Source organism: Chenopodium album, chromosome 13 (assembly GCF_948465745.1).
Source record: "Chenopodium album chromosome 13, dcCheAlbu1.1, whole genome shotgun sequence".
Classification (NCBI taxonomy): Eukaryota; Viridiplantae; Streptophyta; class Magnoliopsida; order Caryophyllales; family Amaranthaceae; genus Chenopodium; species Chenopodium album.
This window is the reverse complement of record NC_137846.1, coordinates 52,433,877-52,505,795: the sequence shown is the minus strand read 5'-3', so window position 1 is coordinate 52,505,795 and position 71,919 is coordinate 52,433,877. Positions and strand designations below refer to the sequence as shown.

At 33.2% G+C, this 71,919-nt stretch overlaps 6 protein-coding genes across 7 annotated transcripts; 2 read left to right on the top strand and 4 right to left on the bottom strand.

Moving 5' to 3' along the window:
- Nucleotides 1-6,313: 6,313 nt before the first annotated feature.
- LOC145574940 (uncharacterized) lies at nt 6,314-13,735 on the top strand. The gene is made up of 9 exons (XM_081632836.1): nt 6,314-6,994; nt 7,686-7,755; nt 7,862-7,955; nt 8,046-8,091; nt 8,219-8,317; nt 10,415-10,483; nt 10,573-10,939; nt 11,063-11,208; nt 11,287-13,735. Exons 1-9 carry the CDS (start codon nt 6,515-6,517, stop codon nt 13,024-13,026), a joined length of 3,111 nt encoding a protein of 1,036 aa, XP_081488962.1. The 5' UTR covers nt 6,314-6,514; the 3' UTR covers nt 13,027-13,735.
- A 493-nt stretch (nt 13,736-14,228) lies between these two features.
- On the bottom strand, nt 14,229-15,666 carry LOC145575729 (ubiquitin domain-containing protein 7SL RNA1-like). The gene is made up of 3 exons (XM_081633544.1): nt 15,201-15,666; nt 14,490-14,743; nt 14,229-14,408 (listed from the first exon to the last, which is right to left on the bottom strand). The coding sequence occupies exons 1-3, from the start codon at nt 15,664-15,666 to the stop codon at nt 14,229-14,231; spliced, it is 900 nt and encodes a 299-aa protein (XP_081489670.1).
- A 26,846-nt stretch (nt 15,667-42,512) lies between these two features.
- LOC145576897 (uncharacterized) lies at nt 42,513-46,361 on the top strand. The gene is made up of 3 exons (XM_081634596.1): nt 42,513-43,045; nt 43,596-44,301; nt 46,004-46,361. Exons 1-3 carry the CDS (start codon nt 42,662-42,664, stop codon nt 46,306-46,308), a joined length of 1,395 nt encoding a protein of 464 aa, XP_081490722.1. The 5' UTR covers nt 42,513-42,661; the 3' UTR covers nt 46,309-46,361.
- A 6,330-nt stretch (nt 46,362-52,691) lies between these two features.
- LOC145576896 (autophagy-related protein 8C-like) lies at nt 52,692-55,684 on the bottom strand. The gene is made up of 6 exons (XM_081634595.1): nt 55,546-55,684; nt 55,346-55,418; nt 54,372-54,427; nt 54,158-54,210; nt 53,056-53,174; nt 52,692-52,971 (listed from the first exon to the last, which is right to left on the bottom strand). Exons 2-6 carry the CDS (start codon nt 55,380-55,382, stop codon nt 52,877-52,879), a joined length of 360 nt encoding a protein of 119 aa, XP_081490721.1. The 5' UTR covers nt 55,383-55,418; nt 55,546-55,684; the 3' UTR covers nt 52,692-52,876.
- Nucleotides 55,685-57,035: 1,351 nt separating this feature from the next.
- LOC145576895 (CASP-like protein 2D1) lies at nt 57,036-58,799 on the bottom strand. The gene is made up of 3 exons (XM_081634594.1): nt 58,546-58,799; nt 58,329-58,440; nt 57,036-57,419 (listed from the first exon to the last, which is right to left on the bottom strand). Exons 1-3 carry the CDS (start codon nt 58,731-58,733, stop codon nt 57,156-57,158), a joined length of 564 nt encoding a protein of 187 aa, XP_081490720.1. The 5' UTR covers nt 58,734-58,799; the 3' UTR covers nt 57,036-57,155.
- Nucleotides 58,800-61,099: 2,300 nt separating this feature from the next.
- LOC145574939 (putative beta-1,3-galactosyltransferase 2) lies at nt 61,100-67,128 on the bottom strand. 2 transcript variants are annotated; one of them, XM_081632835.1, is made up of 11 exons: nt 66,602-67,127; nt 65,284-65,380; nt 65,016-65,080; nt 64,715-64,908; nt 64,553-64,616; nt 63,259-63,331; nt 63,008-63,128; nt 62,619-62,706; nt 62,409-62,534; nt 62,204-62,313; nt 61,100-61,660 (listed from the first exon to the last, which is right to left on the bottom strand). In XM_081632835.1, exons 1-11 carry the CDS (start codon nt 66,745-66,747, stop codon nt 61,512-61,514), a joined length of 1,233 nt encoding a protein of 410 aa, XP_081488961.1. In that variant the 5' UTR covers nt 66,748-67,127; the 3' UTR covers nt 61,100-61,511. The 2 variants fall into 2 exon arrangements, with proteins under 2 accessions (XP_081488961.1, XP_081488960.1); XM_081632834.1 differs by having other exon boundaries at nt 62,409-62,706; nt 66,602-67,128.
- Nucleotides 67,129-71,919: the final 4,791 nt, after the last annotated feature.

Sequence of the window (71,919 nt, the reverse complement as noted above, 5' to 3'; positions counted from 1 at the left end):
ACCGAAATTGACCCAAACCCGTTTTAACCCGTCAAAACCCGAATTTAACCCGACCTGTATTCAACCCGACCTGTTCCTAACCCGACCCGAATTTAACCCGAACTGTTACCAACCCGACTCGAAATTCAACCCGACCTGTTACAAACCCGATCTGAAATCAACCCAACTGGTTATTGACCCGACCCAAATTCAACCCGACCTGTTACAAACCCGATCTGAAATCAACCCAACTGGTTATTGACCCGACCCAAATTCTACCCGACTTATTATTGACTCAACCTAATCCGACCCAAATTTCAACCCGATAATGGCCCGACATGATTATAACCCACAAATTATTGACTTGCCGACATGAACCCGAGAATCACTTAACTTGAAAATGACCCGACCTGATTATAACCCGCAAATTATTGACTTGTCGACTTGAACCCGAGAATGAACCCACTTGGAAATGACCGACCTGATTATAACCTGCAAATTATTGACTTGCCGACTTGAACTCGAAAATAACCCAACTTGGAAATGACTCGACCTGATTATAACCCGCAACCCGAGAATGACCCGACCTGATTATAACCCGCAAATTATTGACTTGCCGACTTGAACTCGAGAATGAACCCACTTGAAAATTACCCGACTTGATTATAACCTTCATAATGACCTGACGTGATTATAACCCGCAAATTATTGACTTGTCGACTTGAACTCGAGAATGACCCAACTTGGAAATGACCCGACCTGATCATAACCCACAAATTATTGACTTGCCGACTTGAACCCGAGAATGACCCGACTTGAAAATGACCCGACCTGATTATAACCCGCAAATTATTGACTTGTCGACTTGAACTCGAGAATGAACCCACTTGGAAATGACCCGACCTGATTATAACCTGCAAATTATTGACTTGCCAACTTGAACCCGAGAATGACCCGACTGCGAAATGACCTGACATAATTATAACCCGCAAATTATTGACTTGCTGACTTGAAACCGAGAATGACCCGACTTGGAAATGACCCGACTTGATTATAACCCGCAAATTATTGACTTGTCGACTTGAACCCGAGAATGAACCCACTTGAAAATGACCCAACTTGATTATAACCTGCAAATTATTGACTTGCCGACTTGAACCCGAGAATGACTCGACTTGGAAATGACCCGACCTGATTATAACTCGCAACCCGAGAATGACCCGACTTGATTATAACCCGCAAATTATTGACTTGCCGACTTGAACCTGAGAATGACTCGACTTGGAAATGACCCGACCTGATTATAACTCGCAACCCGAGAATGACCCGACTTGATTATAACCCGCAAATTATTGACTTGAACCAAACCCAACATGAACCCGAGAATGACTCGACTTGATTATAACCCGCAAATTATTGACTTGAACCGAACCCGACTCGAACCCGAGAATGACCCGACCTAATTACAACCCGTAAATAATTGACTTGAACCGAACCTGATTCAAGCTCGAGAACGACCCTAACTCGTTTTAACCCGTAAAAACCCGAATTTAACCTGACCTATTATTCACCCGACCCAAATGTAACCCGACCTTTATTAACCCGACCCAAACCCGATAAGATGTATGACCCGACGTGACTCGACTCAAGTATGACCCAACCCAAACCCGACCCGCATAGGTTACGACATTAACCCGTATTGACCCGATCCAAACCCGAATTAACAGCTCTAAATAATACATAGTACCGAGTATTATAAAACATTTGAAAACTTTGACAAAATAGGTAAACATATTTTCTTAGTCATCCCTAATAATATAGAATAAAATTTTGGTCCCCTCCAAATAAAACTTCTGTTTCCTTCTAATACAAATAATATCGTTTTATAAGGTCCTGGATAGTTCGCTGTGGACTATAAGTAGAATTTGTTATATACACCCGGGGTATAATCTTTTTACTCAATTGTTGATTAAATGAGCAAATAATTTCGGATGTACGATACATTCGGGTGTACATAATAGGTTCTCCTTCTTCTGTTAGAACATGGAGGTACTAGAAAAATAGAGGAGAATAATTAAAGAGCAAAAAAGACGTGCGAAAGCCAAATCTTGAAGAGCCAAATTAGTCAAACCACTGAGCTGTAACACAATTTTTTAAAATAATCTCTACTCTTTATTTTCAACCTTTTGTAAACCACGTAAACTCAATCCCACTCGCGGTTTGGCGCGTGAAAACACACATCAATTTACATTTTTGCCTAAAATGCAAATCAGTTCTTGAATTTCTTGATCAAATGCATGGGTGTGTTTACTTCGTAAGTTTTATAAAGTGCTTGGATAAATGGATTGTATAGATGACTAAGGAGCGAGTAATGTGGATCCGTTTTGTTTTGGGTCATTTTAATGTGAAAATCGTGCAATTTGAATTTTAGTCGTTGAACTATAATTGGACATATACTTAGAAGCTTGAATACGAAGTAAAACTCCACCAAATTAATTGGGGTTGGGTTGGGTTGAAAAGTTTCTACTGTATGTTGGCTTAGTTTTTTGCTTATTTACTAATGCAATCATGCACATGGGTAAAGAAATAATCTTGATTATATCATATATAAAACTGGTCATGCTAAAAAAATTTACTCGTATTTGTTTTCAAGTCATATAATATGAATAAAATCTAATTTAGTTTCGACAATCAAATCAAGTAATTAGATATAGGTTATTAGTTTTTCAAAGTTTTAACTCAAGAAGTGTTCATCGATCTCAATTATATTCACTTTAATTATACTACACCGTACAAAGTACTCCGTAGTACTCATACATGGCATTAATTGAGGAGTAACAAATGGTACTCCGTAAGTCTGTAACATGATTATCTTCTTTTTATATTATTTTGTTTTTTATTTGTTTATTTTTATTACGTATTAATATTGCGAAAACATAAGTTGATCACCTAGAATAGATGTTTGACAACCTAATCTAATCAATCAAAGGCTTATTTAATGAGCATTAACATCTTTCACAAAAAAAAAAAAAAAAAAAAAAAAGAGAGAGAGCATTAACATCCATTGATCAATATTTATAGGGTTACAATGAGAAACCTAATCATATTAGGTAACTATAAGATATGTACAGATATCAAAGATAATCTTATACAAAATATATCCTAAACCTAGGATGAGAATATTCTATGGATATTCTCTATCACACCCCCGCAGTCAGAGCAGGAGAAAATCGGATGCTCAGACTGGATCTGAATCACGCATCGGACGGTAAGGATAGTATGATAACCCATGATCAAAAGAGAAGTAGTAGACATGTGCCGGTGATGACAATGATGAGAAGCAACAGCCACGACCTACGTAGAGTAGAGATAAGCACTGCTAAGCCGGAGGAGAAGGAGAAGAGCCGCACACAGACTTGGGCTAAGTTGCAGATCCATAGAAGAAGAAGCTAAGGAATCAAACCATCATCGGGATAAGACACTACACTACTACGTGAAATCACAGTTGAATAAAAACAAACAAAATAGCGCAAAAAAAAGATTAAATTCCACCGCTTGAAATTAATCTCAAAAGAGAAACCCAGGTAGCAAGAATCAATACTCCACAAAGATTCCAAGTGCTGCAACAATAAGAGGAGCCAACTTGATAGCAAAAGAGATGTGCAAAAGTAGTTGACCTTATTCTGATATACCACCACCAAAACAAAATCTATGTGATTATGTGTAGAAAAACCAATGGGGCAATGTAAGAATAATTGTTGGTCATGAGGAGGTGGAAATAGAGAGCGGCACATGGAGAAGGTTGGTAGATGTGGTTACTGCCAGTAGTGGGAGGCGGTAGTGTATGCAATTGCCACCAATGATGGAGGCGGCTTTCGCGGTTGCTACTGTCGGTGGGAGGCGCAAGGTTACATAAAGATTCTAAAAAAAAACTTTGAGAAAAGGGAAAAAAAAAATCTATATGTGTGTGTTTGCGGAAGCATAAAAAATTTGTGTATATCCCGCCGGTGGGTTTAATTTTCCAACCCACCGGCAGGGTGAGAATTTTTATATATGATCCCAAGATCTCACCTAAGCTGTGATACCATATCAGATAATATAAACTCCTTGATTAGAGTGATTTCCATTGATCAATATTTATAGGGTTACAATGAGAAACCTAATCATATTAGGTAACTATAAGATATGTACAGATATCAAAGATAATCTTATACAAAATATATCCTAAACCTAGGATGAGAATATTCTATGGATATTCTCTATCAAATAATAATGAAAACACCGTAGTAGTAATTAATAACCCCATAAAATGTTTAGCTAGTGTCTGAAATTCAGGGGTCCATATCACATTGTCTGTGTTGGTGCTGCGTTGATGGTTCATAACCGAGTGGACTACAAAATTATGCGCATTTGCTCCTTGCTTCACTAGTTTTTCATCTTCTTTTTAAATTACTACTTTTACAAAACGACCAAGTCAAAAGTGACTCAATAGTCAATACACTCGTCTTTGAGCTAGATTCATATTTAGCCACATTTTCATGGAGCTATGTTACAAATTTACAATTACACTTTTAGAAATTATACCATAGCTTTAAAAAATTGCAATTAATTATTTGCTTTCATTTTTCTAACATATGGTCCTAAATTTTGATATTTGATTGAAGAAACGAGAAAAAATGTTTATTATAGGGTGGAAATTTGGTCTCTGCTTTACTTTTAAGCATGAAATCAGATAGGCTAATTCCACATTGTATGCAAGTAGAATAAACAATTGAACTTACATTTGCACATTTCTTTAATTTTTGGAAGACATTTAAACTACTTATTCAGTCACATTAGCTTAGAGGTCCTACCTTGCTAATGTTTTCAAATGATTAGTGGTGGTAATACCACTTTTTTAGATGAAAAATAGTTGTCTTTTCAGATAAAATAGTAATTAAGTATTACTCTGTATATATTAAATTTTACTCCGTATTGTATTGTGGACTTGGCATAAATTGTTTTTCTGATTGATGTTTTAACAAAGTTATTAGGGATCATGCATTTTGTGGTTCCAAAATTTTGAAATATTAATATCAAATTAAATGCACATACATTGCTTTTAATGTAAAGTCTCTTGGCTCCTTCGCATACTTACTATAGCTAGCCTAGACAATGTCTTCGTAGTACATCTGTACATAGTAGCAGATGTACCACATACAGTAATGATATGAATATATGATACACCAATAATAGTATGATACACCAATAATAACCATATTAATCGTTCCTGTGATATCAATTATGATTTAGTTATAACTTATTATAGTTGAATAAAGTCAATATGTTGTTCTAAATCCATTTGTTCGTTGACTTTTTATCCATATATTGAGCTTTATAAAGTATGATATGTTAGAGATAAGATAAGACTTGTTCCAATAGGTGCAAGTTTGCTCATTCTTTGGTGCAAATTAAGTTTTTCAAGTCAAGTGATTTTTAATGGATTGCCAAATTAACTTAAGTTGTTATGGAAAACAAATGAATTTTGGCCTTATTTATTTTATGTTCTAATGACTAATGGTCCATCTTTAAATTTGAATGTAGTTCAGATAAATTCGCTAAGTTCAAACGTATCTGCATTTTCTCCCGTATTTATTACACTAGATTAGATTAATCGAACCCCACTTGAAATATAATTAGGTACAAATCTACTATTATAGACAATAAACAATTTCATATTCTTTTTCTTAATAAGGAAAAATCTCATTCAACGCACAACGCACTATACGAATTTATCCATCCAATTCAACAAAAATAATTCCATCTCCATCCGTTTTAGCTTTTTTTTATTTTATTTTATAAAAAGAGTTAAAACAATTAGTTATCATTGATGTTTGAGCAAAAATTAGTAGCAATAACAACTTCTACGTACAACACAACCTCCCACCCATACTCTAGTCGAAGACTCGAAAGGTGTAGGATGAACCATACTCATAGCGTAACAATTCATTTTTTAAAATTTTTCTTCACCAATAAATTCAAAAACAATTCAACAAGTTTATTCTTAATTTGTATAATTCCCCCAAATTAGAGGAAATTGCGTAAATTCAAAAAACTAAAATAAAAAGTGAAAAATCTTCGGGCAGCACGGCTCTTAAGCTAGACAATTGACACGTAACCCTACCCGGGGCAGAACGGTCAGTCCAAAAAAATAAAAACCCAAACCAAACGGCAAACGCCGTCATTCTCAGCCACTCCCTCTCTTCCTTTTTTAATTATTTCAAAAAAAAGACAGTGGACCCCACTATTATATAAATATATAGTAAAATACTCAAATATTTTCCTCTAGTAGGTCCCACCATTTTCCCACACTACTCAATAATGCAATAAAACAAGAGAGAGAAAAAGTCTGAAAAAAAATTCCCATTCTTTTGATTTCTCTCTCTAGAAAAAATAAGAAAAAGGTTAGATTATCAATTACTTTGCTCTCTCTCTCTAGAATAGTATAGTATCAGAGGAGAGAGAAAGTAGTAGAGGAGAGAGAAAGTAGAAAGCCATGGTTCAGATCGAGAAGAGGAGGAGGAAGAAGGGAAGACCATCGAAGGCAGATCTAGCTGCACGGGCCGTGTCTGACGATGATGATGATTGTGATGTGGGAGTATCGCCGTCGTCTGCGGCGGCGGAGAGGGAAGTCCGGCGAAGTTTACGGCGGAGAACTTTCCGGTATAATATTATTGATTATGATGAGGATTACTTGGGTGACGACGTCGTTTCGGAGGAGGAAGATGAGGAGGAGGAGGATGAGGAGGAAGATGAAGTTGATGTGAATGGGAAGAGGAGGAAGAAGGTGAAGCTTGTTTTGAAGCTTAGTAATGGCGGACGTGGGAGGGGGCGAGGGAGGGGGAGAGGGAGAAGGTCGGTGAGTCGACTCGGGGTTGACTCGGAAGAAGAAGAGGAAGAAAGGGTTGTGAAGAAGAGGAGGGTTGTTGAAGATGAAGATGATGAAGAGGTTGAAAATGAAGAAGATGATTATGAGGTATAATTGTTTTTGTTTTTTTGATTATTTTTTTTTGGATCTGGGGAAAAATGGGGGGAAAAGAGGACAGAGAGTGGAGGGGCCTGAGGTGAGGTCTGATATGGTAGAGAGAGAAAGAGGAGGAGAGAGAAAGTGGAGGAGAGAGAAAGAGGAGGAGAGAGAAAGTGGAGGAGAGAGAAAGATGGTTTCTGATTGGTCCAGAGATTGAGAGATGAAAATCACACTCATCATTTTCTCTCTCTTCTTCGGAGGAGTGTGATGGAATTTACGGTTGGGGGAGGAAGAGAGAGAGAGGGGTCAACTGTCAAAAAAAATATAAACATCAAACTCAGAGAGATTCTGGGTCATCACTAAAACACACACACACACACAAAAATAGCCTTCTTTCTCTCTCTACTTAATCCTAGTTCTCTCTCTAGATTTCCTTATGCACATTCTACATTCATGTAGGAAAATCTTATTTTGGTTAATTTGGGTGTGTTTGTTTGTGTTTGGGTGGCAATCGGGTCGTTTGGATTGATTTTGGTTTTTTTGGGTGTGTTTGTTTGTGTTTGGGTGGCAATCTGGTCGTTTGGATTGGTTTTGGGTTTTTGGGTGTGTTTGTTTGTGTTTGGGTGGCAATAGGATCGTTTGGATTGGTTCCGGGTTTTTGTGTGTGTGTGATTGATGTTGTTTGGTTTTGTTTTGGCAGGGAAGAGATGGGAAGGAGGAGGAGGAGGAAGAGGAGGAGGAGGAGCTGAAAAGAGTGGAGTATGTTTCTGGTGAGATTTTTGTATTATTTCACAAGTTTGGAAGCTACTATATTAATGTGGTTTATTTTGAAGAAATTTTGAGTTGTGTTTGTTTGATTTTTTTTCGTGTTTTCAGGGATACCCAATGGAAAAATTGATCATCATGATGATTGTAATACTCCTCTACCAGATAAAAAGCAATTGGAGTTGATATTGGACAAACTTCAAAAGTATGTGATTTCTGTTTCTCTTAGTATTTTAAATATTGCAATGTTTCTAAGTTTGTTTACTTAGTGAAAATGGTGGTTTTAATGTGGCAGAAAAGATACATATGGTGTTTATGCTGAACCAGTTGATCCAGAGGAGGTAACTTTAATTTGAAATTTTTCTTTCTTGAAATGAAATTTGTGTATTGCTATTGCCGCCATTCGATATTGTTACATTGGCATTGTTGAGAAGTTTGGATTTTTGATACAATGATGCTTGGGTGTAGCTCCCAGACTATCACGATGTCGTTGAACATCCGATGGACTTTACCACCGTGAGGAAGAAGCTTGCAAATGGTTCTTACTCCACTTTAGAGCAATTTGAGGTTGGTAATCCTTGTTTAGTTATTTATCTCCTTAAGGAAATTTTCTTAAATTTTTCACTCTTGGGGGGCAATTATTGGTTGTGTTAGGAATCAATGAGGATGTCTATATACTAGTATTAATGATTACTGCAAAAACCTCGATTTCTGTAAGATTTTTCTTATTGCTGCCTATCAATAAGGGTGTCTATGTATTAAAGATCACTGCAAAAACCTTGATTGTTTTAAGATTTTTCTTATTGCTGCCTGTTTGCTTTATTGGACTATCTAAATAAAGTCTGCTGCCAATACGAGTTAATGAGTTATGAAATTCTTTAATGATGGTTACCCTTAGGATTTACATGTTCAACGTATCCCAAATGTCTTAATAGTGTTTGCATTATTTCCATCTATCATCCACATCGAATCTTTAGACATATCTAGGATATGTAATTAACACCGTTCCAATTATCCAGGAGTACTGCTAGCCTGAGGCCCTGATGTCAGTTTTAGAGGCTGGGTATATCTTATTAATAATATTGGTAATAGCAAAGTCTGAAATGATATGCAGTATCAAACTAGTATACTTTGGAAATGGCATTAGTTATTTGTGAAAGGATGAGTATTGATCTACTTTTTGAGGGACGATTTGACAATGTTGTTATAACCATGTTTATCTTGAACATTTGGAGTATTTCTTCGTTGTAGATTTGATAAGAATTGCTTTGCCATTATTCTCCTGTGTATTATCAGCTTTATCACTTATCATTTCACCAAAAAAAGCCTCCCAGTTATCGAAGGATAAGGGGGTTGGAATTTGTGTGTATGCAGTCTTGCTCCTGCAATAATAGAGCATGTGTTTGAAAAGAGTTTTACTCAAATTTAATGTAGGTGTGTGAGTTGCATTGAAGGGGTTAGATTTTCTGAAGTAGAATCTAGCTTTCAATAAATTAGATTTGAAGTTTTGAGTAAGCCCAATTCTACGCCTCTACGGTTCAATATCATCCATAATTTTAGGTCCATTTGTTATTTTTTTTTTGGCCAAATAATGAACAATTGAAGGTTAATATATAAATTTCTATGGCATAGACAAATACTTATCATTGCATTAATGTCTATGGCTTTATGGCATAGAGTGCTACTTCCTTTCTTTTAAAAAATTTCTTCACATTTGGGGCTTGCAGTTTGGTGTGGGGATTGACAATGGTTATAAAATGAATTATGGAATGGATTTAGAGAAAAATGGAATAAAGAGATGGGATGGAGCTAGTGAAAGAGGAGTTTTCTTCAACTCTAAACAAAACATTTTCCTTTATACTTGATCACCATAACTTTGTTCCAAGGTATAATGCTATTTTTCTTTTAATGTACCATGTTCTTAGCAATATTGTTATGCTTTTTCCAAAATTAGACCTTGGTCTCCTGCACGTCCAACTATATTCTGAAAGTCCAACATTCCAATGATTTAGGGAACGTTTGGTTCATAGGTTATAGCCTTTTAGGTATGAGGTATGGGGTTGGAATGAGTAAAACCCATAGTGTTTGTTTAAGAAAAATCTAATTTATAAACCCATAAAGTATGGGGTTTAGAAACCAAAGGGAAAGGTGGGTATGACTCTTACCACAATTATAAAAAAAAATAAAAAAAATAAAAAAGATAAAAACCAATCTTGGACAACAACCAAACACAATGTATTAAGAATCAAGTTACAACTCCATACCGCCCTAGCTTCAATCTTGATTTCAAACCCATACCACTTTGTAAACCAAACACCCCCTAAATCCAAATCTAATCCACAATTCTAGAATGCTGACTTGAGAAGGATTGAGTTCACACTTTCATAACCTTCCTCATACATCTCACATTCATAAGAGTATACATCTACTATAATTCATAGCCTGTACTGTAACATTATCTTGGTCTGTGTAATTCTTATCACTTACACCACTGTATTTTAGCCCCCGGCTAATGAATAGACAATCATTGTGTCAACCATATTGTGTCTACAACTCATTCTGCATAGTTGCTGAGGACTTGGTGCATTTTATCATCTCAACCCTCCAAGTACTCAATACTCCCTAAGTGGTACTCCATACTAATAATGGCGTTCTTTTGTGCAGAGTGATGTTTTCCTTATTAGCTCCAATGCAATGCAGTATAATGCACCTGAGACTGTTTACCATAAACAGGTATTAGTTGAGCATTTTATTTGTATTGCTTTTATTGTTTTATAAATCCTCCTATAGAATTAATTGCAGTACATATGCATTTTTGAAAGGCTCGTGCAATCAAAGAACTTGCTGAAAAGAAATTCCAGCGGATCCGGATGCAGATTGAGCGATTAGAGAAAGAGCCGAAATCTGAACCAAAATCTGAAACAAAGCTTGAGCCAAAGTCTGAACAGAAAGAGAGATCATACTCACAAATTAAAAAACAAACAAAGAAGCTGCTCTACAGAGGCACGCAGGAACCTGTCGGATCTGATTTTTCATCTGGTGCCATCCTTGCGACAATGGATGCCCCTAATATGTGTGGCGTTGATCATGTGAGTAACTTTGAGAAGCCTAGCAATACTGATGGGCCTGTAGAGGGCATCTCTACCCTTGCAGATAATTATATAGAGAAAACCGAAGATACACAATCAGGTATGTATTAGATATAGATATGGTTCTCTTGCAGATTCTTAGTTTTATTGTTGGTCTTCGGAAGAAGTAGAAATCTGATCATATATGTTCTTTGCTTATACTCTTTATCTTCCCTCCCCCCAGGGAAGGGTGTACTGCCAAAATTTGGAAGGAGATCATTTGTCGTAGATGAGAATCGCCGTGCAACATATAATATATCGAATCAGCCTGAAGACAGGCCCGAGTCAATATTTACAACATTTGAGGATGACAAAAAGCAGCTAATTCCTGTATGTAATCTTTATAGCAATCTTTTTACTAGTTTTATCAACATCTTTTCTTTAAATAATTTTTCCACCATGGATCAGGTTGGTTTGTCTGGAGAATTTTCCTATGCCCGAAGTCTGGCTCGATATGCTGCAAATCTTGGGCCTAAGGCTTGGACAATCGCATCTAAGAGGATTGAACAGGCTCTTCCTCCTGGCCTCAAACATGGTCGTGGATGGATTGGAGAATATGAGCCACTTCCTAGAGCGGTGCTAGTTGTTGAACATCGAAAAGACCCCTTTGCTTCAAGGTTACACAATGCTGTTGAATCAAATAAGGATAACAAAAAAGATCCCTTTGCTTCAAGGTTACACAATGCTGTGGATTTAAGAAAGGATGACAAAAAGGTCCCCATTGTTTCAAGGTCAGATGCTATTGATTCTATAAAGGCTGACAAACTTTTGGATGGCCAAAGTCAAGCCCATGTGTTGGTTAAGCAACCTAGTTCAAATGGAAAATTGGCCTCCATGTTTATTGGCTCTGGGGAAGCTAAATCACCTGCCTCTGAATTGGCAACCGTGGTTGGTTCTGGAGAGGCTAAACCACCTGCATCTACTCTTTTAGTCTCTCAAAAGCATAATCCATTTTCTAGAGGCTTTCAACATGTCAATTTTAAGGATGCTGAATCAAATTCTCCATCTGTAAATAGTCACCCTGATAGTGTTGTTTTCCGGCAGCAGAGCCATCAACTGAGGGATTCAATTTGTCCTGAAAATATGGGTGCAAAGAGAGTGGAGCCGAATTCTCCGTCCATATCTGATCAGAAAAGAGATCATTTTACTCAGAAACATCTGCCTCATGGTATGGAAATAGGTCAAAGGAGGGTGGAAACAAAATTTCAGCCAACATCTATCCAGAAAACAGATAATTTTCCACAGAAACCTGCTCATTTAATGGAAATGCCTGCTTCCATGCCAACTGAATCCTTACCCAAGGGGAAAAATTTTCTGCAATCTCTGCCTTTCAAGCAGCCTGACAACAACGGAGGTGCTCCTGATGTTTTTTCTAATGGGAAGGTAGTGAACAATTTTGTAGGTAATAATCGAATAGTCACCTCATCTCCAGGTTTAATGTCACCACAGTTAGGCGGCCCACCACTATCCTTCCCCAAGAAACAGTCACAGAACCAGGGTCTTAGTGACCCAGTCCTAGTTATGAAGATGATGACGGAGAAAGCTCAGAGGCAACAGAATGGATCGACTAATGCTCATAGTCCTGCACAAGGTAGGCCATCTGTCCCATCGTCCAGTGGATCGGTTCATGCGCATAGTCCTGCACAAGCTAGACCATCTGTTCCATCACCCAGAGGAGACACTGGAGGCAATGCTGCAGCAGCAGCTGCTAGTGCTTGGATGTCTGTTGGCTCTGCAGGATTTAGGCCAAATGGTCAAAACTCTGCGACAAATAGAGGTCAGGTTTCCGCAGACTCATCGTACAATGCAACACGGATGTTCTATCCTCAGGCAATGCAACCTCAGACTGAATATCCGGTCTCTAATATGATGCACATACAGCCAGAAAAGATGGGTTTTCCCTTCCAATCATCTGCATCACAACCTATTAAAGTTGGGAATGAAGCACAGGCCCCGAGCGGACCAACAGTTTTTCCTCATCAATTGGTTACAAATGACTTGTCCAGATTTCAAGTGCAAGCCCCTTGGCGTGGTCTTAGTCCATATACTCAGCAGAAACAAAAACAAGATACACTTCCCCCTGATCTGAATGTTGCTTTCCAGTCGTCAGTCGATTCTCAACAACCAGACCTTGCTTTGCAGCTTTAGATCATTATTAATTTTGCTAAATGAGGATTATTTAGGGATATAGAAAAGTCGACCCAGATTAGTTGATTTCCATCATGAAGAGAATGCTGCCGTTGGATTATGTTTGAATTGCGTGTTGAGTTGTGTTATAAACTGAGTTGGTGTAGGAAAGGAAAAATTCTGCGGCTGATTGTCTCCTTGATCTCCTCAGTGCAAATTCCGTGCTTTACTGACAAGGTAAAAATCATATCTAGGGAATATATTTGAGTAGCTGGTAGTGGAGCTGATAGATGATGCATGTTTTTCTTCTTGGACAAAATTTACTAACTTGAGGCGGCAGATAATCATACAATTCCTAGATAGGTAGTATAAATTTCTGGGTGGTGGTGCGGGCTTAAAGTGTATTCATTGTAGAAGTGGCTGATTCATTGTAATTAGTGTGGGCAGACTGCAGAGGAGGCTGTGTATACAGGGTTATTTGCCTTCTTGCCTTTATGATGCGTTTGTTGATTTGGTACACACTTTTTAGCATGCCATGTACATTTGAGCTTAGATTTCTCCAGAAATTAAAAGATTTATGTTCCGTTCAGTAAACTGTGTTTAATTTCGATACTGCTTAATGGCTGATTTATTGATTGTTGACAGTATTTTCTGTAGCAATATGAACCTAAGCAATATTCTTTATGCACGGTTACATGCATACATCTAGTATTCTTTTTCAGTTCAGTTTGATGTATCTGTAAAGACTGTAATGGTCTTCATTTTGCTTCATTACTCGACTTTTCGTATCATATCATTAAGCCTTTTGGCATAAACAAAATAATCTGGACATCTTATAGGTTGCTCAGAAGTTTTTCACAGATCGGAATTTTGTCCAGTAATTCGATGGGCTGTTCTCTCCCATTCTAGGATCCTCACTTATTTCTGTAGTCAATTGAAAACTGATGTTTTGGCGCATCTGAAATGTATTTAAAGCTGTACCATTCTATTTAACAGGAAGCAAACAACTATTCAATGAGAAGCTGTGTTTTCTAACTGCTTACTTCACCATATGTAAAAATTAGACCTATTTAAGAAAAAACAAGAACTAGACTAATCTAAAACCAGACCCAGAACTAACAAAAGCATGCACCCATCTGAGTCTAATTGACTGTGCAAAAACTATGTAGATGAAATTTTTTGCCATATAAAGTCGACTTGAATCGCTTGTGATAGCATGATTTTCACTGTCCACCTGAAACGCTGCCATTGAAGATCTCAATAGTATCACCCTGTCGAACATTGTGCCACTGGAAAGTCTCCTTATCATCCATTACATTCTGCTTGTAGATGAAGAAGTACCCTTCTGATGGAAGCTGAAAGTCTACACCCTGATGACGCTTGTCCAGTTCATTTCTCAGCACCTATTTTTGCACATTTTCAGCATTTTATCAGATTTTCAGAACTCACAGTAATGTTTATAGAAGTTTGTCTTTAAAATTTACCTGCACTTTATCCAAGGGATTAACTTCAACAACCAGTTTCTTAGTTCCACACTTAGCTAGCACAATAACTTTCAACTTCTTGGCATTAGTTGCCGACTTTTTGTTTGCCATGCCAGGATGCTTAGGAGTTAAAATCGGCCTGATAAAAACTTCGATCTCACACCCATCTTTGAGCTCATATTCGCGCAAACGTCTTTGATCCTGCAGCTCAATACTCTTATTTAGGTACAGTGCTTGCTGGTGTACAGAGTAACCTGTAAGAAACATGCATTTTCACTAATGAGCTTATAAACTTTGTGGCATCCAAAGATTAGCAATGTCAAGTCCATTAGAGAGATTATATCTATTATTTGTCATATCAAATAACACAGATATAATTAATAAAAAGAAAAAAAAATAACACAAAGTGCCAGCAACATACTGGTTATTTATAGAAATGAGATCACAAGGAACTTTTTCCACCTAGAATGCAACAAATTATATCATACTAAAGATATGCCCGTATTAACGCGCGGGATATATTAATACCTATGTTTATAATTCTTAGCATATAATTATGTACGACCTCTAAAAGTCGTACTATCGACCAAAAATAAATAAAAATCCATGCATAATCATTCCCATAAAGCCATGATTATACTAATTTAACAACAACAACAACAAAAACACATTAAAACCCAAATAATTAATTAACAAGAAAATGAATTTAACCTTCAATCTGGTGAACTTTCTTCTTGAGCTGCTCAACAGAATCATTCAAGTCCACATCAATAACAAGCTTCTGATAGATATTAGACGGCCGCGACGCCGGCAATCTAAGAACAATCTTGGTTTTCTTGGAAACATTATGATGATGATTATTATTAATAATCTTAGGAGGAGAAAAAGATTGAAAGAATTGATGATCATCCTCTTGTTTTAATTTGAGTTTTTCAGGGGATTTTGGTTTTTCTTCATTGGGTGCAACAATTAAGCGCATTCGAGAATTATGAAGAATAACACAAGATTCAACATTACCAGAATCTTCAAGAATTTTGCCATTAAAAACAAGGGTTTGTTTTGAAATGGGTATTTTTCTGTATTTTTCAACCTTTTCTTTGATCTCTAAAACTGAATCAAAATACCCTATTTCTATCATAAATGACTCCCCTTTTTGTGTCTCAAAGTGAATATCCATTTTTTTGTTTCTGGGTATTTTTAATATTGAATTTTTTTGGGGTTTTAGAAATGTATTTGTGATTTTGTGAAGAAGAAGAAAGAAAATTTTCAGGGGTTTAAGAGAAAAACCGTCGTTACTTGATTCTTGGGATGAAGTTGAAAATGAAGTAATTGACTGACTGACTACTGTGACTAGTACTATATATGCACAATTACTCCGCGTATGATTTTTGGATGAAATCTATTTTTGGATGAAATCTTCTATGATACATGGCTAGCTGCTAAATATTTATGCATGGGAGATACTCATGTTTGGATTACCGGACTAGTTCAGAGGTGCGTGACAAGTGGGTTGTTCGGATTATGTATTTAAATGTGTAATTCATTTGATTTTGTGTTGGGTTAGTTGGTTTGAGTCATATAACTCATATTTGGAATTACTATATTCATATACGTCGTATAAATGTGGGATTGTGACTAGCCAGTTGTATTGGGCTGATTTTAATTTGGGTCAACTCATTCAGATACGTTTATAATTGAAATAAAGAAAATTAAATTGGATATGGTGTGTGATCAAGTGCGATTTTGTTACAATTAATAGTGGTGTTACAGCGATAAATATTGCAGTATGAAAATCAAGGATAAGTTTGCTTTCTACGGATCATTTTGCATTAAATTCCTCCAACTCAAGTTTTAGTCAACTAACTCAGATTGGATACGGTAGTCAACTAACTCAGATTGAATACGGTAAAGAAATAAATAAAACTACTTTAGATTCGGTGATCATGTGTGTATATATATACTAGTACTCACATTATAATGCCAAATATTGAAGTATGCAACTTCTTGAATCAATAACTTTGTAGCCTATTGATTTGGATTATAATCAAGCAATTCAAATTTGGATCAACTTCAATTAAATTAAAAAAACCACTTCAGATTCATTAATCGGGTGTGATGTTATTTACACCAAATAGTTGTGCTATAATGCTAAATATACATTGAAAGTACAACATCATTTTTAAAGCCACGTCTATATCAAATGTGCTCCGGGTTGATTTCACTATATCAAGATAACATTGACACATATCTGAATTGAACATATAATTATTGGCCTTTTACATGCCAAAATTAGTAATAAATTGTTGACGATCTTTCTCCTATAAAATCCATATCCGCATTGTTTGTTAATTTTATTTAATTGATTTGGAAAAATTAAATTACTCCCTTTGTTTTGTTCCATGTCTCTATGTGCGGAGTTTTTAGAAAAAATTGATGAAAGTAATAAAATGTGGAGGTAGTGGGATAGATGGAAAAATAAAAAAATTATAAAAAGCAAAATTAGTTGAGAGAATTGGAGGAGAGAGAATATGAAATTAATGTAATATAATTAATATGGGTCCACTAGTTGAGAGAAATGAATTAAATACTCAGTAACGTAAAATCTTTCCAAATAAGAAATAAATCAAGTATTTAAAAGCGGCCAAAAATAAAAAATGGAGCAAGTATTTATAAACGGAGGGAGCATAACGCAACAATTTGTGATTGTAAATTTAACAATTTTATAAAAACAAATCATATCAATGCGAGGCAAATAGATATAATCCTATCTGGACCATTTAACAAATACATGGGATATAGTCATATAGAGACATATGGTTTGAAGGATATCAATTGAGGGTACAATTATTAATTTTATTTACTGGCAAAGTCAATAAAGATACACTAATCAGAAACCAAGTAATCCACATTGATTTAATTTGTTTTGATGATTATTGTTTCCATATTTCATATTCATGAAAATGTAACCTTTGACTATGCAAAGTAAATTAACATTCCTTTTAAAAAAAAAAATGAAAACAAAGGGAAATTCAAATACATGTAAAATTAAACATGAGAGTTTCCTAAAAAGAAAAAAAAAAAGAAAAAGAAAAAAAAATAATACTTCTTACGCCCTCCGTTTTTAAATACTTGTTTCATTTCTCCATGCGCGGAGTTTTTGGAGAAATTGGAGAAAGTAATAAATATGGAAGTAGTGGTATTGGTGGAAGAATAAAAAAAATTGTAAAAAACCAAAAGTAGTAGAGAGAATTGAAGGAGAGAGAATATGAAATTAATATTGTTGGGTCCACTTGGTGAGAAAAATTAATTAAATATTGTAAAAGCTTTCTAAATAAGGAAATAGAGCAAGTATTTAAAAACGGAGGGAGCAATGAGAGTGAGGTATTATTCAAGTAATTAGAGTTTCCTTCCTGATTTTAGGAGATTATGCAATCAAAAGTATTACATGACCTGATTGACCTTTATTCTTATAGTATAAATGAGTCATTTTTGGTTTAAAAAAAAGTATTTTCATAAAAAAAAATATGTCCATAATTTAAAGTATATTTTAGTCTTTTTCTTAAAAAAAAAAAAGTGTTTTTTCGTACAACAAAAAAAAAAAAAAAAAAATCGTCAGAAAAATTAAATAAAAGTACACCTAGGCTTATTGTGCTGTCCTCTTGTAAGACTAGCTGTGATTTGGGCTTGGGTTTGACATGACACACAATATAATTAAATTTATAAATATCACGCTACCACTTCGATAACCACAATCACCCAATTTACATTAACAAGTCTTACTCTTTAATGTATTAGGCTGTGCTTAAAGATAGCACTAGGTCGGGCTAACCCGAGGCATGACACAGTCCAACATGAAAAACACGACACATACGGTGCTTAACAAAGTGTAGATTGATCTTGAGCTATCTTTATTTAGAAAAAGCACGACAAAAAACAACGCAGCACGACAAAGAACGCTAAAATTAGTTAAATTTGGCTTGGGCTGCAAGCACAATAACAATGGCACGCATGTGGGCTTGGGCTGTGCATGAATAGACCCTTTAAAAACTTTGGCACACCACAACAACACATAGATCTTGGGCCAAGCCTAGATAACCCCAAAGCATGTCTAGTTGGCATATTGGACCGTACCAATGGCTACTGGGATAGCCGAGGCCAATGCCATTATGCCAAGCCTAAATCGTAAGAATTGGAGGTTTCTTTAATATGTAAGAGTACAAGAAGATTACATGAAATTGAATGCGAAAATTCTCTGCCTTTTCCATATTAATGAAAAAACAAATCACATCATTCACATAATCACATACCGTAATTTACACAACAAACTACACCAGTAACAATACACACACACACACGAAAGTTCATAGTAATTGATTTGATGGTACAATTACAAGAATTTGTGATGCTGCTTTTTTAACTAAAGTTACCAACTCTAATTTACAAAAGAAAGAGCTTTATTATCAAAAGCCAAAGGCTAAATTTATGAAGCAGCTTCCTTGCTTTTACCTTGCTTTTATTATTTTGTTTTTTGGAATTTAATTAGTTTGGCATAGAGATGAACTTCATGGTGATAGCTTAATTAGATGTGCGCGAAATCATTTCAATGAACAACACCATCTTAATATCAGAATCATGAACTGGTTGTTGTGGAAACATGCTTTTGTAAATAAACTTGTGCATTGAGGCTAAGTACAAATCATGAAAATTAAAGTGCTATTTGCTTCTCATACACTTTGCCATTAGCCTTAGGCGTCAATGCTATTACATGTAATATTGTGTATAGAACAATAATGACCGAGGAGCGGTACTTGCTAATCTACCTAATGTAGCTTTGTGTGTAGAAGGTTATCCATGACATATACTCTGTCTCTGGAAGTGGCGCTCGCTGTTCTGGAAAATGAATGTTGCAATCCCTCGTACCCGGCCTCGACATAGTTAGGAGTCATATATGTGAAATGTGTTTTCAGTAAGCGGTTATTTATCATACTAAATGTTGTAAATGAAGTATGCTACGCTATATTTACACAAGAGACATACAGTTGGGGAAATTAGCACTCCCTTTTACTTGAAGTTGAGTGTTGTTACATCTTGCGTTTGCTTGTTGATGTTGCTAGTCGAGACGATTCATGAAGGGAAGGAGAGTAAAGTGGTGTGGCAAAAAAAGAGTTATCTGGGTTGGTTTTACCAACCAAGATAACTCTTTTTTTGCCACACCACGCCAAGATAACTCTTTTTTTGCCACACCACGCACTTTACTCTTCTTCCCTTCATGAAAACCAACCAAGATAACTCTTTTTTTGCCACACCACTTTACTCTCCTTCCCTTCATGAATCGTCTCGATTAGCAACATCAACAAGCAAATGCAAGATGTAACAACACTCAACTTCAAGTAAAAGGGAGTGCTGATTTCTACAACTGTATTTCACTTGAGTAAATATAGCGCAACATACTTCACTTACAACATTTAGTAAAATAAAATTAAAAAAAAAAACCTCCAATAGAAAACACATTTCACATTTATGAACTCCTAACTTCAAAGCCTTGTTGATGATAATATATAGTGTGATATTTTAGCACAAATGTCAAAACTAAACCTCCAAAAACCATGATTGTAATTACCTTGTCTTTAAAGATTGATTGTGTTTCTTCGACTTGGATGATTGGCGTTCAACCTTGTAATCTTCAAGGTCCGAAATATAGCTTTAGCCTTCAAAGTTATCTTCGTATCCTTTAGGATCCACCATTGTTGTCGAAGATTTCATAGGATCTATTTAAGTTTGATGCAGAAAAGGTCATTGTATGTTTATAGGAGGTGAAATAGTTATAGTAAGAGACTAAAAAAGAGGAATAGAAAGATGTAGGATCAAGAATAGAGAGGTCACTATGCTAAATTGCTTAGTATGTAGCATAATTATATAGATAAATATTGTGAGTTGAAAGAAGTAGCAGGGCAATTTCAAGCTGATTTCAGGGAAGCTTCATTTTCCTTTTCTTTTTCACTTTTGCTATTGCTTTCTCTTTCACTTTTTTATGAATTTACTTTACTAATCTATTATACCAGCAAGGCAGCAATTACTATGAATTTTCGTGTGGATGCTCGTTAGCTTTGTTGGTTAAAGTTTTGGGATTGTATCTGATATTTGAGATCAAATCTCTACATCATTGTCCATTAAAGTTCGATCTCTATCTTATCAAAAAAGAAAAAAAAATTAAAAAATTAACAACTATAATTTTTTTTTATTAGCCTAACATTGTTGTATTCTTTCCGTATTTTCTAATTTACTTACTTTTTTTATTTTTATTTTTTTTTATGGCCAAACTTACTTTAATCATTTTATCAATTATCTATATATCAAAACATCATCGCACAAGTCTTGCTGGATTTTAGTCAATATTTAATTTTTAGATATTAATTTACTACATCTGTTTCATATTATTGATTAGATATTTTCTACTTACGTACACTTTAATCAAATTGTTGCAAATTAAAAGAAAAGGAGGTAATATATAGATTTTACATATTGATACATACTCAAATTGGTCCACACGTAAACTTGTAGGACATGCATGTAGGTGAATGACGTGAATTAATGACGTGAATCAACACTCACTACTTCACTAGTACCTTTGTTACTGTCAAAATTTCTAATCTTTAGAAATTTGGAAAACTTATGCCCCAAGTAAAAGGTACTTGACTATCACAATCAGTCAACTAATATTATAATTCCCAGATATAACCGGGTTAAAGATAGAGAACACTTTACTGAAGTTTCAAGTTATTCCGCTAATGCTTCTTAATTCTTATCGACCTCCTAAAATGTCGTTTTCACGGGAAAAGGAAAATAACATCTATTGTTACAGTATTATTATTAGGATATTGTTAACGAGCGCCTCAGGGCGTTAGATAGGTATTTAAAATAATACCAAAAGTGGTATAAATTTGGAAAAGCATGAAAAAATCACGCGTCGATTGGTGTAATTAATGATCATTTTAATTTATTCTTTCTAATTTTAGCTAGCTTATCTAATACCCCCGGGGCGTTCGTTAGCATTATTAGGTCTCATACTCCAATTACATGTATAGTTATTTCACTATATTTTATTAATTTTTTAATATATAATACAAGTAATAATATGGGCATATTACAATTAGCATTTTATATTCTTTTATTTTGCGTTTATAGTGAAATAAAATAATGGAATATATCAAAAGAGTCTATTATTCAAATGAGCATATATACTACCATGAGTCTATGACCCTAAGTAAAATGGAGGAATACATGGAATTATGTATATTTTCGACACCGACATCATCATTTTCGACGGCAGAATCCTAAGAAAAATATAGAGAAATAAAAGGTATAGTTAACTCTAAGGAGTATGTGAGTTTTTCCTTCTTGATTGAAGCTTTCACTCCACCAAACTGAGCTTAAAAACAAGCTCAAATTGATTTTTGTGAAAAAACTAGGTAGACAAATGTACAAGAACTTTTTTTATTTTTTTTTATTTTTTTTAATTATTATTATTATACAAGGATGAATCTTGAGGCAAAATATTTACATACTTGAATTGTCACTTGATAAAAATGTTTATTATGGTGATAAATTTGTATTTTCTCAATTTTATTAGTTCATATATTATATCATTTGAACAACTTACATAGTCAAATAAACACTCCTCAAATGTGAGCTTATTCTTAGAGCATGTACTCTTCAGATTATTTTCACTTCAGTTTCAATAATTTCAGTTCACTTCTTAATTTTCCTTCTCTCATAAAATATTCAGTTCAATTCAGCTCCAATAAGTTCAGTTCAGTTCAGCTCAATCAGAACAAGCCCTTAGTCGAGAAGCATGATGTCATTGTGCCAGTTTTTCTTCTTTTTATTTTTTAAATATTTTTTTAGAGAATTGTACCAAATTTTCTTTGTTATTTCCTTCTAGATGCTTTTTTTTTTTTTATTTTTTTTTTTTTTTTTTGTGGCAGTATTTTTAGTCTTATTTTATAGCAATATTCCACATTTCCACAAAAGCTTAATGCTTGAGTAACAAGAAAGTGTCGGGGATAGTATTCCATTAATTAGTTGACTGATTGTGATATAATCCTTTTTTGGTCAAGCTTCTTGTTTGGGACCTTTACTTTTTCATAGTTTTGGCTTACCTCATACAAAAGTTTAAAGATTGGAAGATCTTCCAAAGTGTATAAAGTCTAATATTCTCCCTTAGAAAACTTTGGCCATGAATTGATGTGAATATGTAATTGGCACGGTAAAATTGGTATGAACTTGAAAAAGAGTTTGTATCCTAACACGCCATACCTCCTAGCTTGTAGGTTTATTCAGATTTTTCAAAAATAAAAAATAAAAAATAAATCCTTCATATTGATAAAAGTTTATAAAATTTATATAAAAATATAGGAATTTGAACAAGGTCGTGTTTTATAATGTGAAATGATTCATAAATAACTAATATGAATAAAGTTCGATTTAAAAGTAATAAATTTGTATTGAACACGATTATTCTACCTAATCTATAATCAACTTGAACGATCGATTCAATGTTGGAGCAAAGAGAAAATGAGCATGGCAATGCCGTTCTCCTGATCCATTTCAAGTTAGGCAAGCCCGATCAGTGACGGAACCAGAAAATTTTCATCAGGGGGGCCAATATAAAATATGCAGTACTAAGTATGTTTATTCTAATCTCTCATTGGACAATGGACAATACATAAAATTTTAACCCCCTTGAAATATATATGGAAAATTTATGCTAAATATGTGTGAAATTTATGCATAAATTTCTCTAAAAAATGACTGGAAAATTGCAAAATGAAGCCTTTCTTTAAGCCCAATTACCCACTAACAAATTATGTGAATGAAAGAATTTAAAAAAATGTCAATACCAAGAGGCGAACACTCCAACTACACTACAGTCATGGATTCGCACATATGCTATGCTCAACCAATTGAGCTAACCACCACAATGAAGATATATGTATGAAAATTAATTTTTATAGGAAATCAAGGGGGTGGCCATGGCCTACCCCAGCTCCCCCTTAATTCCGCCCCTGAGCCCGATAGGGCGCACAACAAGAGTCACTTCGAGCTGTTATGTTGCCTTGTCCTTTAACTTAGCTTGTTAATTCTCTTCCTCTTCCTTTGTAACCCCCTTCTTAATGAGGTTGTTTATTGGTTGTTAAGCCTCGTATATTCTCTGATTAGGTTATTGATGTTTGAGCTTCTTATAACTCTTCATCCCCCCTGATTAATCCTACACATAATTTTGGCAAAAATTTGAAAAAACTACACACAAAATAGCTAAACACATTTCCTAAAGTTTTGGGTAATTATTTATGTGATTTAAACCTCTTATACAAAAGTGTCTTTGATGAGAGTGGTGTGTAAACCTTAAAAAACGTGTTGGAGAATACAATACTTAAAAATTATTTTCAGTCTGTGATGTTTATTATGACATACCGATTTTTCTTTGATTTGCACTTGTATAAATGTACTCCATATTATCTTAAATAGTTAGGATAGCATTGTAAAAAAAAAAAAAAAAAAAAATGCCTCTCTTCACTTAAATAGTTAAATAAAAAAATTAGGATGATAGTTTTTATTTAGAAAAAAGTTGATTGGAGTAATTTGGAGAAGTAAAACTTATTACTTAATGCCTCTCTTCACTTTATATACTTCATCCCTATCCTCTATTACTTGCTCAACTTTTTCTTTTGCGGTCGTATTTTATTACGTGTTTCACTTTTTTTTCATTGGAAACTTCTAAGAACATTTTACATTTTCCAATCTTTAATGTTTTTCATAATCTCTTTCTCCCCATTTATACTCACGTTTGCTTTTTCAATTTTTTTATTCTTCAACTAAGGTCCCGTTCAGTTCACCTTATTTTTATAGCACTGAAATTGTTTTTGCTAAACTTAAAATTATTTTTGCTGAACTGAAATTATTAATTTTACTGAACTGAAATTATTTCTGCTTAACTGAAATTATTTTTACTGAACTGAAATTATTTGTGCTGAACTGAAATATTTTTACTGAAATGAAATTATTTTTCTTGAACTGAACTTATTTTTATTAAATCGAAATTAATTTTACTATTTTGAAATTATTTTTACTGAATATTATTATTTTAAGGTGAAGTGAACCGGGCCTAACACTAATTATTACTGAACTAAACTTATTTTTATTAAATTAAAATTATTTTTAATGGCTTATTATTTTGTTTAGGTAAAATAAACCGAGCATCAGTATTCTTTGGGACTTTTTAAAAAATAAAAAGAAAAGAAAAAAGAAATATTGGTGGTCCACTAGTTGTGGAATATTACTAGTGTTTGATAGATTTATGAAGGTTCATAGTTCATAATAGTAAGTTAAAAAATTGCTAAACACACTAATGATGAATGAAATGCACCCTAAAGTAAACTAAGTTTCCAAAAGAAAAATTAGAACCGTAGTAAAAGCCAAAAAGCAAAAAACGAAAGTGGTATGAAATTTCCTTATCTACTACACTGTACTTCGTATATATTAAGCCTATAATAGAACTTTAAACCTACATTATCAATTAATTGACTTCAATTTTAAGTACACTTACACTACGTAGTAAAAATAGTAGAATGAGCCCTCCATCATCAAACACTACCATACCCTCAAGTAAGGTTTCCGTTCAAGTGTACGATAGCGATGATCCATTGCCGGATTATTGCGAAGACTATGCTAGGGATTATTCATCCGATAGCACCGAATATATACCACCACAACCATTCAAGGTATCATCCCAGTTACATTTTAGCACTACAATTAGATCTACGGGGGATATACATGATGTTGCACTCAACATGAGTTTCTTGCAAGGCAAAGAAGTGCATGATGATAATCAAGAAGGTAATAACAATAATAATAGTGATAATTGTAGCAATGGCTTTAGAACTCTTATAACTTGCACATTTTTGTTGAAATGTTACAATGTTATAACAAAGGCATTAACATCGTTGAAAATGAAAAATATGAAATGGATTTTCTTCAAATGGATTTTTATTGTGTTAAATGTAGTGATTGAAGGGTGCCAAGCTACATTTAGCCAAGAGAATGCACAAGGGAAACTTAAGACTCCCTTTTACCTTAAATTAAACACAATCACCTCGGCTTTTTGCTTGATGATTTCGTTAATTGAGACGATTCATGAAGGGAAGACGAGTAAAGTGGTGTGGCAAAAAAATGGTTGCTTTTGCTTAGGTTGGTTTTACTACCCTGGGAGAGAAAGGAGGCTATTTGGGAGATTTTCACTCATCTTTGGTGCGGTTAGCTCGATGGTCCAACTATGCATTAATTCGGTGGCATTAGTGATCAACAAGAATTTCTTGAAATTTGATATCTTGCCATTGTTTCTGTCATTTGGTTATCTTGTTGCTGCAATGGTTGATCGCGGAGGGGAGGATATGACTAAATGTGAAGTTCATGAGAGGCGTATCAGTCAATGTTCTTGCTGTGGAGTAGAGGTGGCAAATCGATCATCTGAATCAAGCTTGATTCAGATCAATTCAAGTTGGATACAGGTTCGGAATCAAGGGGGCTAGGGTAGGCCTCGACTACCCCCTTCATTTTATATAAGACATTTTGTATGCAATAAGTCAATGTTCATGTTTGATTGGTATGTAGATTAATTGGCCAAATTTGAAGATAAGGTCATTATTTTAGCATGTGTGGTTTGAATCTTGTTACAGTCCGTTTTGTTTAAGTCATATATTTTGTGTGAAGGCTTGAAGCCCTTTTTTTTTGTTAAGTATTGTTCATACATGTTTTCTCCATCTTTTTAATTGCATTATTTGATATTTGCACAAAAATTAAGAAAAAGTGTAAAAGATGGAGTATCCTTGTTAAAAAAAATTGAAAAAAGAGAGAGAGATATATTAAATGTTGGGTAATAGTGATTGTTGTCATATGTGTGCAAGAATAATTAGTAAGGAATTTAGTGTGTGAACATAATCAAAAAGTGAAAAAAAAAAAAGGAAAATGGTGCTATATATTAAGATACAATTCTTCAAATGAAAATTGGTGTAATTAAAAAAACGGAGGAAGTATATGGGAGTTCACTTCGCTTCAGCTATCAGCCTATCACCATAGGAAGACCACCAGGCGAACAAGCTAAGAAGTAAGAACATGAACCATGACGTTAACCAAGAGGACTTTCAACACAAGGGCATCATCACTTAATCCTCTCACAGCTCCGCGAGCTATAACTTAAAAGCTTCTCTTCTATTCATCATAGTGGCATTATAAACCCTACTTGAACTAGATCATTATGAAAGCACATCGATCTTATACTCCATACAATTTTAACTTAAATAATACTACTTTTTTTAACCAACTAGGATTTTCTACAATAAATAGCTTAAAATATACCAAATTATATCGTACCATATTTGGAATATCTTCCACTATATAATCTATATAATAGGATATATCCTCAAAGTTGCTTCATATGTGAAGCTTCCACTGCCTTTGAACTTCTCCTATAGGCCGGGACTGGTCTCTGACCTATTCTCTTTTTTGGTCCATCACATAAACGAACAAATTTATCCAAATGGTTTTAAGACAAGTAAGAATGGGATGATAGCTTATTAATCACAAAAATATTTGGATTTATTTAATTTGTTCGTTACACCCTTGTATCGCTTCCTAAATGGGGTATAAGATGGTGGATGAATTGTGCACCAACTTAGCTTATCAATTTTGTTCAATTATTGAGATTGTTGTTGTAATTAAAGTATCCGCAAACCTATTTGATGTTAATCCCAGGTTTACTAGTTGATTACATCAAATTTTGAAGATATTAGCTACAATCTTAAGTCATTTTATTGTGTTTTTTTTTGGAACATTATTAGTCGATCATGTGGTAACGTGCTATCGACCTACAAGTTGTGAATGAGTTTGGCATAGAAGTGAGAATTTCACGGTGATAGCTTAGATGTGCGTGATTTCATTACAAGTGAACAACACCATCTAATGTCAGAATCATGAATTGGTTAAGTACAAATCATAAAAAGTGCCATAACTTGTTTCTCATACACTTTGCCACTAGCCTTAGGCGTCAATGCTATTACATGTAAGAACGAACACGACTTTTTACACCACTTGTACTCCGTCTCTGGAGGTGGTGCTGCCTCATTCGCTGTTCTAGAAAATGAATGCTGCTGCAATCCCTTGTACCCTCGACATAGTTAGAAATCATATATGTGAAATGTGTTTTCAGTAAGCGGCTATTTATCATACTAAATGTTGTAAGTGAAGTATGCTACGCTATACTTACTCAAGAGACATACAGTTGGGGAAATTAGCACTCCCTTTTACTTGAAGTTGAGTGTTGTTACATCTTGCAGTTGTTTGTTGATGTTGCTAGTCGAGACGATTCATGAAGGGAAGGAGAGTAAAGTGGTGTGGCAAAAGAGGGATTATTTTGGTTGTTTTAACTACAAAAGAACCAAAATTATCCCTCTTTTGCCACACCACTTTACTCTCCTTCCCTTCATGAATCGTCTCGAGTAGCAACATTAACAGGCAAATGCAAGATGTAACAACACTCAACTTCAAGTAAAAGGGAGTGCTGATTTCTCCAACTGTATTTCTCTCGAGTAAATATAGCGCAACATACTTCACTTACAACATTTAGTACAATAAAGAAAAACCACTAATAGAAAACACTTTTCACATTTATGAATTCCAACTTCAAAGCCTTCTTGATATAGTGTGGTATTTTAGCTCCAAAACCATGATTGTAATTACCTTGTCTATCAAAACATGAGTGTGTTTCTTCGACTTGGATGATTGGGCACCTCAAGTTCAACCTTGTAATCTTCAAGGTCCGTAACAATGTAACATAGCCTAAGCCGTCGATGCAGACAAGTGCATTGTATCTTTATAGGAGGTGAAATAATCAAAGTAAAAGAATACAAAAGAGTACTAATAAGATTTGTGTTAGAGATAATATCGGAAAATATATGTGTGATATTTCCGATATTATCTCTAACAATTTGGAATCAAGAATAGAATGGTTAATTGCTTAGTATAATAATTCTGTAAGCTGCAAAAGAAGCTTAAATATATAGATAGACATAGATATTGTGAGTTGAAAGAAGTAGCAGAGCAATTTCAAAGTGAATTCATAGAAGCTTCATTTTCTTTTTCGCTTTTGCTAGTGCTTTCTCTTTCACTTTACTATAAATTTTCTTTATTGAATTATCAAAATCAATCCAGCAATTACTATGAATTTTCAATTTTTCAAGTGGGCAATGCTAACTAGCTTTGTTGATTAAAGTTTTAAAATAATGTTCCATACTTGAGATAATTCTCTTGTCTGTCCATGCATTAAAGCACGATCTCTACCTTGTCTAATTTCATTACTCCGTACTACAATTATGAAATTTCTTTGGTCTAATTTTGTTATTGTATTCGTTCCGTATTTTCTAATTTACTCACTTATTTTTTTTATGGTCAAATTTACTTTTATCACTCTTAATCAATTATCTGAATACCAATACATCATCGCACAAGTTTTGTTGGATTCTAATTAATGTGTAATTTCAAAATATCAATTTTATACAAATGCAATTCATACATACTCAAATTGATCCACTGAGTAGAGAGATTATTAACCTTGTAGGTGAATGACTTGAATCAACACTAACTTAAACCTTTAATACCGACAAATTTTTAATCTTTAAAAATTTGGAAAACTTAAGCCCCAAGTAATAAGTTAAAGATAATTGACTATCACATCAGTCAACTAATATGATACATCCTAATTCCCATAACCAGGTTTTTTTTTTTTTTAAAAAAAAAAAAAAAAAAAAAAAAAAAAAAAAACAATTTACTGAAGTTTCAGGATTATTGCGCTAATTTTTCCCCATTGACCCCCTAAAATGACGTTCTTATAGGAAAAGAAAAATTAGAACATCTATTATAATTATCCGTAAAGAGTGAGGGATAAGTTAGGTAATTAGAGTTTCCTTTTTGATTTCAGGGGATTTAGGGATCTCGATCACCTGTCCTTGTGATTATCTAAATACCAAAAAATTATTATTATTCTTATTATTGAGAAAATAACTTTCAGAGATTATCCGCATCAAAGGAGTGAAATTATACTAACATATAAACGAAGTACGAGGTTGGTGGACGAAAAAGAAAAAGCACTTTTAATATCCTATATTTGTTAGGATATGTAATAATCCAAATCTCACACGGGAAGAATAAGAAAGTGAAGAGCTTTTTATACGTGAGAGCACACTTTAATTAGTATGATGTCTTTTGGAAAGATGCCCAAAGATAAATCGTGTGGGCTAGGCTCAAAGCGGGCAAAATCTATACTAATATATTAAAAGGCGTTTTTAAAAACGTCCATGTGCCACGTAGATCTTTTTATAATATGTCACGTCACTTCACAAATATTTCATGATGCCACATCACCCACTTATATCAAAGGTGGCTTATTAACCATCGTAGCCCATTATCAAGAGTGTTATAAATATTATAAACAATTGTACATAAGTGTAAATCACATGATTTAATTATTAAAAAAAACATTCAATAATATCGATTTCATATTTCAAAATCCTTACAAAAAATGCCCCAATTTTACGAATATAAAAGTAGCAATCCGGGGCAACGCTCAGGCTATTCACTAGTTATACTTTATACTAATGTGAGGTCGTAACCTGAGTGAAGGCTATTTTTCTCATTCTTCCTTCTTCCTTTGATGCTGACATAAGGAAAAAAAATGGAGAAATAAAAGGCATGATTAACCCCATCCAAAGGGTAAGTGAGTGTTTCTCCCTCTATTGAACTGAGCTATCCCACTCTACCATTGAAGTTAAATATATAAGCTTGAAGAAGCCATGATTTTTGTGAACAAAATCAGCTAAACAAAAGTACTAGAACAGATTTGTTTAAAATTTATTTTACTATAAAAGGACGAATTTTAGACAAAATATTTTCAAAATTTGCTTATAAAGGTGATAAACTTGTATTTTATCAAACTTATTAGTCCATATATCATATTATTTGAACATATTATATCAAGTTATATCAAATTTAAATTAAGTGAAAATAAGGTGAACAAAATTAAACCTTACATAGTAAAATGAACTCTACTCCAATGTGAGCTTAATTCTTAGTCGAGAAGCATGTAATTGTGCCAAATTTTCTTTGTTATTTCTTTCTAGATGCTTCTCTTTTTTTCTTTTGTGGTAGTATTTATAGTCTTATTTTATAGCAATATTCCGCAAAAGCTTATATTAATGCTTGCGAAACAAGAAAGTGGCGGGCCTAGAATTCCATTAATTAGTTGACTGATTGTGATATAATCCTTTTTTGGGTCAAGCTTCTTGTTTGGGATCTTTACTTAATTTTCCTATGGTTCTTTATTATCTCATCAAAAGTTTACGGATTAGAAGATTATACAAAAGTGTAGGATAAAGCCTAATATTCCGTTACAAATAATGTAATTGGCATGGTACATAAAATTTATCACAAATTCTTATATGTGGCTAGCTATTATAGGGATTACTTCGTTAGTGTAATAGGGGTTATTTGATCAGTGTTAAAGGGGTTTCTTCGTCAGTGTTATAGGGTTATTATGTTAGTGTTATAGGGATCGGATTACTACTTATGGGGTCATTATTATACAGAGGTTACTTAATCAGTGTTATAAAAATTACTCGGTTATTTTATTAGTGGTCATACGGTGTGGCTAGCCACATACAAGACGGGCTGTAAATTTATTTAAACTTCAAAAAAAAATGTGAATTGTCCAAAAATATATGATTAATATGAATAAATAGTTAACATCGTGTCTTATTACGTTAACAAGACAATATAATCAATTCACAATATCACATACCCTAATTTATTCTGACTGTCAACAACTTTAATTTGGTCTACTAATTGTGGAATATTACTAGTGTTTTGATAGATTTGTGAAGGTTCATAGTCCATACTAGTAAGTTAAAAAAATTGCTACACACTAATGATGAAATGCTCCCTAAAGTAAAACTAATTTTCCAAAAGAAAAATTAGAACTGTAGTAAAAGCCAAAAGCAAAAAACGACACTGGTATGAAATTTCCTAATCTATTACACGTCTAAACTGTATATGTTAAGCCTATAATAATAGAGCATTAAACCTACATTATTATCAATTAATTGCCTTCAATTTTAAGTACACTTATACTACGTAGTTAAAATATATAGTACAATGAGCCCCCCATCATCAAACACTACCATACCCTCCTCTAGTAAGGTTTCCATTCAAGAGTACGATAGTGACGATCCATTGCCAGATTTTTGCGAAGACTATGCTTGGGATTCATCCGATGACACCGAAGATTCTAGTGGTTATTGGGATTTTTCAGAGGACAAGTTTACCACCACAACCAACCAAGATACCACGGTAGAATATTTACCACCACAACCATCAAAGGTATCATCGCAGTTACATTTTATCACTACAATTAGATCTACTGGGGATGTACATGTTCCTCATGTTGTACTTGACGTGAGTTTCTTGCCAGGCAAAGAAGGGCATGATGGTAATCAAGAAGGTAATAATAATAATGATAATAATTGTAGCAGTGGCTTTAGAACTCTTATAACTTGTACATTTTTGTTGAAATGTTACAATGTTATAACAAAGGCATTAAAGTCGTTGAAAAAGAAATGGATTTTCTTCAAATGGCTTTTTATTGTGTTAAATGTAGTGATTGAAGTTTGCCAAGCTACATTTAGCCAAGAGAATGCACAAGGGAAACTTAAGACTCCCTTTTACCTTAAATTAAACACAATCACCTCGGCTTTTTGCTTGATGATTTCGTTAATTGAGACGATTCATGAAGGGAAGACGAGTAAAGTGGTGTGGCAAAAAAATGGTTGCTTTTGCTTAGGTTGGTTTTACTACCCTGGGAGAGAAAGGAGGCTATTTGGGAGATTTTCACTCGTCTTTGGTGTGGTTAGCTCGATGGTCCAACTATGCATTAATTTGGTGGCATTAGTGATGAACAAGAATTTCTTGAAATTTGATATCTTGCCATTGTTGCTGTCATTTGGTTATCTAGTTGCTGCAATGGTTGATCGCGGAGGGGAGGATATGACTAAATGTGAAGTTCATGAGAGGTGTATCAGTCAATGTTCTTGCTGTGGAGTAGAGGTGGCAAATCGATCATCCGAATCAAGCTTGATTCAAATCAATTCGAGTTGGACTCAGGTTCGGAATCAGGTTGGTGGGGCTAGGGTAGGCCTTGAAAACCTCCTTTATTATATATAAGACATTTTGTATGCAATTAGTCAATAAGGTCATTATTTTAGCATATGTGTTGTTTGAATGACTCGATGTACTACCTCTGTTATTTTTAGTTGACACGCGTTTTGATTTTAGCAATATTCACACAGTTACCCTTGACCGTGTTTTGTGATTTATACGTAATGAAAAATATAGTCTTTAGATTTGTCACAATATATGTTTTCAAAACATCAACTTTTTATAATTTTTGCTTATCGGTAATTAAAAATATGAACGATTGAATTTTTGCATTGACAAACGTGACTAAAGAAACGTGTCAATTAAAAAGAAATGGAGGAAGTATTAAACAGAATCTAGATACTCCGTCCTTATTAGTAAAAGAAAATCTTTATTTTTGGAGCCTTTATATTTTTCATTCAAAATTCAAATGGGATTTTAAAAATTTTTGAATTTAAAATTCAAATTAAAAAAAGAAAAAATAAATTAAATTTTTTATAAAAACCACCAGCCTTCAACCCATCCACTGTGGCACTGCCATTACCACACAACACCCAGCCATCCCTCCCCCCGGCGTCGGCCCGACCACCATCTCCTTCCCCTTAAACCACCATCCCCCAACCCCAAAATCCCACGAAACAACCTTAAAAAACACTCCCACGCCCGACTTGCTTTCCTAGCCTCCCCCCACCCTCAAAACCCTAACGACTTATGAGTATCAGGATATAGGGTGGTGCTAAAAAGATCTTTTTCCTGCCATTTTTTTAAGATATTCTTTAAAATGATTTTTTAACCCAAAAAAAACGGTCGGAAACTCTTAACCAAGAGTTGATACGCGTTTCTTTAAAAAAAAAAAAAAGAGTTGACACGAGTTATATTTGATTTTGCTTTTTTTTTTCTTATGAAAGAATGATTTTGCCTCTAATGTAAAATTAAGTTAGGGCATGTTCACATTTACTGAACTGCACTGAATGGATTGGAGCTGAACTGAACTGAATTGAAATGAATATTTTATGAGAGAAGGAAATTAGGAGCTAAACTGAACCGAACTGAAATGAATATTTTATGAGAGAAAGAAATTAGGAGCTAAACTGAACTGAACTGAACTGATTGGAGCTGAAATGAACTAAACTAAACTGAAATTAAGCTGAAGTGAACAGACCCTTATACTCCATATATTTTTTCTTTATTAAAGGATTCAATCAATCAATCAATCAATAACTACATACTAAAAGCAAACAAAAAATGACACGTGTTAAAATCTGGTTAAATAATTTCCCGTCAATTTTCTGTTTACTTTTTTGACAAATTATTTTAGGAAATTTGTAATTCACTTTAATATTTTTATCCCTAGATACTTTTACTAATATATTCTTTCATTTCAAAATTCAATAAAACATTTTTGCATTGCAACAACTTATAGAAAATTTAAGCAAAATATCTATATATACTTAGTATTTAAAAACTATAACCAAGAAACTAAGAAAGACACATGCCCCCATCCAAATATCTATACTTAGTAGGATGACATGTGGCACTATGGTTAGAGAAGTGTAATAGATAGATTCCATTCTATTACACTTCTCTAACCATAGTGCCACATGTCATCTTACACTATTAATTTTTTTATTACACCATTTTTTTTTTTAAATTCTTTCATTAAACTTATACTTCATCTCTTCATCTTCTTCTCTTCCCTTGAATTCAACCTTTTCCTATTCTCTCTTTAATTTTAGCACTTTCACCTTCTATTTAAGCCTCTTTTTCGATTAAAGTTCCAAAATTTTAATTTCTTTAATCATGTTTTCGATTACATATTATACCCTATAATGACTTACTGATATTTCCTCCACTTATCTCTCAATACAATTTTATACGAATAACCCGTGCATTGCACGGGCCAGAAGGCTCGTTTTTATTAAAAGATGTGCATAATTTTAAATATAAATTTGTATGGAGTATATATATCATGCGGGTGTATACAAGGTAATACAATATAGAATCTAATATATATATATTTAAAGGGGAGTTTTTCCCGAGTTTTTAGAGAGCCACGTAGGACTTAATTTTTTCAGCGAGCCATGTAGGATAATAAATTTTAGTGGTAGCCAATTAAATACGAGATTGTTAGTTTATTTTAGAATTAAACAATTTAAATAACACGTAAGCAAAATTGGCAAATGAGATTTTCCAATTTAAATTAATTAAATATAAAATATTATCATTTGATATCAAGAATTTTATTTAAATATCTAACAAATTTTAGCACATAAATATATATATATAAAAATTACTTTAAAAATTCAAACAAATCGTGCATCGCACGGAGTTCATCTAGTTACAATCAATCAATAACTATATATTAAAAGACACACCAACAATGACACGTGTCATTTTCTGATGACTCTTTTTTTTTTTTTTTTTTTGAAAGCTTATTTTGGGTAAAAGTTTCTAATCAAGTTAAAAAAAGAATTAACTAAAATGTGAATTGCCATAATGGTAGAAAAATAATTATAGCAAGAATTTATGTAGCAAATCAATCATAGCAAGAGTGTTTTTTTTTTCTAACAATATTCTCTACTTTCTATACTAGACTTAGGCTAGATTATATTTCATTATTTCTTATTTTTAAAAAAATTAATTGACAAAAGAATCAAATAAGAATTTTTTATTAAAAAAAAAAACATAAAATGTATTCCATTCGAGTTTAATTGCACTCTTAATATGTTAGTTTAAGCAAAATAGTATGTATATCTTCAATAATTTCTAAGTAAAAATTACAAACACTCTTTTAACGGTAACTTTGATGACTTAAAATATTGAGTATAAATTAAACTAATGATAAATTATGAAGATTACTGTGCATGACACGGGACCTAACCTAATACTCCACCTAATTTCAAATTGAATAAAATAGATCAAACCCTATCCAACCTCATTAATCCGACTCACTCACCCAAATTAACACCTCTCACGACTCGCCCTTCTCTAAAGTCTAACAAAAAGTAGTACCTATTCCAAATTACAATATCCAGTAGCTACGCCGAATACCTTTGCTCCGCCGGAAAACTCTCCGACGCCGTGATTTGAATCAGTAACTCCCTGTACTCATGCTTGCTAATTTTACTACCGATCAAATTCTCATGTACTTAGTTATAATTTCATGCTAATTTCTGAATTATTTGATTACAATTTGTAGTTAATTCGCCTGTATATTACCATTAGCAATTTATAATTAAAGGTGAAACCTTTATTGGCGTCTAATCGATTATTGATCAGGATAAATATATGGATTTTGCAAATTATAGTGATTTAGTGAAGGTTATACCGTAATTCTGGTCACTTTAATTGTTATATGCATCAATTGTATGATAATTTTCATCAAACTTAAATTATACGTACCAACTATGTTACTTGGACTCGGATAGCCAATCAATCGTTCTATTTAATACAATGTTTGCATGATTTTGGTTCAAAATAAAGTGTCTTCGAGTTGAGTATCCAACAAGACCGTACTTAAAAGAATAATGAAGAGACCGAGTAATATAGATAGATAGGAATATGTAATTAATTTGTTGAGTTTGATGATAGATAAGGTGGAAAAAGAAACATTGTTGTTGGTATTCTAATTAGTCCAGTTTTAATTTGAGCAGGAGAAGTAATTGTTGCAAAGGACAACATTGTACTGAATATATATTTGTTTGATAATTTGAGGAGCTTCATTTGTATATTATAGCAAGAGTATCCCTCAACTACGCGGTAGATTTATTTGTGGTTCTTGTCGTGGCTGGTTAATCTTATTAGAAGAATCTGTATCTCAATTCTGCCATTACTTTTTGTGGAATCCGCTCACTTTTATCACTCCCTCCGTTGCAAAGAAACTTCTATGATGACATTTCAACGTTGGAAATCTTGGAGCATTTACATTAGTTGATGGTAAAGGGAGTTGGAGAGTTTACGAAAGGCCGTATATAATGTACCGTGACTATGATAGGGCCTATTTGGTTAAGAGTGATGGAGAACTATATTTTGTGTTTGTTCATGGCTTTGTCGTAGGAGGTAACATTGAAGTGTTCAAGTTGAATCTTCTTGAGGAAAATTGGTCTCAAGTTAAAAGCCTTGGAAACCATTGCTTTTTCTTAAGTCGTGCATTATCATTTTCAGTAGAAATTACAGAGGCTGGAATGCAAAATAGGATCTATCTTTCAAGGCTTAAAGGGAATCGTATACTTTTCTACTCGCTAGAGACAGGTAAGTATCATGTTTCGGGGAGTGAAGAAACCATGGGAGACCTTTTTGGTATGCAGGAACCGTTGCAGTGTTGTTGGCATTAACTTATATATGCATTTGTGCTATTTTGTGTAATCTTCTACAGAAATGTGAATTTAGGGAATCAATATAAAAGATAAAGCTGCTGGTATCCCCTCCTTTCGTCGTTCCTATTGTCTTTTTAAGCTTAAATGAATTGAAATCTTGGTATTTGTTGAACTGATATCTGTCAAGCTGCTTTTGCTTATGAAGCATGTATATATGATTCCTTCACTATAGCTACTTAGATAAGAACTGAACATGTGCTTATTTCTGCCGCTGTTATAATACTCGAGTCTTGACACGCTTATTGGATTTATCTCTCTACTTGCTGTCAATGTCCATGATCATTAGTAGCAGGGTAATCATTGAAGGGCCCTGGTGTAATTATTATAATGTTTCTCGCCTTCGCTGCTAACATGTCGTACTCTAGTAAACTGATAAATTTGTGACGAACTTGATTGAATTAGAGGTGGCAAATGAGTCATTTGGATTAGCTAGTGTGAGTCGATAACAAGTAGGAAGTCTAGGGACACATATGTGGGACTTTCTTACTGATTTTAAGGCTATACATGATCTTTGATTTTTGTCATTATAAATTTCTGTATATGTAAATTTTATCATTAGATTAATTTTAATAATTTAATTTGTTTTCTCAGTTTTAGAGTAGTTGAGGTTCCTTAAATGCTTAGATTGAATATATAGTTTTTCAACAGGGAAAAAAAAAAAAAAAAAAAAAAAAAAAAAAAAAAAACTCCGTATCAACTAATACTCCGTAGTTTTTTCACTGAAACGGACAAGGTTAATCTCGCAAATTTGAAGATGTACCATGGTGCATCTAGAAATAGGTGCACCACGCCTATACTTTTGAACATTTACTAAAAAAATCTGAACAATTGCAAATTTTGAACATGTAGTGAAAACATCTGAACATCTCAAATTTTGAACATTTAGTTAAAAATTTTGAACAATCGCAATGCATCACGGCTATACTTTTGAACATTTAGTAAGAAAATCTGAATAATCGCGAATTTTGAACATTTAGTAAAAGAAAAAATCTGAACAATCACAATGCACCACGTCAATACTTTTGAACATTTAGTAAGAAAATATGAACAATAACAAATTTTGAACATTTAGTAAAAAAAATCTAAACTATCGCAAATTTTGAATCATTACGAGTCAGACAAATTTTGAAAAGAAGTTTGCCTGACTCGTAATAATTCAATAGTTTTGTAATATAAACTGAACATTTTATATATACAAAATAAACATTTCTTTATAAAATATGAACATAAATTACATGTTTATGTTTAGTTTTCTGACGTGTTTATATATTTTTTTTACTAAATGTTCATTTTTTTTTTGAAAAATGTTCAATTTTTTTACTAAATGTTTAAAAGTTTAGACGTGGTGCACCTATTTCTAGGTGCACCATTGACGTGGATCTCTCAAGACTCTCACAAGGCTCGCAAGTTATAATAACATTGGATCTTCGGATTTTAATAAGGACTAAAGAAATTACACGAAAATTAAAAGGATAGTACTCTAATTCTCGCAGGAATAGAGGGTCTCTTCCTAGTTGCAACTAGAAGATGATCATAAGTCGCAACAAGTGATGTTTTTTTATTAACAATTAAACGAGCAACGCTCAAAGGATTAATTCCCATAACAAATCTCTCTCATTCTTAAACTATTATTGATATACACCCATATTTGAGGGCGACAAATCGTACAATGATAAGATAGAAAACTAATAATTTTATCCTAAAATAAGATAAAATATTAAGAATCCTAATCCTAATATATCTACTAATCATATTTTAACCAACTACAAAATCTATCCCAACATAAATAAATAAATATCCTAATGGCTAAAACTCTTAAAGCCTAAAAATAGGAAAAATCCTTTCAAGTGAAAGGTAAAAACCCATAGGCAAAAATCCTAATAGTTAATAATAACTAAAAGATAGTATAGACTTTCTTAAAATTCCATGAATTTTCAAGAATACCCATATTGGTTAATCTCACTGCAAAATTATAATAATGCAATACTTTTTTTTTTTAGGGAAAGCTGGCTAATATATTAGTCATGAGGACAAATTGTCCAAAAGTACATAAGGAGAGATCTAGTACATTTTCTGTGAGTAAAATAAAAGGGCCTGAACTTTGCCTTGCTTATTTTATAAAGAAAAAAATGTGGCAACTTCAAAAACGAAAACTATGTGACAATTTTTCCTTGTCTTTTATTGAAATAATGTGCCCTCTAATCTTGATTTCTTCATTGGTGAAGTCACCTTATGATGCAAAATTATTGGACATCATTTAATTTTTCCGTGCCAAAAGCATTGCAAACATCATTCTGAGTATCTAATATATGTATCGTACTAAATACTAATACGACTTTCGAAAGGTGTTATGGCTAAAGAACATGTTGGCCGTGTCATATTCGCTGCAACCAGATCGAAGAACCAAGCCTTTCGGCCACCACAAGCCGTAGAGGCTGAGGCACTAGTAATGGCTTTGAGATTGGGTAGAAGATTTGGGATAGACTATGCAATTCTAGAATTGGATTGTCTACTTTTGATTAATCGACTTTCAAAAATTAGTCATTTGGTCACATATTAAAAGGATACAACTTTGTGGCTCATAATCTTGTTAAGCTAAGTTATGTTTGGAGACAAATATAGGAGATCGAATCATTGTCACCAAAGATTGCCCCTTATGTACTCCGTATCTGTTGTGATACGTGCGCTTACTTTTTTCTTGAAAAAAGTATTACTCCTATACTAATACAAAATATATTTAGAAGAAACCATATGTAGCATGCATGTGACGCATTTCTCATATACTAAAAACATATCATGTCATTCAACTTAGAAGTCTTACCATTTAAGTTTATTATTTTTAATTACGTTGCCATACTCAAATTAATTTTACCTAATTGAAATGACAAGGTTCATTTTTTGCATATTCTTTTGAATAGTTTGATTTATATATATATATATATATATATATATATATTATTGTTTGTTAATTTTCATTATGTATTTTATATAGTTTTTGAAACTCAGACTATACAATACGATGATTTTAACAAACTTGATGTATTTCGAGGCTATACATTAATTCCTCTTAGAATAAAATTCCTTGTGAAGCTTTATATAGGTCATACCGTGACACCAACATTTTTCTTCTTCTATTTTTATGTTTAGCAAATTAAATATGCTTTATAGAGATGGTAGGGAACTCGCCTTGTATCTTTGGGAGTTGGGACCATAAGTTCGAACCCCATCACATCTACAAAGATGAGATTAAATATAGGGAAATCACCAATATATAGAATATATATCGCCAAGGCGCCAACACAACATTGGTGACGCTATTCATGTACTTATACGGTAGGCAAAATGCTCATGCTTATGTGCCCATACTAGTTTTAGGACTTATACATGTCAACTTTTAATTAAATTGCTCACTTCAATGCTTTATTATGCATGCGGATTTATTGTTAATACATGTATAATTGTACATTACTCATATACGAGTATCATATTGTATATGTATGAATACATATTTTGAACACAATACGTACATCAATAATAAATTTATTATGACAATAAAAAAATAAAAAGAAAACATTAGAAAACAATGAATCAAGACGACAACAGTCAAGCAAAATAGGTCATCCAATAATAAAATGAGCAAGAACTAAAAGAGAGGGATGGGATTTATGGGTATTATTTGTACACAATCACTTTTAAGAGTTGTGAAGAATAGATCATGTATTGTATTGCCTCTAAAGGTATGGACCTTCAATAAAGCTAAAACCTATTTTTAACAACCTTAAAATTCCCTTCAAGTTGATAAAAAAACACACTAGCTATCAAGTCTAGTGGCTATGTCAATTGTCAAAGCGGAGAATAAGGATGGAGAGCAGAGAAATAATAAAGGAAGGGCAAAATAGTAAATTATTAATGTAATACCGTTCCTAAATATAATAACCCCACAATACGTAATTCTTGACCGACTGAGTAACCCCTAAAATATGAGTAAATCCTGAGTAAGTAATTTTTGAATAAGTAACCCCGGTCATACGGTGTGACTAGTTATGAATGTTATAAAATATTAATGAATGTAATAGTGTGATATGTTGATTTAAAAATTTAAAAAGAAATTCATTTTTTTTCTATAACATAAAATAATTAAAAGAAACCACACGAGAAATTCATTTAACTTGAAACTTTTAATTTTACGCCAAATGTTTCATTTTACGGGCATCCAATAACCGAAAAGTAGGGAAAAGTTTTTTCTGGTATGGAAATAATATCATATAACAAATATTTCGTGATCAATAAAATATCTTTAATTTCCTTAATCAACAAAAACTGTCCTATGAACGTTAATAATTGAATGTTAGAAAAGCTTAGCTGTCTTCTGTAGACACATTTTTCAGCACCTTAAATTTTTCACAAATTCATATATGGGGTCAGTCACGCTATAAGTGAATGGTGCGGCCAATTAACATATAAAAACTAATTGATAAATTGAAGTCACGACAATGATCAAATGGGGTAACCTTGGACATGAAAATGGGGTTGCCTTTGGGTTCCTTAAATGAATAAATAGGATTAATTCCTTTTAATTAATGAGATTACTTAATGAATAATTGTGGTTACACATATTATTGATTAAGGGTTATTGTGATGAACAAGCACCGTCACATCATGTGACTGCTCACACAGAAGAATTGTTGAAAATATAATAATTTTATAATCAATTTTAAGTTAAACACATTGAAAAATAATCTAATTAAATCCTAATCTATGATACTAGTATTTATTTCCTGATCATTCATTGGTGCTATATATAATGAATACATCTAATAAATTATAAAATATGTTTATTTTTTCACTAATAATCTAATGTTGCACTTATTTAAAAAAAACAAAGATAGACAAAATTAAAGAAAATATCTTTTTTTTTTTTACAAAGAGAAAAGAAAATATCTTATACTCTTTTCATTTCAAAATAATTGACACGTTAAACTTTTTTTTAATTACTCATACACTAATTTCACCATATAGTTTTTGTATCTTATTGAAAGCAAATAAATTCTATCATGAAATATGTTGCTAGATACATATCAATATAAAGTTTCATAATATCAACATTTTTTTAAAAATAATTTTTACAAATCGTATATAATTAAGGTCAAACTAGCACATCGAGTACAAAATTTAATTTGTGTAAATTATTTTAGGACGTAGAAATAATTAAAGAAAAATAAAATAAAATAAAATAAAATAAAAAGAAAAAAGAAAAACCGCGTAAATAAGGTAAAATCCATGTGGGCAAGAGTCCTATATAAACACTTAGCATACTCTCCTCCCTCATTTGCACCTTTCTCTCTCTCTTTTCTCTTCTCTTCACCAAAAATATAACACCCTTTTATTTTTCTCTTCTGTCTCCTCATCACTTCTTAAGTACACCACAAAACCCCCCTCCAAAATCTCTCTTCAATTAAAAAAAAATCTCCAAAAACACACAAATAAATTATAACCGCGATGATTTTAATGAGCAACAACATAAACGGAGTAGGATTAGAGGTTGTAAACGGAGGAACAAATGGTAGTGGTAGTGGTAGTGGTAGTGGTGGAAACGGTGTCGGGGTTGGTGATGGTGATGGTGGGATGATTTTGAAGAAGGGGCCGTGGTCAGCAACCGAAGACACGGTGTTGATGGATTACGTGAAGAAAAATGGAGAAGGTAATTGGAATGCGGTGCAAAGAAACACCGGACTTCAACGTTGTGGTAAGAGTTGTAGGCTAAGATGGGCTAACCATCTCCGACCCAATTTGAAGAAAGGTGCCTTCTCTCCTGATGAAGAACGCCTTATCATTGATCTTCACTCTAAGCTTGGTAACAAGTGGGCCCGCATTTCTGCTCATGTATGTTTTTCTTTTTTTTTTATTTTCTGATTTTTTTTTTTTTTTTATAATTTTATTTCATTTCTGATTTAATTTCTTTGGTTTAATATTTGAAAAGCAAGTACTAGAAGGTTTTCTGAAAAAAATGTTTTTGCAATTAAAATTGGGGACATGTTTCTGACATGTTTCTGGCAGTAGATTTGTGCAAAGGTTCACACAACAACATTCAACCTTGTACTGTTTTTCCTTGGTTAAGGTTTTTGCTGTAGTTATTACTCTGTCACATGATTTCCTAATTTTATTTTTTTTCATTTATTTTTAGCATAAATTTTTTTATTAATTTTGGGTAAGAAATAATCAAATTTGAAACGCGCTAATCATGTAAGTTGCACATTAGCGTGTATGGTTTATACACAGGCAACATGCACCTAAAAGCTTGTATTCCGTTGTACTACATAATTATTAGAAATTGAGATTAAAATTCAATATATATGATAATAAATGTGAAGTACGAGTACTAATTAAATTGTTGATAGTTTTAACTAATGATGTTTTATTTATGTTATTGTAGTTACCGGGTAGAACGGACAATGAAATCAAGAATTATTGGAACACAAGGGTAAAAAGAAGAATAAGACAAGGTCTTTCACTTTACCCAAATGATCTCCCAACACCACCATCTCAACAACAACAACACCAATTTCATCATCATTCAACAAACCCTCTTTCTCTCTCTCTTCCCAAAACTCCACCTCCAACACTCTCTCTCTTCAACCCTGTTTCTCTCTCCTCCCCTGTTTTCTCTCTCCACCATCCTCCCCCTCTCCTCCCTTCCCAACATCATCATCACTCCCTCAAAAGATGCACTTCATCTAATAACTCCTTATTCATGGGTAATAATAATCCTATTTTCTCCCCCTCTCAAGTGGGTCCCCTTTCGGCCGGGTTCGGGTACGATCCCGGCTTTGGGTTTGGTGGACCCGGTTTCGAGCTCCCTTCAATCAGATTTAGCCAAAATGATCAGAGTGGTGGTAATGTTTATGTCAAGGTGGAAGAAGATGATAATGAAGTGGAGGTTAATAATAATAATAATAATAATAATAATAATAATAATAATAATAATAATAATAATTATCCAAATGTTGTGGGTCGGACTAACAGTGGGTTGTTGGATGATCTTTTGCAAGAATCTCATGTTAAGGTTGGTGTTAAGAGAGAAAGAGAAGAGGATTTTGGGCTTCACTGGGATATTTCTAGCTCTGAGAACTCTTCCAATGGTGAGTTTTTCTCTTGACCTTATTATTGGATTTTGCAATAGGCGCGTAATTTTGGAATGCAATTTTAATTTGAAACAAATGAAATGAATTCCATGCAAAACATATTTATTATTAGTACTTAATTATTAGCTATGTTAATGGGTTTTAAGTGATTAAATGGGATAAATGGTATTTGTGTTCAATTAATATGTTTTAATTAATAAAATTGAGTACATGATGGTGAGCTATAACTACCCTACCCTTTGTGCTATTTATAAATACGGAGTATTTTGTTCATGTTTATAGTTATTGCTAGTCTTGCTACTAAAATTGTTATGCTATTACTATCCTACAAAAAAATTAAGTAAAATCAAACACTAAAAATTAAATATTATGTTGTTTTTTTTTTTTAAAAAAAAAAAAAGTGAATTTTGTACAACTAATTAGTTTCAAATTTAAGAGTTGGGATCAACTTGATCCAATGAATATCATGCATTCCTTAGGTGTCCGTCAGTTATAGATTTCACTAATTACTCGGCGTTTTTTTTTATGAACATAGGCAATTACTTCATGTTATATTTTTTTTTTCTAATAAAGTAACAACTAATACTCTGTTAAATCCGCGTCTCTTTTATAAGGTATGCGTGATTTTCATTTTTTGTCGTTACATTTTGACTGTTGATTATTACCTTATAATAAGTGTTGATAAAAAAAAATAAAACGAATGATAGTATGAACTATGAAGGCACCATTAAAGATAAATTTAATGACATCTATTTGTGTAACAAATTTTATCGACATACTTTAAGAGTAGTACTAGTGACACTAACAAAATCAAATAGAGAGAGCATTATATAATTTACATTTGATTTTTTTTTTAGAATGATACTTCCTATGTAACATAAAATCATAGTTTACATAATCAAGTGACAAGTTTTTTAAAATAGAAAAAGTTTGATTTAAGTTATGACGTATAGTGTGAAATTGAGGGAGTACTAATATTATAATGGTGATGTAAGAGTTGAAAACATAATCTAGCTAGAATAGGTAATGGTTTTCAGTGCAATATTTATTTCTCTCCATTATATTCTAGCACATCGTCTTTGATTAATGGTTCCTTTAAACTCTAAGTATTGACCAAAAAATGTGATTAGTTTGGCTTCTCTAGGACAATAACCACCAAAAATAATCTTCCACTAAGGTTAGAATGGAAAATAGATTTAGTCGAATACAACATATAACACACTTATAATAGTCCAAATCAATCTTCCATTAATGATATCTATATATAGCAATAGTAGGAGATTGCTTTACTTTGCTAACTCTTGCAAAATTAGAAATCTAATGTTTCTCCTATTAGTCAACTAATAATGGGCTAGACAAAGTTAGCATATATCTTATGTACAACTTCTTGGTCTTATATGCATGCAATTGTGGTATTTTATTTTATTTATTTTTTTCTTACTAAACTTCTCATTATTCATCGTTACATCATAAATCATAAGTCATGAGAAGGTTATGTTCTCTTTAGGTTATATTATATTGATAAATAATGTTTATAAGTTTAAATTGGTGAGAACAACTGTATGTAAATAGTTTTTCAATAATGCACTATTATTGAGTCGTTTTAATTTAATTAGTAATTCTCCTATAACATTGTCTACAATGTACTTGTTTGGATGCTAAGATTAATGAGGTCATTTTTCTTGGAAAATTTATGTAGGAATTAAGAAAGAAAGAATGGATGCTCAAGAACCAAAGATGAACTTCAATAGTCAAGAATTGTCAAACATCCTTGAGCTGATCCCAACGCTTGTCCAGGCTCCTTCGTGGTGTAACGAAGGCGGTGCAGAAGGCTCGGCTCCTCAATCTTCAGCTGTTAGTATAGATGATAATTACAACGGATTCGATGATCAAATGCCGCAACCTCCATCTTTTACTGCCGTGAACAATACAAACTATGAAGAAGATGATGGCAATTGGAATCCTGAGTCCTATAATTGGGATAACTTGCCTAGGATTTGTTGACCGGCCTTAATTATTTGCTGAGTTATTTAAAATTAATTATGAAAACTTGTTTAAGGAAGGAATTAGTGATCAAATGTTGTTTAATTTTTAGTTGGATTGTACTAGATTATCATAGCTCATTTGTTTCAGAATTGGAGTGCATATATGCCCTTTGACAAATTTTTTTAGTCTTCATTAATATTATATGCACTCCTTGCTCTAAAATTGTTTCTCATTCAATGAGTATAACTAGCCAAAAAAAAAAAAAAAAAAAAAAAAAAAAAAACATTATAAAATTTTCTCAAGTATTTCGCAACTAAATCGTGTTTTTTAGAGCTTTATATAATTATATATAGGCTTGCACTCTTCCTAAAGATATTTTTTTTTTTGGACAAAGAGTTATTATTATTATTATTATTAATTATTTACACGGGGACATTTACTTTTATGGAAAAATAAAACAATTACAGGGTCAATTAAGAAATATTTTATTTGTAAAGAAGTAAATATTTTATTTGTAAACAAAAGAAAAACTAAAAAAATATGTTTACGGAGTACATTACACTATTTGATCGATTTTCAAACACTTTTAATTTAAGATTGATTTTGGTAATTAGATTCAAAACTACTCCATACCCTACTAATTTTTACCTTAAATTTGTCAAATTTATGTTGAGCACATTTTGAAACAAAACTACAATTGTAAAAGTACTGATAATATAATAATTAAACCATTGATGAAAATGAAAAAAATAAATAAATAATAAAAATTCGAATCGACAAGATCGAATAATGTAAGATGTGATCGTATACATACTTAGCTATATTTTTCGATCAAGGAAGACAATAAGCAAAAATTATTATTGTAATAATATTGCGATGTGTTCGTATCAAACATTGAATAAATATAAATTGCTACAACCTTAAATAAAAATACGATTTAAAAAGCTTAGGGTTTGTTTGACATTGTTTTTTGTTTTCAGTTTTCTATTTTTTTGAAAATAAAAAACCAAAAACAGAAAACAAGAAAAAGGCGTTTTCACTTTTCAAATTTATCATGATTTTAATAAGTTTGTCTAGTTTTGTTTTATTATACGACATATATCATATGAGTTTGAAATCCAAAAAACCAAAAAACAGAAAACCACAGTGATGCCAAACGAACCCTTAGTGTCTCCAAATAATTGTCATTTTTATTGTTTGTGGACTTGTCGTTTGGCTACTAGTCCCACATAATCTTCTTCATTTTTTTATTTTTTTTTTTGAGAGGATTTATTTGACAAATTGTTGTTGCACGATTCAAACATTAGTTGGACATGAAATTAGCACGTTTTTAACATTGGGGTATGTAATTCCAAACCTCCAATCATGACAAATAGTTAAGTATGTTAGTATATGTAAGGAACAAATATAATTCCTTCAAAGCTTCAATCTTTCGTAATATATAAAATGGTTTTAGTACCTTTGCTAGCTAAGTCTTCCTTTGAATCCTTTCTAACAATAAAACAACAGTTACCACACAACCACTTGAACGAATTAATTTTCCCATATCTCGAACGACTCAAAAAGGGATTATATATTAATTTTCTCTCATCTTCATACAATAGGCGACAAATTAATTTATCAACCAGTGTTGATATTTAATAATTAAAACCCTTCTTGAACTATCACTTGAAAATAAAGGTTGTACATTATTATATAGCTTCTCCGAAGAGAATATGTATCTAGCATAAGTAGCACTACATATATCCATTTACCACTCCCTTAAGTGACCTAATTACAAAATCAAATGTCGAAACAAGCTATAATTGTGTCCCTTGTATGTAGTATAATTGTATGTAAGGCTAATTGAAGGAGGACTAACATATAAATCGAATGGGATCCTCTTGCGGGGCAATTGCATAGGCAAATTCTTATGGGTTGGGATCCTAATGTAATTTTATTTTCCTTTTCTTTTTTTGTCACACAACCAAGCTTTATGGCATATAAGCCTCCACCATTTATGCCCTTCACATCCTAAAATTGTCTTCACATGCAATTTGAATTGGTCTCTTTGAAATTTATTGCCTCTTCACTCATCTTTCTTCTCCTCTTCTGAAACACTTACAAATGGTCTACAAAGGAGAGGGCGGTTACTTCACTTATTTGGAAACATATGTTTATAGACATTTCATATTCTCTTCACATTCATTAAACTATTCCGAAATATATATGTATATCTATATAATACAAATCTTTCTCCCGTCATGTAAATCTGATCCGTCCATCAATTTAGAAACTTAAATTTTTAATTCATATAATGGATTGAGTTCCGTTGAAAAATTACTTATCGTTATTTATTTATTTATATAATTATAAATGTCATTGATGTTTCTCCTACAGATTTCCATATTTTACGCTTATTTTCGGGGTTAAAGTTGTGCAAAAGTCTTTCATCATACAAATGGGTCGTCTCCTCCTCTTTTGGACATTTTATCATGATAAGTTTTGGGTTTTATTATCGTCACATCTTATTTTTGGATAATTTTTCCAATAATAATAATAAGTTTCGTCATGCATGCATGCACCTCTATCATATTGCCAAGCATAACGGTATGGGTCTCAGGGTCTGTCCTAAGTTCAAGGGGTTATTAGAGGAACTATACCTCTACACATTACATACCTTACAATTTGTTTACGTTATTCTAAAATTAAAGTGTTACAGATGGAATGACAACAATTGCATAATTGATCCTCTGGGAGTTGCCGTCATTTGGCTAAGTATGACAAAATTCAAATTTACGTGTGATAAATCTTCATTCTATGTATGTTTTTGTTAACTATTGTATCTAGAGTATACACATCTTAAATTTATGAAAAATTCGATCATTGTTCTTTTTTCCTTTGATCACAACTATTTAGCTAGCATTTTTATTGTATACAAGTAATTTATAAAGTTTTTTATTTTTTCTTAAAATCAATGATATTTAACTTAAAGTTGATCATGTTAGGCCTAACCCCGTTCAATTTAATCAAAAAATAAAGTTGGAAATTAATGAACAATCCATATGATAATGTGAAAATAAATAAATTGTCACTATACCATGATTAAGGCTCGTGGTGGCCTTATATCAATGATAATCGATTCTATTACTAGTCACATAAAAGTATAAAACCCTGCGGTGGCCTTATATCAATGACAACATATACGATTCTATTACGGGACAAATTGAAGTTTACAAGGAAAAATAGACAACTCCAACCATCTAGCTAACTATCATCCTAAATTTCATTTGAAGCGACTCAACCCATTTTCTTTAGAAGCCAGTAATTCTCCGAAAGTAAAAAGTATGATAAACGCAATCGAAATGTTTTAAGAAGTCAAGAGCAGATGTAGAAAAGTCAAGTCCTTAAGTGATGAATGTGGGAGATTCATCACGGGGTAATATAATGTTATTTGGAATCATATATTGTCTCTAATAGGTCACGCACGTAAAACATCTAAAGATCTATGGTGGTCTTGAGTTGATTAGTAAAGGCGAGTTGGTAACCAATTAAAAAACAAAGTCAATGATTCTAATGCAACCTCCCAAGTGGCCTCTTGGGATCCATGGGAATGAATTCGGAAAGTTTCGAAAATTTTCCCAAAAGTAAAAGTATACACAAAATAAAACAATTTCCAAAGATTTTGGAACCTAATAATAAAACTCAAGTGTTGCTGCGGGATGCATTTTGAGGTCGTATTTGTATTTTTGAACCTTATGCATATATTGATCAGTCATATAAAGGCTCATTGTGGCCAGCTTTCACATAACCAACAAAATTAGTAGTTGACAAGGAAAAGTTCGTGATTTTAGCCACCTAACTAGCATCTCGGGTCTATGCAAAGCTGTTAGAGATAATATGGAAAATATATGTGTGATATATTTTCCGTATTGATCTTATTAGAAGAATAATATATTTAGGTTTATTATATGTTAAGATATTATTTAAGTATATCTTTTAGGAAGATTGTTTCCTATCTTATGTTCTTAGGTTTTGTATAAATACTCTACCTATTGATGAATAATAAACAAGCCATTCTATTCACTCTTCTCTATTAATTTGTCATGGTATCAAGAGCAGGTTAGATTTTGGGATACTTCACAAAAATTCCCCCCCTGCTGGTGGGTTAGAAAATTAAACTCACCGGCGGGATTCATAAATTTTACCCAAAAATTCCGCTGTGCAATTTTTTTTCTTTTTTTGTGAGTTTATTCGAGAACCAATAAGAGATTTGAGTGTGGTTTACTCTAAAAGACCAATAAGAGATTTGAGTGTGGTTTACTCTGAAAAACCAATAAGAAATTTGAGTGTGGTTTACTCTGAAAGACCAATAAGAAATTTGAGTGACCAATAAGACCAATAAGAAATTTGAGTGTGGTTTACTCTGAAAAACCAATATTTAATTGGAGCTCGGTTTTGCTCTGGAAAAACCAAAAATTGTTATATTTGCAGGTTCGAAAAGAATGACGTTCCTGTTTGATTGATGACAGATGAGTTCGAAAAGCTGAACGTTCTCATCATTGAAGAAAAGAAAAAAAATTGAAGGCGACATCACAAGATTGTGCATCTTGGCTTCAACAATTTGAAGAATTTCCAATCGCAACGTTCGTGTTACTGCCGTTACGATTGCAGGAGGGTGTTAGAGATAATATGGAAAATATATGTGTGATATATTTTCCGTATTGATCTTATTAGAAGAATAATATATTTAGGTTTATTATATGTTAAGATATTATTTAAGTATATCTTTTAGGAAGATTGTTTCCTATCTTATGTTCTTAGGTTTTGTATAAATACTCTACCTATTGATGAATAATAAACAAGTCATTCTATTCACTCTTCTCTATTAATTTGTCAAAAGCACTCTAGTTGCTTTCCATTTAGGATCCTAAAAAGTCAATAAATCTCCAAAAGTGAGGCTATGATTCAGTGAAAATTTCAAAACCGATGTCGAAGACTCAAATGATGGTGCACGTGTCTAAAGGTCGTATATATTATTTGGAATCATATACGCCACTAGTCAGTTATGTAAAAGCCCTAAAAGATCGTGGTGGCCTTAAGTCAATGTAGGAGGCGAGTACATAATAGGCTAATTAAATTGATAGTTATAATTTTATAATACAAGTAGATGATTCCAACCAACTAAGTGGCCTCTTAGGTAGGATCCATGTAAAGCAGCTCAACCTCTTTTCTTATTGGATCCTGAAAATAAATAAATAAAAAATTATATAAAAAAAAATCGAAAAGTGACAAATAAGATCATTTTAAAAAAAAATAATAATAAATTAGGAATATAAATGTTTGCACACTATTCTTAAGAGTACCAAAAAAAAAATAAGGCTATTAACATTTAATGAGAGCAAATAAATAAACAAACATTTTAAAAGATATAATTGTCCAAACACAATTCATAAGTGTTAGAACAATGGTGGGAGTCTGGGAGATGAGTCTGTAACCAGTTAAATTTATTTAGTCACAAAAAGGCTCATGGTGGCATTAGAACAATGGTGGGAGTTGGGAGATGAGTCTGTAACCAGTTAAATTTATTTATACAAAAAAAAGTTGACAATTCCAACCATGTGACTGGCCTCTAAATATTCATGAAAAGCACCTGCACCGATTTCATTTCAAAGTTTGGAAAAGTAAAAAAATTCTCCAAATGTAATTTAATCAATATACATTTAAATTACAAATGATAAATATATTCAAATGAGATTTTACTAGGAATTTATGAATAAATTTTCAATCAATTATTAAACATGGCTCGTAAACAATGTAAAGTCAAAAGTTACACCTAATTTGAGATGGATGGAATACATACATAAATCAATGCAATTACTTCAAAGGGAAACATTATGACACCAAAATCATAGTCCAACCAAATTAGAGTACCAACACCTAAGCGAAGCCTACACTCTCAGGCACATAATCTCACTAATTCCAAACAGTTCAAACTACTGTAACCCCAAAAATAAAATGAATTTTTTTGCAATCCCCAAATAGTCCACAACTTGCTTATTGTAATGCTACTGTACGTGTGTAAAAACTGTAAATAAGTTGCAGCACCATTTTTCAAACATTTTACTTAACCAAAGACCAATGGATTACAACTGCCCGTAACACCTACGGATAGATATCATATAGCATGCTATGACTATAAGATACAAAATACTGATAACCAGAGGTCATAGAGCAGAGCTTAAGTCATAACAAAAAGATGGGTTCAACATAACTCATCCCTGTCCTCGTGCCATGGGCATACAATACATAAGCAACAATAAACCTCAAGCTTATTCATACTGCGGCACCAAGCCACCTTAACCGTGAGTCATACATGAAGAAAACAAGAGCAGTTGCATAGAAATGTTAACTAACAGTAGGAGATGCATCAAATAAACATTACGGAATTAAGATCCAATTATCCAACTTCAAAGGAATTTGTCCAAGGAACAGTGGCATTCGGCCATTAGTTTTTGATTGATAATTAGCATAAACTATATTTACAAACTTGGGAATGTCTTATCATAGAAACGTATTTACATAAACAACCAGCAGCAGTGCAGACTTAAAGAGCTCCAAATGTGTTCTCTCCACTGTATGTCATGTAGAGAAATCCATCCTCGTCTTTGTGCTCCTCGTAAATAGCTGACATCATAGCAGCTGCAAGATAGAAGTGATATTAATTTCAAACTGCAAGTGAAGCGGCATGGGTCAGAACTTTGGAAAGAAAATAAGTCTTCATACCAGTGGGCGGTAGAATGTTCTTTACGAAAATAAATATGGCCTTCTCAGCACTGAGCTTTATCCTCTTGCGCACAACATAGACAAATTGCCCCACAGTTAGATCAGCAGGTACAAGATACCTGCAAGTAGCAATATGATGCAAGTTTAAACATCAGAATCAAAAAGAGTCTGCATTCACCGCAACAGAAGCATACATCACAGATTCACAGTATATTAGCAGGAACAAGGTATCTGCAAGTATGATGTAAACATGACAACAGAAGCAGACAGCTACTTCAACATACACACATCACATACTTGACTTCTCCATTGAAACAACTCTTATCTCTGAAATTGTAACATCTGTATCAAGTGTATATTATCGTATAAAACTAAACCAGTGGGGTAAAAATTAATTTTGTACCATTTATAGAGTAAAGCCTTTTAAGATAGAACCCCAAGTAACTAGATTAAAGGGTTATAAAGAACATAAAAGCATGCACATTCTAGTCATTTTTAAGGGAGAATAAGTAGTAGACAATGCTTTCGTAGCTCTACCTTGACCTCGACAACTTAGGAAATGTAAGCAAGAAGATGTAAACTCTCAAAATTAAAGAATTGCAACTTAGCTGATACTCTGAAAGTGAGAAAGGCCAGACCGGGAAGCATAGTACTCTTTAAATAAAAGTAAAATTTAAATTGCTTTCCATCCCAGATTTTCAATAGAACTTCTAGAAAGTGTACTCCCTAGCTAAAAAGGAGAAAAGGACAGGCCCACCTAGCATCAAGTGCTGCCCTTCGACACTAAAAACACCTATTGAGCAGCCAAGAGGAACAGCCCTACAATAATGTCTTGCACAGCTACAGATAAGGAACCCCTGATCTAATTATAGAATAAAATGACACCGCCAATAAAGTCATATTAAGCTCAATATCATGCAAAGAAAAAGAAGCAAAAGTACAGTTATCAAGGGTCACTGCTGAACTATTGACTAGCAAATTAAGATTAATACATAGCATAGAGTTCAATTGCAATAAATTAATATGAAACATGAAATGCATTCACATTATCTAGAAAGTACTCCACTAAGCGTATACATGCATACAGAGAGAGATGACTAACTTCTTCTTGTCAATGTCAGGAATGTCACTTTTTTCAGCCTTCTCTACAATAACCTACACAAAACAAGGCAATCAATAAAAACGATCAGCAACTACAAAACATAAAGCATGATTTAGGATATTTCTAAAATCGTGATTTAGGATATTTCTCAAAACATGATTTAAGAGAATCATTCCTATCTAAAGTTTAGAGTTAATTAAATAAACTATCATACAGGAATTCTGTCAGGATATTTCTCCCTGATACGAGCAGCTTCAGCTTGTCTTCGTTCTGTCAAAAACAAATTTTAGAAATTTAAAAATTAATATCTTTGACGACTATGTTGCACAAAGCTAACACAACTACAATGTATACTTCTGAATTTTCAGTTATAGGTCATAAAACATACCAAATATTTATAACAGTAATTAAGAGCTCAGGATAAATGAAGCCATCCTATTTGAGTTCAAGTCAAATCCCAGACAATTAAACATTGAACATTTACTCCGAAGGACCAGAAATTCGACACCACATGCTATTAGCTCTAACAGTTGCTATTCACCAGAATACTACACGAGTACACGTTTCACACATCAAGCCTTGCTTCGACATCAAGTTCATCCATCTCACCCATTAAAAAACATGTACTACTATTGACAATTTCAATCATGTATACGTAGTATCGCCATTGATTTATACACCATCCAAAACACAGCCCTAACCCTGACAATCTTACATACATAAATTTAAAAACAAAAACCACCGAGTATACATACTCCGTATTCTATCCAAATTGAATGTCATAAACATCTAAAACATGGTAGACAATCAAAGAGAAAAATGCAAACCAAGAACACAGTGCACAATTTAACAATTGTAGACAATCAAATAAAAATTGATCGACACCAATCCACCAGCATCGCATCCACATCATCATAATCATAAAATTGATCAACAATTTAAGAAAAAGAATTCAATATTTTCAAGAATCATTCAGCGAAAAACAGAAGACATAGCAACAATAATACATACAAGTATCATGGAAAAATTCAACGCTTTCTCAATCATCAGAGACATCAGATCGTACAAAAAACAATCTAAGAACAAATTTCAAAATAAAAATCACAACGAAAATATCTCAAATTGATCAAATTATCAATTATGCAACATAGTAAACGAAAGAACGGTGAAAGATATCGAGTAATTTACCAAGAGGATGTTGAAGTTTGAAACAACTCTTCGACATGATGATCAGATTCTTAAAATCAATCCGCTACAAGTTCTGCCAAAAATCAAAACGAAATCGATAAATTAGGGTTTCAAAATTATGCTAGTAATCGAAAATTATCTCCCAAGAAAATAACAAAATCCGATCAAAGAAGGCGAAAAAGTAAAATCGAAGAACTTACGAGAGATGATCAAGAAGATCGGGCACAAATTAGAGAGAGAAATCTCAGAAATCGAGAAATTGAAGAGAGAGAAAGAAGAGTTGCTTGTTGTTCTAGGAGAGAGAATGAATGTGGAGTCCTACTAATCCAGAAGTTTGCGTATAAATCCAGTAAAATTTATAGGCAACTCAATATTTTAACCAAGTCCTAATAGAACTGGTAGACTTATTATTGGGTTAACAATAGTCATTGGGCAATTTGTTAGCCCAATCAAATGATATAGGGCCTAATCCTATATTCCTATACAACGGGTCAACGGTTGTGTCACCTGATAAAATTGACACATATGCGATTACTTAAATCCAACTAATCCGATTTAAAATCAAAAATTTGATTGAATTAATTGACATGATTTTACCCAACCTGAAATATTTTATCAACATAAGCACCTTGACGATAAAATTAAAAAATAACCTAGTTCAAAATCAATCCAAATAAGTTTAACTGAAAATAACCTGATCTAAAACCGAGAACAATCTGATTGTCACCTTTTAATGGACATTACTACGTTCTTGGATTGGGGAAAATGTATTACTGTGAAATAGGGGGTTAGAATGTTTTTTTTTTTTTATTATTTTTAAAGGTAAATTGTTTTTTTTTTTTTTTTTAATTAATGAACATTTCTTGTACTACTAGGTTTTTTTTTTTTTTTCCTAGTTAGGATTTCCCAGTGGGCAGTGGCCCATCCAGTTTGAAACACTCAAATCACACAAGGTCAGGCCCAACTTTTAGTAATGGATTTTGTCTATGCTGCCCTAGTTTGTGGGCTGTGCTGTTTTTTTTTTTTTTTTTGTTTTTTTTTTTGGCAAGATCATCAAGTATGGTATTACTACTGAGCCCAAAAAATTAGGAAAAGTGGTCCTAACACGGCCTGTTAAAAATCAATTTAAGAAGGTTTTTTTTTTTTGTTTTTATCCCTGATGGCTAAGAAGAGGACTTTGAAACAATTGTAGTTGCAATTTTGCAAACCTAGCGTTTTAATAAGTTCAGACGAAGAAGTTTTTAAATAATGGAATGATTTACAATAATATTAGTTGAAAATAAAGCCATAACTTCAAGCATTGATAAGTATTTAAGAATGGTTACAGTTTGATGAAGTGTTTTACTTATAAGAGTTTTTTTCAGCCATAATAATTAGTCAATTACATTCTGTTATTTATTTAAAACGTTTAGCATTTTTTGTTGATTATGTTTTGTTCTTAACAAACTTGTCCTTATATGGAAAGCATTGTATCAGTGTATGCGCTGATTTAAATCTACACATCCTTTGATATACCATACTAGATTCCGAAATAAATATACAATGTAACTACAAATCATATTATTACATAAAGCAAAACACTATGGTAGTATGGTCTAAGCTCAACGATCAATGCTACAAACCAGGCATCGATCAATTTGAGCCTTTGAGGCGATAAACATGCCAAAATTCATACCAATACACGAGGATATATAAAACCAAAGTTAAAAACAAGTTTAATATCATATATAGATAACCTTTAAATCGCTAATCTAAAGAGCATCAAAAGATTACAAAATGAAAGAGTAATTAGTTGAGAGCATTAACTAAATCAAGTCCTTTCTACTTCATCTAACTGTGTATTAATAAATGGAGGATCAAACATAGAGAAAGCCCTAAAAGCAGAGATGACAGCCAAAAAAAGAAAGCAAAAGAGAGCTAAAAAATGAAGAATGACAGCAATTTTCAAATTAGTGCAGAATTTCCCATATGCACTGCAAGCTTCACTCCATGAAACTTCAATATCACCTTTGAATGCTAAGTACATTATCTCTGCTCCTGCTGTTCCTGATGTCACCATCAAGTAGGCCATCACCTGATGATTTGTTTTGTCAAACAAAATTCAAATAAATCAATGTGAACATTTTTGGACTTTTACACTCTTTTATTGTAATGTGAAAATTGCCAATTTTTTACAACAAGGGAGGAGATCTAGAAGCTTGTGTGAATTGCAAATTTTTAACAAGGGAGTACATAGTATTTTCTGTTCTAGGTTTACAAGAACACATAAATGCAACTCTAATCAATAAAAGTTCGTCTATTTTTAAAAACTCATATCACGAGAACAAGTTCGTATATTTCCACTTTTTAATAAGGAAATCAGGTAAATTATTAAGTGCACTTGAGAATATCCGTTTGTTAGGCAGTACTCCATGTAATAAAGTTCGTCTATTTTTAAATTCATATTAACAGAACAAGTTCAAAGATTTCCACTTTTCAATAAGGAACTCCGGGTAAATTATTAGGTGCACTTGAGAGTATATGCTTGTTAGGCAATACGCCATATTGCAACAATCAAATAATGGACATATAAAGTTCATTTTTGTTTCACTCTTACTTTTTTCTCGTTACTTAAATACAGTACACATGTACTCTCGAGTGTACTTAATTAGTACTAATACTGCTATCTTAAGCATAACTTATGAAGAATAATTCAGCAAGCTTAAAAAGTTACAACTGTTGTGATTCTTAGTACTTTCTTAAGCATAGTCCCACATATTAAATAGCTAAGCAACTAGTAATTTAATTTTGCAACAAGGGTTATGCATTAATTAGTCTATACATTACAATACATACAGTTTTTTAGATTTGGCAACAAGAAATAAACACTTATACGTTACATAATGTCCAATGCAAGTTCAAATTTCCAGAAAAAAAAGGGGCAAATTTTTCAACGAAATTCAAGAAAACCCAGAAATTTAAATACCATGAATTAGAAACAAACCTGATCAGAGATAAAGAAAACCCAAGCTTTGTTAACTAAACAACTAATCCAAGTTGAAATTGCAGCAATTAGAGCATACCCTGCAGCAATGGCAGCAACAGAAACCATGTACCTTTCAAAAGAAAATAAAAATTAAATTAGATTAGTTAACAATAAATTAACTAAAATGTTAAATGAAATTAACGTAAATTAAGATGAATTAAGCAAAAGAAATTACTTGAGTCCTGAGAAATTGAGGAATTTAATGCTTCCATAATCAGGATTGTCTTCATTGGTGTTAATAGTGAGGCATAAAGAAGCAATACTAAGAGGAATAACAGAAATTCTAAGGGAAAAATCTAAAAGTTTTAATCTTGGGATAGATTTGTTTGAGCTTGAAATTTGGGCTTCATTTTGGTTATTCATGGCTGAAAAATATGAACTTTCAATGTAAAAAAGGATTTTAAAAGTTGTGGATTGTGGGAATTTAAGAAGGTATAGTTTGGAGTTTGGTGGAGGAAGAAAGAGTTGCTTTTTTTTGTCCTGTGATGGAATGATTGTCTTTTTTAGGAAGGTGGACTATTGAGAAACCGTAAAAATTTGTAAGAATACTTTCTCCGTTTCTTTTAACAACATAATCTCTTTTAACAACATAATCTTAAGGTATAATTTTATTAAAATACTTTAAATTCGGAAATAAAAAAAGTTATACTTTAATCCATTTATTCAATTAATCCGTTTATATTATTAATTTTTGTATTGTTATATTCTTGATATATGAGAGTAAAATTGTAATATTCTAGTTATTTATGATAGGAAGAAAATCTGAAGAGTTATATAAGTTAAAAAGAAAATGGGACAAAGATGAACCGAAAAAATATTATTATGTGTTAGATAAATGTAACTTTTGTCCCAACCTTTGTTAATAAGATAATGTATTTTTAGGTTTGAACTCTCATGGAAAAGTTAAAGGTTGCACCTAACGAGTTCTTGGAGTGAATTTTAGTGTGGTGGTTGGTGATGGGACTTCAGGGACATGTGTTGCATTCTTACAAGAGCCCAATAGTTTAAATTAGCATGCTAAACCTATACGATTGTAGTTTGCAAAATGTTTTGAGAGGACCAAAATAAAAAGGTCTTTCTTAAATTTAGATGAAGTTTAAAGTAATCTACTTGACATTAAAGTCAATATTAAATAGATTTTGACCATTTTTTTTTTTAACAATTATAAATACATTGGTCATGCATACTTGTGTATTTTAAAAAATTCACTATTTGAGCCCTAAACAAGGTTCCATCCTAAAACTAATTGACAATAAAAGGAGTAGACCGTTTGGGTTATAAATCTTTGCTTTACTTTTCAGTAAGAGGAGCAAACCGTTTGGGTCAGAAAAAACAATACTCACACAAGCTCTTTTGCCGTGGGGAATAGAGACTGTTAAAAATGATTGAAGTAAATTATTTGAAACGGAAGGAATGAATATTAAATTTGTGAAATGTTATAATGCTAAAGAAACTTTTTTCTATATTCGTATAGTCATTGTCTAAACTCTAAACCATGGAATATGGATTTATGTGTATAAAATAAATCACCTGATGAAAAAAATAAAAATCGTCAAATGTAGTGAATTAGTGATTAACATTTGTCATTTACTAAGCAGAATTGTACCTTATATTATCATAACCTTGTCCGGTTCTCTATTAATTTTAAAGAGCACTACGTATATGATCTTGTCTTAAAGTTGAGAAGGCTGATTGGTTAAGGGTTGAGGTGAAGGAGTTTTTAGTGTGTAGTGTCTCACATGCAATCTGCTTCTTGTCTTCTATAGATTACTGGTTATTTGTTTGGTTTTGTCCTGGATCATTACATATTTGCATATAATATGAACTTACAAGAATTTAACACAATTGTTATACTTCAATTCGTATATAACATGTAAGTTAAGAGAAAACATTTTAATTGTTTGATGAGTGATAAATGTACAACTGACGATAAATTATAAAGCTACTGAAAAATGATTACGAGTAGTAGTGTGTATACGTTATCCATCGAATTATATTCTCAATTTAAAATGAACGTATTATAGATTGTTGTGTTAAGCTTAGACGATCATTCCATCACGTTTCAAGTGAGATGTTGTATATTTCGAGTTTTGATTAACACATACTCTAGTCTACTGGACAATCGGACCTAGCTCTTAACTTTTTATGGACAATAAGGAAATAGATCCAACTTATAAGGTTGCCAAACTCTTGAACTAACATCCAGAACTACAAAAGCCCAAACTAGCTCTACTAAGTGTAAATGATAAGCTTATTCAGCCTATCAAAAAGTATGGCTTTTGGACAAAGTTGTTATTGAGTCCTGTAAAGTGAACACAAGCTTGCATAGGATACCAAGTAATAAGGCACATATAATTGAGCCAATTGACTGAATCAATTCAAATTATGGTCTAATTCGAGGTAAATGGAGCAATGTAAAATCCATCTTTAGGGTGAGCAAAAGAGTCCAATAAACAGGATTTTATTCGAAAAGATTTTCAATTTTGTCTAAATAAAACTCCGAAATGGTTTATGTATGTCAAGAATATCAAGAAACGCGCCTCAAATTTGATTTGTTTTCCTGCATATTGCCATGATGGGTTTATCTAACCTCGGTGGGAGTGAGATGAAAGTTGGGGAATGCTAATAAGGACCAATCCCCATTATTGGCAAAGTTAGCAACTTTAATGAAAAGTTTAGACAGGAGTAAAGATTAGGATATAGGGCATAATGTCCTCATCTAATAATGATGAAAGCTAACCAATTACTTGAATTTACAGCTAAAAAGAAGGCTAAATTTTTGCAAAGAAAAAAAATGCTTTATTAAGGATATAAGGGATACTTATTGTGTTACTATCAGCATTTAAAGAATATTGGGGGCTTGCAAGAAGCAACCCTCGCGCTTCTTTCTCTGTTCATCCAAAAGAACTCTCTCTGCTTCTCTCCTAATCTATAAAATGGAGAGCAGATCAGAATCCTACTCTATAACATCCTTTCTTGCTCTCCCTCCCTCTCGCTATCTGCTTCTCTCTGTAACATCTCTCACACTCACTTTACACATCTCCAAAATCTACATACAGTGGTATTAGCTACATTGATCAATCTACTAAAAACACTTGATCAAAATCCTCCTGAGGTTGGAAGAATCTTATTGTCGTATTATCAAAAAGTGGCACTCCATAAGGCATTCTCTCCTTCTCCACACCGCCGGTGGACCTCTTTCATCCTCTCAACTGACCTGCAAACTCCGCTACATGTCCAGTCGAATGATGCAACACAGACATTTCCTGCCTGAGCTTTCCACTCACAATCTGGTATGAAAAAAAATATATTCAGTATTTGATAGACAGTTTAGTGATCTTATGAGTTAGAATTTACAGAAGTATTGACAGTTTTCCCTTTTTGGTCATTTTTCAATACTTAAGCATGCAGCTAACAAATCAGTATTCAGTAACAAAGAAACAAGCTCAAAAGCGTTATACTTGTAGAATTTTATACTTAAAAAGTGCAAGTACATGGCTTTCATAGTGCAATTGCTAATGGTTTCAACTTCTTATTTTTAAGGAAGAGGTCTTTAAAGGCTTGTTTGGCGGATCAAAATCCTAAATCTTCAACGCAGAGCTCAGATTGTAAGGTTAAGTTTCCCTACTCGCAGAAGATATACTTAAAGACTGTGGCCGAAAACAAAATGATGCACAAACACAGAATTGAAACTCGATTTACTTAGCACTTATGCTCTCTATTCCACCATTTTATCATTTGTCTTATCATTTTAGGTCATATATCAATCAACACTACTTAAAATTCTTGGACAACTTAGAATCCTGGCCCAAAATGATGAAAGAAGAAATTACCGGGATGAGTGCCACAACATAATCTGCGATCATCAATGTGCTCTACATCCAAGCCAATAAACCAAGCACCCAATGAGACATCCTCATTGGCATACTTGTGTAGCACATGCCTGAAATTTCAAATGCAACAGATATATAAGAGATGATTCATTATTCAAAATAGCTGAAATTTGTTATCATTAGATAAGATTGATTCAGCACTCACTGATTGATAGCTATATAATTTGCCAAATCTTTTGAAATGGCATACAGTTGCCCTGTAGCATGACGGAAGTATCTGTTTCCATCATCTCCAAACTTCCAATGCTCTGGTTCGTGGTACCTCACTCCCCTGCTCATAAATGGAAGAGCATAAGTAAATATAATGAGAATTGAACAAGTAGTAAGCTGAGAGTCTAAGTAAAATGAAACGCACTTTTGAGCGAGGACGGGACCAGATTTCATACACCCTAAGTAAACCCGAGGCTTTGAACGATGCCTAACTAAGGTTGATCCTAAAGTTGCTGCAATTCATCACAGAAAGAAAAGCCCAAGATATTAGACCAAGAGTATCAAATAATACAGCAAATAACAGGTGATAGCACTCTCCGGAGTATAGTGAGAGTTGGTTAAAATGTTAAATAAAAGATGTGTGTAAAAAGGAGCATCCAAGCATGTTTTGAGCTTTCAAAAATACAATTATTTGTAAAAGAGTTAAAAAACAATGGAAAATAACATATGAACTTCATAGAAGCTCTATTAGTCTATTTCCTTTAAACAGGAATACTTGAAAACTAATCCAAGATAAAGTTTTTTGATTTTTACCTATATTTACATGTACATCATCATCAACCTTAACATAGAAGTCAGCATCCCACATAGCTGCTGCAGTGGCAAAATATATTTTTGTCTTCGCTGACAATTCTAGATACCCTTCAACATGTTCCTGCTCCGATATAATATGAACTCAGTCAGATCTCAATAAGTGGAGCAATTACAAGATGGACAAATTTTAGTTACGTTTAGAAAAATATATATGTGAGAGTGTCATGTCTACTTGTAATCAATCAACTTACCAGCCTTAAGAAGTCTCCGTGCTTTTGATCCTCTGCCTCAACAGCTTTATCTAGAATACCTCCTGCTGTAGCACTGGAACAAGTAACAAATCATAAGGTAGGGAGCTAAGAACTACACTGACGATTTTCAAATAAAAAAAAGTTCAGATGAGAAGAAAAAACAAGTCCAGAACAAAAGGTATAGATAAGGGCTACCCAATTTCGATTCAAATACTAAAATAAGTTCAGATTAGGGTCAATATGTTCGATATAAGTTTAGATAAAAGGCTAACAAGTTCAGATAAATTCAGTTAAAAAAGATTAGCCTGAGTTTTCTCTAAGCTTCAATAACTCTTATGTGAGTTATGTCACTGATTAAAAGTGTTTGCAGGTATGCTTTTAACATTCAAGTAGGCATATGATGGGGAGAAGCACATGTTCTTTCTCCACTGACAGCTAGCACTCCTACATCTAACCTTCCAGAATCACCAAGTTGTTATTGATCAAGTCATTCGACATTAATAAGTTAAAGGGATTCCAGAAGCCTTTCTGGCTGCTATATTTCTACAGCAGTGTCTTGCCTTGATGCAAACATTAACAGTTGAACTGCCGCTCCACTTTGTATCTGTTCTTTTCTTTCTATAGAAGGTAAGGAAAGACTCTGGTCCCAGCCAATGCAAGGTACAAATCAGGGAGTAAGGCCAAAGAAAGAGAGGTGGGCTAGAGTGCAAACAACACAAATGTGAAGTTGGTTAGAGTTACTCCAATTGGACAACATGGACTATTCTTCTACATAAAGTAATATAGATCAGCATCTATCTGAAGCCCATCACCACATGTACAGTTTGATCGAGAAAAATCACAGCAATCATATTCAATAGATTCTGTAAGTGGAAGGTTTGATTCTTGTCTTCTTGATGAAGTGCCATTTTGCCTTATCTAATCTTTGGTTTAAGAGTTTGACCATGTACCGAGCTCTGTTTCACAATCACAATAGATCAATACAAGAAAATTTAAACCATTGTGTTCCATATTCTGCTGTTCTCCATTTTACCACAACTTCCAAATAATTATTCAAGTAATCATATATAAAAATAACAGAATAGAAGTAATTGAATCCGAGATTTTAAATGAGCAGATTCTGCCTTATTTTCAGATATGAACGGATTGCAGTGGGCTTTCTGCTGGGAGTAAACATATTGCATTATGATTAATGCAAATGCCGTTTTTAATGGTCAGGGGCTTGATAACATGCAAAGATTTTCATTAAAAAGTGAAACATGACTGACATTTGTATGGGTTACTAAGTAAGTACCTGTGACCTATGACAAATCGCATTATGATTCCCTTCTCTTCTTCCAACTTCTTTCTTTTTTCTCCTGAAATGTAAAGTAAGACAAAAAATAATTAATTGATAAACTTCATGCTAAGCTCAAAAAAGAAAACTATAATCCTATTCATGGATGACTTAACAAACCTTGAGGCATCCATGTTGCACGAACTGAATCTCTTCTCTTTCTACTGCTAAAAGCAGTGTTGATTCCAACTACCATCAGATATCTCTTTTTGCTAGTAGATTCAGACGAAGGAGCTCCATCCATTATAGATTCCTGTGTAGCCCTTGCAGCAGCTAACTCCATCTCTAGATTTGAAATTGTCTTATCTAGGGTTCTGCATTACATATACGTAGAAATCCAAGCATTAACAACTTGTATTCTTGTAATTTACCAACCAAAATCACTATTAACAAGTAACCATAAAAAGGATAGATAGCTTACTGTACAGCATGATGCGTCTTTGAAACTTCACCGAGTATACTTCTAGGCCCATTTTTCCCATCCTTCTGTGAAAAAAAGAGGGTCGTGCTGGTGAGAAAAATAAAAAGCAGCTAAAATTCTGAAATCAGCTGATATGTTACTAGTACAATTGCTTCTACAGAATTAGAGGCACGGACAAAGTTGGAAGTTAACAACATTCCAATTTATCACTGGATCCCTTCTAACAAATTTGATTAAGCAAGTAACGAATTAATATCAATAAACTGACCGTTTTCTGATCACAATCCTCCTTGATTAAATTCTGTCTTCCGTCTTCCATTGTAGCTCGTCGAAATAACCCCTTTTCTTCAGGTTCTGTCGACATCCTGTAACAGAAAAGCTACCACTTAGCTAATTCGTATAGTATTTTGAAAGCACGAAGTTAAACATTGATATAAAAAACAAGTATAGCATATTGCATAGAGGTATTGAAAGACCGAACATATGACTTAAAGAGAGGAGGAGAACTTGAACGAAATAACTAAGACAATATGCACCAAATGTTTAACAAATAGCAGTAGAAGTGTCAAACAAAAGTGAGTGATCCAAGTTCTTCAGAAAGCTATCCTCAGTTTTTCCAAAATGATACAATCAACGCAATTACCTAATTCGATCATGAAAACTCCATGATATACTTTCTAAGTAGGAGAAAAGGTGAGCAAGCTAATGGACCAAAATACAACTAGCAACAAACACAAAATATGAATTGTAGTAATTGCTGAATTGCCTAAAGTGTTATTTGGCTATGTATACCACAGATTGCTTGAAAAGTACAGTATAGAACATTGATCCCAATATCACTAAAGGGAACGTCGAAAACGACTCAATCGTCCAAACAACGAAAAATACAACCATTTTGGACAAAAGTTTTGCTTTCTTCGCGATTTGGTTAATTGGACAATATTGCTTTCATGTGATTTGGTAGTTAATCATATCATTGATCTTATTATCTCAAAAAGAGAAAAAAGTTAGACCATGATTTCATACAATAATACTTTAATCACCGGAGCATGAAATCACATCAAATTCATATATTTCCTAATTACACCAAACATACAGAAAACATTTAATAAAAATATGTTACTTAATAGCAAAAAAAAAGGAATCCAATTGCCTAAATTCCACGCTAACACCTTAACAACCTACACATTGACAATCTGATTAAAAAAAATTTTATCTACTCCACCCCAACAACATAACATCACAAATTTCATAATCCAAGAACACCAATTTCAGCTAAATTTAAGATAATATGAACAATAAGATGATTATTAAACTATTCTATTTATAGTAAGGGAGTAAGTGACAGTGGAAATCATAATTAGATGTCAAACAATCAACAATTTCACCCAATTATGAGCATTTAAGCTCTATTAATGCAATTAAGATGTAAATGACAAAAATTCTTCCATAATTAAACAAATAAATCACATATTCCCAGAATAACCCACTTCAAAAAATTCATCAATTTGGTAAATTTCTAGGAAATTCAGTGATTAACAAAACACCCAAAACTCAATAATTGACCAATAATTAAAAAAAACTACCTGCTGGTAAATAGCATCCCAGCGCAAAAACAACCAATACAAAGTAGAAGTGTTAATTTCCGAGAAATCAAACTTTTTGGAGCTGAATCAAATCCTCTGCTTTTCCAAGACATTTTCTTTTCCAATTTAATTTCTTCCAGTTTCATTTTGTTTCCTCCCACTCAAAAAAACAAACCCAGAATTCAAAATTGGCTAAAATTGAGCAATACCCATCAAAATTCAAGACTGAAAAACCCACCAAAAAAAACAAAATGCTTCAATCCCAAAATCCAATCTTGGAAATATATACAGTATTTATAATAAGAAGAGCAAAAATGATGAAAAGATTGAATCTTTAGTAGAAAATGTCGGTGTTCTTGGGCAGAGAAGAGGGGAAGAGAAGAGGAGAGAGAATAATAAATAAAGAGAAATGGGGACAAATGCTTGTTCTTGGGTCATATGCGTTGGGGCAGTCGCTTTCTACTGGAAGCTCAGGAAGAACCGTCTTTAGGAGAGACGACCCACCAAACCTTTTAAACTGTTTTTCTTCTTCTCTATTTTTAAATCAATAGGAGTACAAAATTAATTAATTCAGAAATTGGAAAATAAAATTGTTTTATTTCAATGAGGACTGACTTGAATGGGTTTACAATAAGTTTAAATAAAAAATAAATAAACCGTTTATTATTATAGGATAAAGGAAGTACAATTAATAAACATTGTGCTTTGTGCATTATTGCATTGTAACATTTTGGAGAGTGAAGAATAGGATATTTCAAGTAGCTAGAGTTTCCCTTTCAATTTTATGAGATTTTGGGATCATTCTCATCACCCATACTCCAGGCTCTTTAAACACAAAAAATAAAAAATAAAAAATTGTACTCCGTAACATTTAAAAGATCTGTAATTTTGTTGATTACATGAACTTAATTTAGTTGGTTCAAGTGTTGAGGATTATACACATTACAATACCTAACATCAATCATAAGCTTTTCATACTGAACAAAATAATTTGGCTATATAACTTTAAATGGCATGTCTATGATAATTATAATGTCCTCCGGTTTTTTTCTTCTTTTTTTTTTCTCCCTTTTAATTTCTAAGATTTTAGCTTGTACACCAATCAAATTTGTTATTTTAATTATTATCATGTATAGTACTCGGTAAGAGGTTGTTAGAATAAACTTAATATATACTTTAAAATATCAACTTTTCATTATGTAATGCAGAAATGAATTGATAAAGACATTAATATGTATATTGAGGAATTACAATTAAATATGGAGTAATAATATAATAAATGAGTTTAAATGCTACAGTAAATGTATTACTTCCTATAAATTCTAACTGTACAAGATTTTGTGAATTTATTTTAGAGATTTTTTTTTTTTAATTTTTTTGAATGGGTTACTTTGTTTTGAGGATTCTCCTAACCACATATCACATATTCACATGTCATATTCTCTTTATATGTGCAATAAGTAAGGAGTACTACAAATTTAGTACAAGAGGCTGTTGGTTGAATGAATGAAAGATAAAAATATGGTTCAAAAGAAATCTCATTAAATTATAACTGTTCCTTTACGGTATGTGTACGTTGGTAGCAACTTGCAGGTTACAACTTACAACTAACTAATTTCTGATTTTTGAGTTTCAAAGTACTGAATTTTTAGATTTTGCTCCCTCAATATTGGATCTTGAAGTTTGAGCTTTTTAACTTTTTGTCACATGATTCCGATCCTATCTTTTAACAAATTTTTTTTGGTGCATGTATCTCTTACCTTGTTAGTAACAAAACCTTTTTAATTTGATGATTAATCATCGAAATATGCAATAAGTATCTTATTAATGTTATTATAACTTATCTGATTTTTGTTTTCAAAACTATTTATAGAATATTAAACTCAATTTTTTGTAAGATTCCTACCATTACTTAGAGTTTGAATGACTTGGTTTAATAAGGTTTTTAATGTGTATTGATTTGAAGATTATAAAAAGGTAAATAAGTGAAATCTACAGTGAAGAGAAACTAATAAGGTAAGATGTTTTTCTGTGTCCTCATGAAGGATTTGTTGTTCTTTATTTCATTAAAGCATGAACAATGAACTCAGGCCACAAGAACGAGTTGTGTGACCCACCCCTATTGAACCTGTAAAATAGTGTATTTTCTCTATTTTTTAATACTTGTAACACACTTATTGAACATTTGAACCTATAAAGTAAAGTATACTTCCTCTATTATTTTTTTTTTTTGGTGCAAATGAGGGTTGGAGCCCATTTATTGAAAATAAAAAACACAACCAAATCAAGCTACAAAACGTGGCCAAGCCACACCAATAGCATCCTCCCTTAGAAGATTATTTATTTCGACCGGAGGAGTATCGAAATAAATAACCCTCTCCTCTTGGATGACCCCCATATTGGCAAGTCGATCCGCCACCCTATTACCCTCCCTAAAACAATGAGAAAAACTAATCGAAAAATTGGAAAAAGAAATTAATCTACGGCAAGAAGTGAGAATATGGGTGTATTCCCCTCCTTGAATAGCATCCTTGCTAAGAGCCTCGATACATGCCTTGTTGTCCATCTGCAAAACAAGCTTTGTTAAACCCCTTTTACTTGCCATCTGTAGTCCTATTTCAGCAGCTAGTAATTCAGCTCTAAAAGCACTGCATATCCCAAAGTTTGCTGTGAAACTTTGTATGAAATTCCCTTGGCAGTCACGAAGAATGCCACCACCTCCTGCATATCCAGGGCTGCCCTTCGCTGCTCCATCAGTGTTCAAAGTGAACCAGTCCATTGGTGGTGCTAGCCATTTAATTAGGATTTCCTGCTTGAAATTGCTAGTGTCTGGATTATTGAGAGACTGAGAGGTTCATGTCAATGCCTCCCAAGTGGAATCAGTTTGAGATCGAATAAACACACCCACATCACTTGGAGTTGCATTATGATTATGAAACAAATCACCATTTCTCCACTTCCATATCCACCAAAGAGTTATGGTAAAACATGTTGGCCATTTTTCAGAGTGAATAAGTTCCTCACCTTTTAAGTTTCGTTCCAGCCAAGAGGAGAGATCACCTGAATAAAAGGAAGGGTAATTTGCAGCACTTCCAACACTATTCCAAGCTTCCCTGGCTGCAGGACAGTCTCTGAATAGATGCAACAGAGTTTCATCAGTGTTGAGGCTGCATCTCTTGCATCTTGGATCATCAGTGAGATGGCGAAGCTTTTTATTTGCATTACATAACACTCTATCATGGAACACCAACCATAGAAACACACGAATTCTCTGCTGAACTGGTGTTCTCCAAGCCAAATTCCACTTAGCATCAGTAGCAACCATGCTGTCATCTTTAATTAATTTCATAGCTTCCTTAACAGAGAACCCACCTGCTTTGCCCCCTTTCCAGTATCTAATGTCATCCAAGTCAGGGTCTTGTATGACTTTGTGAGCAGTAATCTTCTTCAGGGCAGCAATGGGAAGCAGATCAGCTATTTTGTCCCACTTCCACCCTGATTCATCATCCCAAAGTTCAGCTACAATAGCTCCATCAATGTCATCTGGGATTTGATCAATTGCAACTTCCCTAAGAGGACCATCAGTGGCCCACACATGGTCCCTAAAGAGCGTTCTGCCACCATTCCCTATAGCTACAGCCGAGCCCTTTTTTAACAAGCTTGCATTCTCAGTAATTCCCCGCCAAACATTAGACATACTTGACGTTGGAACAAACATATCTATATCGCAACGGCCTCTACAATACTTATGCCTAAGTACTCTAGACCACAAAGAATCCGGTTCATTAAGAACTCTCCATCCTAGCTTTGTAAGAAAAGCAGAATTGGATTGTCTAGCTGAACTAATGCCAATTCCCCCCTTTTCATTAGGTAACTGCAAAGTTTCCCAAGAGAGCAAATGGATTCGGCTTTTTTCTTCATCTCCACCCCATATAAATCTTCGAGTTTTTTGATCAATTTTGTCATATATTGATCTTGGGATTTTTGCAAACTGCATAGAGTAGTTAGCCATGGTAGTGATGGTTGATTTTGCTAAAGTAACACGCCCAGCCAGAGACAAGTACTTGGATTTCCATCCCGAAAGGCGACGGTCAATTTTTTCACAAAGATATGCATAGGTTTGCTTGGTCACTCTACTGGTTAGAGTAGGCATACCTAGATAGAGACCCAAATCTTCAGTTATGTCCATACCTAGAGCCTCACTAATGCCCTTTTGAGTATCTTCGTGGACATTATTAGAGAAGAAGACCCTGGATTTAGGTAGACTCACTTTTTGCCCTGAAGCAGCACAAAACCGATCGAGGCAGTCCCTGACAATTTCAGCTTGACCAATAGAAGCCTCTGCAAAGAGAATCAAGTCGTCCGCAAAAAATAAATTTGAAAGAAGCGGCCCTCCTCGACTAGCATAAATCGGCTTCCACTTATTCGCCACTATTGATTCTTCACAATCACTTGATTTAGACGCTCCATACACAGGACAAATAGATACGGGGAGAGCGGATCCCCTTGTCTAATGCCACGAGTTGGGTAGAAAGCATCCGTCTTTTCACCATTCCACAAAATATTCATTGATGGAGTAGTGATGCTCTGCATAATTACCTCTATCATTCGGATAGGGAAATTCATCTCCATTAAAGTGTTGCGAATAAATGCCCACTTGAGATGATCATAAGCTTTTTCGAAGTCTATTTTTATCGTCATGTACCCCTTTCCCCCCTTTTTTCTCTTCATAGTGTGCAATACCTCTTGCATGATGACAATGTTGTCTGTAATTTGGCGGCCAGGGACAAAACTTGACTGAGTATTGGCTATGACTTTGGGCAGCAGGGGTTTTATGCGGTTTACAATTGCCTTAGTCACAATTTTATAAGCCACATTACACAGGCCTATAGGGCGAAATTGTGAAGCAGACTCAGGGCTATCAACTTTCGGGAGCAGAACCAGGTAAGTCTCATTCAAGAACTTTGGCATACCCTTACCATCCAGCACGTTTCTAGCTAAATCATACACATTCTGAGCAACTGTATCCTAGTTCTTTTGGTAGAAAAGTGCCTGGAAGCCATCAGGCCCAGGAGCTTTAAGCGAGCCCATGTTCTTTACAACATATTCAATGTCGCAATTGGTGTAGGGACGATTTAAACTATCCCAATCAGAGTTCGACAAAGCAGTACATACACCAGCGGGGATATTGTAATCACCTTCAACACCATCATCAGTATATAATTGAGCAAAATAAGACACCACTTGATTTTTCACCTGACTTTGATCAAAAAGCCACTGCCCATCAGCATCTTTAATTGCGACAATCTTGTTTCTCC

Excerpts from the sequence above, each read along its gene's own strand:
- LOC145576897 (XM_081634596.1), top strand. The coding sequence starts at position 42,662 with ATGATTTTAATGAGCAACAACATAAACGGAGTAGGATTAGAGGTTGTA. Across the intron at positions 43,046-43,595 it reads GGGCCCGCATTTCTGCTCAT|TTACCGGGTAGAACGGACAA; the intron begins GTATGTTTTTCT and ends ATGTTATTGTAG. Across the intron at positions 44,302-46,003 it reads CTCTGAGAACTCTTCCAATG|GAATTAAGAAAGAAAGAATG; the intron begins GTGAGTTTTTCT and ends AAATTTATGTAG.
- LOC145575729 (XM_081633544.1), bottom strand. The coding sequence starts at position 15,666 with ATGGATATTCACTTTGAGACACAAAAAGGGGAGTCATTTATGATAGAA. Across the intron at positions 14,744-15,200 it reads GAAAGTTCACCAGATTGAAG|GTTACTCTGTACACCAGCAA; the intron begins GTTAAATTCATT and ends TGTTTCTTACAG. Across the intron at positions 14,409-14,489 it reads ATCCCTTGGATAAAGTGCAG|GTGCTGAGAAATGAACTGGA; the intron begins GTAAATTTTAAA and ends GTGCAAAAATAG.
- LOC145574939 (XM_081632834.1), bottom strand. The coding sequence starts at position 66,747 with ATGAAACTGGAAGAAATTAAATTGGAAAAGAAAATGTCTTGGAAAAGC. Across the intron at positions 62,707-63,007 it reads TGATGTACATGTAAATATAG|CAACTTTAGGATCAACCTTA; the intron begins GTAAAAATCAAA and ends GATGAATTGCAG. Across the intron at positions 61,661-62,203 it reads ATGTTGTGGCACTCATCCCG|ATTGTGAGTGGAAAGCTCAG; the intron begins GTAATTTCTTCT and ends TTTTCATACCAG.
- LOC145574940 (XM_081632836.1), top strand. The coding sequence starts at position 6,515 with ATGGTTCAGATCGAGAAGAGGAGGAGGAAGAAGGGAAGACCATCGAAG. Across the intron at positions 8,092-8,218 it reads AACCAGTTGATCCAGAGGAG|CTCCCAGACTATCACGATGT; the intron begins GTAACTTTAATT and ends GCTTGGGTGTAG. Across the intron at positions 10,484-10,572 it reads AGACTGTTTACCATAAACAG|GCTCGTGCAATCAAAGAACT; the intron begins GTATTAGTTGAG and ends CATTTTTGAAAG.
- LOC145576895 (XM_081634594.1), bottom strand. The coding sequence starts at position 58,733 with ATGAATAACCAAAATGAAGCCCAAATTTCAAGCTCAAACAAATCTATC. Across the intron at positions 58,441-58,545 it reads CTCAATTTCTCAGGACTCAA|GTACATGGTTTCTGTTGCTG; the intron begins GTAATTTCTTTT and ends TTCTTTTGAAAG. Across the intron at positions 57,420-58,328 it reads TTTTCTTTATCTCTGATCAG|GTGATGGCCTACTTGATGGT; the intron begins GTTTGTTTCTAA and ends ACAAATCATCAG.
- LOC145576896 (XM_081634595.1), bottom strand. The coding sequence starts at position 55,382 with ATGTCGAAGAGTTGTTTCAAACTTCAACATCCTCTTG. Across the intron at positions 53,175-54,157 it reads CCTGACATTGACAAGAAGAA|GTATCTTGTACCTGCTGATC; the intron begins GTTAGTCATCTC and ends TGCTACTTGCAG. Across the intron at positions 52,972-53,055 it reads GAACATTCTACCGCCCACTG|CTGCTATGATGTCAGCTATT; the intron begins GTATGAAGACTT and ends TCTATCTTGCAG.